The 64,339-nt window shown below is 43.9% G+C and overlaps 2 protein-coding genes across 3 annotated transcripts; one reads left to right on the top strand and one right to left on the bottom strand.

Moving 5' to 3' along the window:
- Positions 1-21,580: 21,580 nt before the first annotated feature.
- Positions 21,581-51,188, bottom strand: PTPN11 (protein tyrosine phosphatase non-receptor type 11). The gene is made up of 16 exons (XM_075110551.1): positions 50,971-51,188; positions 46,344-46,466; positions 44,971-45,165; positions 43,619-43,811; positions 42,267-42,383; positions 41,650-41,763; positions 36,636-36,732; positions 35,974-36,053; positions 35,682-35,840; positions 32,325-32,456; positions 31,286-31,440; positions 30,578-30,645; positions 29,801-29,952; positions 26,382-26,494; positions 26,057-26,155; positions 21,581-25,077 (listed from the first exon to the last, which is right to left on the bottom strand). Exons 1-15 carry the CDS (start codon positions 50,982-50,984, stop codon positions 26,086-26,088), a joined length of 1,782 nt encoding a protein of 593 aa, XP_074966652.1. The 5' UTR covers positions 50,985-51,188; the 3' UTR covers positions 21,581-25,077; positions 26,057-26,085.
- Positions 51,189-51,206: 18 nt separating this feature from the next.
- On the top strand, positions 51,207-55,803 carry RPL6 (ribosomal protein L6). Of its 2 annotated transcripts, none has more exons than XM_075110552.1 (7): positions 51,207-51,600; positions 52,359-52,625; positions 52,719-52,817; positions 53,287-53,430; positions 54,431-54,479; positions 54,909-55,093; positions 55,609-55,803. In XM_075110552.1, exons 2-7 carry the CDS (start codon positions 52,359-52,361, stop codon positions 55,759-55,761), a joined length of 897 nt encoding a protein of 298 aa, XP_074966653.1. In that variant the 5' UTR covers positions 51,207-51,600; the 3' UTR covers positions 55,762-55,803. The 2 variants fall into 2 exon arrangements, with proteins under 2 accessions (XP_074966653.1, XP_074966654.1); XM_075110553.1 differs by lacking the exon at positions 51,207-51,600 and adding an exon at positions 51,913-52,234.
- Positions 55,804-64,339: the final 8,536 nt, after the last annotated feature.

Consider the following 64,339-nt stretch of genomic DNA (forward strand, 5'->3'; position numbering starts at 1 on the left):
ACCTTTAATGCTTTATCAAGTGGCTCAACAGTTCACATCATGCTGGAGGATGTGGACAAGGCAGCAGAGCAGTCACACGAGCCTGCATTTTTGGGGGAAGCAGGCTCAGGAGAGAGGTTCTGCAGATGCCCGGGGCTGACAGTCAGGAGGGTTAGGCATCCCAGGGCCCATTCCCATAGCGATGCCACACCATGGCTGCAGACACTGATGGTTCAGTTAACCAACCCCAGCCCTGCCAGACCACAGTGAAGCCCGGATGGACTCCCTTTGTCCATTTTCAGATATCAGCTTATTCCTGCTTGGTGTGGCTTAAAGGAGCAAAGATGGAGACTGCATCCAGCGAGGCCATGGAAAGTGGTGCTGGCTCACCCCACATCCCAGCATCCTGGGAGGATCTGGGGACCCCCCCAGCAATGCTTTTCAGTGCCACCATGACCCAGCTCTCTCCCTGGAGTCCAGCTCATTGCCAGCACATTTTGACCACCCTTCCTTAAGAGCATTCCTAACCCACAGCCAAGCAGCAGACAACTGTGATGCAAAGTTACCATCCACCCAATGCCAATAGCAGTGGATTTCAACCAAAAAAGGGTTTTTCTGGGCTCCTCACAGTCCCAGCACTAAGTCAAAACGCAGCCCTGCGATCACCAAATAGGGCATCCCAGGAGAAGTCATGTATGCTTTGAGAGTGAAGGAAAAAGAATTACACAGAGAAGATAAAAGCTCCTGTCTCTTCCCTGTGTATAGTGTGTTGCTTTATAACAGGGATACACATCATGTGTCAGCCTCGGGATTAATGCTGGTTATTTAGACCTTCTCCCCTCCTCCCAGTTTTTTTCTCAGTGGTATTTGCAGCGCTCTCCCTGGCCAATGCACACCATGTGTCTCAGTGGCTTCCTTGCAGCATTAGGATTTTCGGAGAAACATCACCGCAGACAGGGCGAGATGCAGCCCATTTCACTGCAGACTCTGGGTGCAGCAAGACCCTGGGGGGAAAGGTTTTAAGGTGCTGGCACGTACGGTCCCCATCCCTGGGAGTCCCCTGGAGAGGGTGGCAGGACCATGCTGGGACATCCCACATAAAAGCTCTGAAGGATGCTTGTCTGATCCCTGTAGCAAGTGGAAAGCCAAAAGTGTGATGACACTCAGGGCAGGTGCTGCTATGAAGTGCCAAAGCTGTTCCCAAGGGCTCTTCCCCTGACAGAGACGCTCTGCTCTGTAAATCAAGCAGCGTAAAACAGGGGCAGTTTTGGAGACATCACCCCTTCCCTTGGACACAGAGGGTTTGCATCAGCATCACTCCCAGGTGATGACTCCAGCATCATGCCCTCCAGCCACTGAACAGGTCCCAGAGGGATCCACCACCAAAGAAGGACTGAGAAGCACAGCTGAACCAGAGATCATCTTGGCACCATCCCATGACATTTGGCAGCCCCGGGGTGCCACTGGACCTGCTGAGCACAGCCCTCCCTGCTGCTGGCTGAGCCAAGCCAAGCGGCTAAACACAAACTCATCAGCCCCCCTTTCAATCTCTTCCAGTGATTCAGTTCTGCGCTATCAAAGCTGGCTTATAAAAGAAAGAGGTTTCCTTTCAAGAACTTCAAAAATTCATTAAAACGGTGATGGGAAGCCCCAAACCAGAGGTCCGCCTGCCACCGTGCTTGGGGCAGAGCCTGCAAACACTGGAGCCAACAGTGCTGGGCATAGCTTTTGGCCAACCTGCACTTACATTTGCATTTGGGGGTTTAATTGCTACATGAAAGTTAGCAGCAAGCACTAGTAAACCTAACTGAGAGAAAATCGAGCTCAAATGAAAACAATGTGGAGGGGATAGACCAGGGGAAATATAACATTAATAACTTCCATTGAGACAGCAAGACGCGGGATTCTTACAAGGAAAATTGGTGGCTTCTTTTTTCTATTCAGAGTTGATGGGGATAAGCCAGAGCAGATTAGAACTTTGCAGGGAAGATCAGGATTTTGGTGTGCTATCCTGCAGGACGGAGACCCAGCCAGATCCACTCCTCTTAGCTAGAGGGATTGGTGCAGACTGCGGTGTCCAAAGACAAAGCAGCGAGACAAGTTAGAGAGCATGAGGGTGCTAGCAAGGACCGAGCAGCGAAGGTCTGAGCAGACATCAGTTCTGCCTGTGCCCCAGAGCAGGACGATGCTCAGCATGCGACATCCACAGCTTCCTCAGCCCAGGAGACCAGAAACCTCCTGCATCTCCTGACAGGTCCTCTCTCTCTTCACCTTCAGGGTTTAACTGTTAAGGCTCCCTCTGCACAGCCATGACCCTGATGACTGGAAGAAGAAGAAAGCCGGTTTAATTCTGCCACTATCATTCAGCTGGGTCCTGATCTCTTGACACCAACGTCAACCTAAAGCCACCACTTACTTCCCTGGAGCTACTTCTCATTTACCTCAGCATAATTGATATTCTGGCTCATTAGGTTTAATGCACAGCTTCGAGAGCTTATTTAAAATTCATTGAAGCTTCCCTTCTCAAAAGGATTTAAGACCCAAAAAAAAAGCATGTTTGTGGAATTCTGCAAAGCCCCGAAGACAGAAGAACTGAGTGTCTCCATCTGCTCTGCAGTGCAGCGGGAGCAGGGCTGTAGTAAATCAAGACATGGTGATGCAGTGATCCCTCCCACACAAGGCTTCGGCAGGCACTGGTGCTCCTCTCCTGCCAGGGCAGATGGTGCTCCGGGGTGAGAGAAACCCCTCCATGAGCTAGAGTAAACCCCTGTGCTTCTTCCTGGTGTCCCCCAAAGAGGGAGAGCCACAGCAACATGCTGGCAGAGGTGGACACTGCCCCGATTAAAGGCAGGGAGATGGAGAGGACAAATGGCCACTTGTCTGCTAGAGCATCCTTTGGGCAGGGCTGCTCTTCGAAATGAAGCTGTCAGAGTGGGTACAGCTCTGCTGAGTGGGATGGACCTTCCCCATCACCAGCCAAGCCTCTGCGCATGGAGCTGAGCTCAACAGGCTGTTCCCAGGGTCCTACATTGCTGGGACGGAAAGAGGGACACAGCAGCATGGACGTGCTCCTCGTGCCACAACGGCAACTGGCTGCCCAATGCCCTCGCCCGGCCGGGGCTGCTTGGAGGTGGGCGAGAGAGAAATAAAACCCAGTGCAGCGAAGCATCTCACTGTGTTTGTTTTTGGCACTATTGCTTTGAACATTTATCCTTTAGCATACCTCATTACAACGATACCCTTCCCAGCCTGCTCTCCGTGGGATTCATTGCAGGCAGAGGGTGAGACCAGCAGAGTGCTCACCCTTGACTTGCTGATCAATAGAGAATAGGCATCCACTGGAGCTGCACACAGTCCAGTTAAAAAATGTGGTGGAAGGAGAGGTCCTGGGGATTTTCCTCTTTTTTTTCCTAATTCCCATTGAGTCCAAAAATATATTCCAGGAGAAGCTTCTAAACATTCCAGAATCAAGAAAGGCGAGAAAACAAGCAGAGGGAAAAGTAAATTGTGTGTTCTGCTGTTTGATTTTTCTTTTTTTCCTTTCTTTTTTTCCAGCCTGTGCTATCACCCATCTTGTCTCCCAGTACCCATCGACGAGCGGCTCCCGCAAGGAAGCTGAACAGAGCAAATGCGGTTATTGCCTCATCAGCTGGAGGACAAGGAAAATATTCCTCAACTCTTAATGCTGGATAGAGTTGGCTCTCTTTGAATGGGACAGCATGGGGGATGGCTCTCCTTTGCTACCGGCCGTGTTGGTGTTATTTTGGGGACATGCGTCGGGCACCGGCGCTTTGCAGACTAATGGGGCAGCCTGTGCCCAGCCCGTAGGGAGCAGAAGTTGCATCTCCCAGTGAGCCAGGACACCTCTCAGGCCACACAGCCATCAAATGGGGGCTTAAAGGTTGTAGCAGAGGCGGGTGAGAGGATGGAAAAAGAAATTTAAAGGATGTTAAAACCCTGAAGGACTGTCATGGACTATGCACCTTTCTCCCAATGAAACCACCACGAGGCTGAAGCATGTCTTTCTTCTCTTCTTTCTTCTTCCACATCAAAAGAAAAGAAAAATAAGAGAGGAACAAACCAAGTGCATATTTCAGAGCAAATCACTTTAAAAGCACACTTAAAACTCTCCCGGCGCAGTTTAAGAAATGTAACACGTCCTCTCAAAGGAAATGGTTTTTTTCCCCCCCATAAAATGATCCACTAACGGCTTTCCAAATGCACCGCATGAGAATAATCTAAAGGCATAAAAACACTTGCCAGAGGCGGATTCTGTAGGATGCGTTTGTCAGCAGCTCCCCTGCTGAGCCCGCACACCCGGGTGCTCCCACCCCCCTGCCTGCTCACACCGGGGGAGTCACCCAACAGCGGGGTCAGGGATGGGGTTGTGGCTGCGGGTGCCCCCAAAACCTCTGGATGCACAGTCAGATTCTTTTGCTATTCTCCCCCCCCAAAAAAAAAATTTGCACAGCTATCAACTTTCCAAAAGTCCAAAGGGACCATGAGGTCCAGCCCACAGTCCAGCACCTTGCGGCCAAAGTGACTCCCCCCAGGGCCACTCCTGGCAAACACAGCCCCTGAAATCCAAAATAGATCCAAAAAGCAGATTCAAGCCAAGGAAAGCAGAGAGAGGAACAAGGAGCAGCAAAGAGGCACCATTTACATTTTAAGACCAAGTTAAGATAATGATTGCTTGGCTTTCTTGTCTCTCTCAAGGCAAATAAAGTCGCAGACAGGTACTCAAAGCCTTTCCATAGCTGTCTGAAGGAATGCTGGTTTGTGCATCAGATTTTCAAGTTGTACTTGGGCACAGTAAAACCTGAACTGGCAAAGTCTCACACACCCTCCCTTTGCTTTAAAAGGACTAATAACACAAAAGCTGGAGACGCTGGTGAGCCCAGTCAGCTAGGAGAAATAATTTAATGAAGAGAGAATTGGACACTGCTTATGGACATTTACTTAATTATTTAAAATGCTGCAGAGAAAGAAATTCATAAAAGCCTTGCTCAGAAGCGAGCATAATCAGGCTTTAAAAGATTTTTTTAAAAAACTACAATTTATAGAACTAGATAGTTGCTAGCAGCTAAATTAGAAAGTGAGCAAAAGCAACGAGAGCAAACAGTGCTCGGAAGAAACCCGTGGTCCCCCCTGTCAAGCCAGATCAGGTTCGGTACAGAGAAACCCAAGCAGGGGTGTCAGCCCCGTAATCAACAGATGAGGTGGAAGTGCTGAAAATAATGCAGAGGAACTGGGTTTATTTAATACAGAAGAGGAAGAATTAGGTGATGTATTCATACCACGGTACAATCAGACATTTTATATTGCAACACAAACTAAAATAAACCAATAAATAGAGACTATTAATGCCAAAATTTTTAAAAATCAGCAAGATCTGGAGCAATAGAATCAAAGAGGTTTTAAAGAGCTGGCCAAGGAGTTATTTCTAGATACTTTTTTTCCTTGCTTTTTAAGTCCTTTTTAAAAGGCTGCTTTAAATTACAGCACTGTTATTTGTTTCATTGTGTGTTAAAACAATCCATGTTGTCTTCCAAATCACTGGTCTGACATTGAAGCTGGGCAAAACAAAGGAAGAGCTGAAACAGGACTCACTTAATGAAGAACTGAAATTTAATTAGTGCCAATCAGCACACGTTTATGAAAAGCAGATTTCATTAAAACAACCTGAGCTTTTTATGAGATTCCAAAATGAGTTTACCAACCCAACAGGGTGTTTGATTCAGCTGTGGGTGACATTTTGATGAAGAAGCTGGAACAATATAAAAATCAACACTGAACCTGTTAGATCTCTAACAGCTGGTTAAGACACAGCTGCCCAAATGTCAGGCAAAAGAAGGAATCACCACTGACAGGGATGCTCTGCCGGCTGACAAGTCACTAAATAACAAGGGCTAATAATGAATGCAGAATGCAGTTTTACAGCCAGGGTAATACCAAAGCTCAGACTAAGAGATTCCTCCTGGCCTTAAAAGTCATTAATACAGAGGGCTGGGGAAAAGGGAAACATCTGGTGAAAACAGCCTAGGGGTTTCTCTCTCCTCACACCCTATCTGGATGCACACACACATCACCCTGTTGCTGCAGCTTCAAACAGGGCTCCATCCTCAGCACAGTGAATGTGCCCACTGACACTTATTTTCCATGCCATATTTGTGCTCCAGCTTTTATTCCTCTCCTGGGAAATCAGTAGCAAGCTCTGCAACAGGCAAGAAAAAAAAAAAAAATTTATTGGGACAATTAGAAAAGGAAAGTACTGGAAATTGGGCTGCCCGCCTCATCTGAAAGCCAAATGCACACAAGGCTATGAGCAAGGGCAGCACAGGCACGGGGTGGCAGAGATGCTGCCAAAGCCACCTGGCATGGGAAATGGAGGTTAAGCCACAGCAAAGCAAGAGAATATCAAGAGACCCGGGCTTTTTGGTAGTTGCCACGTGCTGGTTGAACAACACACAGGTTACATATAAACGCTGCACTGGGAACAGGCCATTTCTCACCCCAAGGCAGCAGGAGCGAGGCGGGATGTGGCAGAGCTGCGCTGCCTGCATCTGAGCACTGCTGGGTTTGGCTCCAGACATTTTGCTCCTGACACATTTCCCCTCCTGGAGAGGGCAAGGGGCTTGCGAAGCCCCACCGCCACACTGGGGCCAGCTTGCTCTTCCTTTTTACCTAAATTGTGGGTGATAGGAAGCCTCTTCCCTGTGCACAGAAGTTCCCCAAGGCCACCAGGCTCCAGGCACGAGGACATTGCTCCCTGGAGATGCAGTGATCACAGTCCCAGCCCAAGCTACGGACCCACCACAGCCCAAAGTGGTTGCTGCCCTATGTAGGAGATGCCCTGGCTTAGGTCACTCTCCATCTTTGCTAATTACTGCAGGGAGCCTTCTGCACACACGCATGCATGCAGGCTCCCCTCCCACAGCATCGCCAAGGGAAGGACGTGCTGAAGCCCAGAGCCACCGCACTGGCTGGCTGCCACCCCCATCTCCTTGCAAAGTCCCTTTTGATGCTTTATAACCTTCACTGGGGGGGGAAAGTCACCACTCTGCTTAGTGCAGTCGATGCATGAAAAGCTCTGGCTGCTGCCCTCAGCGACGGAGTGGGAGGAGAGCAGTGGCCGTAGGGCTGGCCTGGGGACATCTTTGGGGTGAAAAACAGCAGGATGGGGACAAAAGCATGGCCAGAACCCCAGAGCTGGGGGGAGAAGCAGGAGGATTTTGCATCAGCCCAGGACAAAAGCCACATGAGCAATGTGCAAGGGCTGCCAGGAGGACCCAGGTGGCCGGGTTCACAGAAAGGCCGCTGCCCTGCCCAGCCTTGTGTTGGCTGAAGGTGACAGGGAGGTTTGGGGGTGGCAGGAGGAAGAACAGGAGTGGGGAGCTGCAGGGAGCAGCCAGGTGTTAGTGCAGAGGGGTGAGCACCCAGATGGGCCCCAGTGTCCATTCGAAATCTGGTGCCTTTTCACCACCCAGGGAAAAGGTTTTCTTCCAAGGGCACCAGCATACTTGGGCAACCAGCTCCTGCTCCGCATCTACCCCTGCAAGTCTGTGAGCAGCATCGCAGGAACAAAAAAGCAGGTCTGTGCTTCTGGGCACGCAGAGACACCTTCCCCCCCAGCCTCCGCTCCTCTGCAAAACCTTCACGTCTCTGAACAGGGACAGGCAGAGAAGCAAACACTCCTCCCGACGCTGATGAGCCCTTTTGTACCCAGCCTGCGTGCTCCTTTACCTTTGGGCAGGGATAATAGGACAGCCTGAGCCAGGCGGCTGCTGCAAATGTCACCTCTTTGGAGAGGAGGACACGGGGTGGCCGCCGTGCTGTGGCTCATCAGTGCTCTTGTCTGGAAGGAGCTGTGACAGGAGGAATTAATCCAGCTGGTACGTTTGATTTTGAGGCCCTGGAACAGCCCCTGCCCCCTGCACTGTGCAAGGTCCTGGGAGCAGCAGGGACCCATCAGCACCCCCATGGCAATGCACCCGTGTCCTTGCATCGTCCCTCCCCAGGTCTGCCCAGGCACTGATTCCTGTCCCACAGACCTGTTGCAAACTGGGATTAATTTCTGCATATCAACAAGCCCATTAGTGACAACCTGAGGCTGGTACCTCCTGATGGCCTAGGGACACATCTCCTTCCCACTGTGCTCCCAAACTGCTACAGCCACAGCCAGCCTGCTCGTGAAGGCCAAACGCTCTCATCGCTCCTCCCCAGAGTGTTTTACACTCAGATATCATCCTCCAGTTCACCTCTGGAGGAGATGCTGTAGCTGTTAGTGGTCCTGCCCTGCTTCCCTCTCCTGCTCCTCCAGGCAAAAACAGGAGAGAGGAACACGAAGGATGTGTCACATGAGGCACCCAGTCTGATGCTCAGAGACACCAAGGCTCCAGAGCAAGGGTGTGAGAAGAACCTGATTAGATGAGGCCTCCAGAGATGACTCAGACCAGAGGGAGGACACTGAAGGATGCACATGACAGGTCTCCATCCAAGTGCTCTTGCTGCAATGACCCATAAATATGTTGTTTGCTCCACCACTGCTGCATTTACGTGTTCCACTTTCACTAGAGAGTTGCTCCCGAGGAGAAGTTGTCCTGAACACTGCAATACAGCAAGTCCAAGCAGAGGATGTGGCACTGGAGCAGAAAGCCATGTGAGACTGGTCAGAAACCAGCTCTTTGAGAGGAGGGAGAGGCAGCACATGGGATGTGCCAGTGCTGGACCACCCCATGAAGTGGAGGGTCTCAATTCCCAAAAGCATGAGCATCCTTCCCATTAGCCTTCATCCTTCTGGATTTTGACCCGGTGGGACGCAAGGTAGAGAGCGGGTGAGCCACACCTCCATCCACTGATCCCTTCTGGAAACTTCCAGTGCTTCCCAGCAGCCTCTCCCACCCCCCTTCTCTCCTGCTGGAGATTCAACACAGACCCTGAACAACAAACTCACACCAACAGTCTCCTTCAATGTAAATTATTCCAAGTTGTCTTCTATACATAAAGCTTCCTCTAGCTCACTGTATTAACCTGTGCAATTCATTAGGCATTTGCCAATTAAATTTTAAACATCATTTTAGTTTAGTTGAAGGTATGCAGGAGATTTCCTGTGTTAAAAAAAAAAAAAAAAGGAAAAAAAAAGGAAAAGGAAGTAAAGCCCTAATGACAGGAATGATTAAAGACAAGCTGGCAAACGGGCCCTTAGAAGCCACGGATCTGCAGTCAGCTCAGATCACACCTCTCTCATCCCTAACTAAAAAATAATCATCATCACAGCATCATTGCAAAGTCAATAACTTTAAGACAGTCTAGAATTACTTTCACTTGCTTCATCATCACTTATCCCCACTGAAAGCAAGCTGAGAGTATTCTCTGCTAGACAAAAAGCATTTTGTCCTCGTCTTTCCTTCGGGGGAGGAACCTGACGTGGCAGCAGGAGACCATAGCTATTCAGATGGAGAGCAATTGTTTTCACAAGATGAGTTCATGGGTAACCGTGACCAGCGAGAGCTTTCATCGCTGAGTGAAATGTGTTTTTCTCAGCAAGTTACAAACCTTCTGGCTCTTCACAGGCAAGCCCTGGCCTCAAGAGCCCTGTGGGAGCACAGAAATCATCCCATTTCCCCATCACCAGTGGGAGCCTAGGGTGCAGGGTGCCAGGATGGTGCTCTTTTCCCTTTTCTATTCCTCATGAGCCGCTAAAGCCATGCAAAGAAGCAATTGTCATATACACCACACAGATATGATGTGGGAATAGGCTACTGCCATGGTGGAAAACTGAACCAGCTACATAGGATAAAGCTGATTTGAAATCCAGACAAGTATCTGAAGACGACCCAGTGGCAGCCACAAATCAAACCCATGTCCCTCATATTCACACTTCATCTCTCATCAAAAGCTCTCCAGGCCCTGCTAAGGGCAATTAATTAGATTCACCTTCTCAGAGAAGATTGGCACCTTTTATTATTTTCCAAGAGCAGGGAAGGTAAAAAAAATTAAAAAAAAAAAAAATCACAAAGAAGTATTGCTTTCACCCAAATTATTTTAAAAGGCGATTATAAAGGATAATCCTCTGAAAAATTAGGCGGTGGATTTCCATTAAACCTGTCCGCCGTCCACCTGTTCCAGGGTTGCCATCAGTCCGATGCTATGCAGGAGGTGTGTGTCCCTGCAGTCGCCTGGGTCGGTGGGGTGCTGGCCTCCCCTTCCCACCTACCCAACCCACACCATCACAGCTGCTCCTTAGATTTGTCACTTTTCCTCCAATTTAAAAGAGAAAATGGATAAAGCACCAATTAAAAAATAAAGCAAGCTGTGGTTTGTCTTGGATTAAGCTGGAGTTTTCAAAGGACATCACCCCAGTCTGTTGGAAATCAAGAGCAATGAAGCTCTGCCAGTGGTATCTATTCAATGTTTTGAAAATCCTAGCCTTTCATCCAGGTTTGAGCTGAAAGCACGAGGAACGCCAAGGGATGGTTTCATCCCTCTGCTGTCAGGCTGCCTGCTCAAACAGGGCCACACATGCTGCCAGGGCAGCATCCCAGCTTGTCCATCCCCCTGCTGTAGTTACAGCTCCTGCTTTGTGCCCAGCAGGAGAAAATCTCTTAAAATTCAAACACCCATTGACAGGATTTAAAAAAAAAAAAAAAATCACCCAGGTAGACCTGCTGGCCAAAGAGTCTGCTCTCCAGCTGCTCAGCCTGGATGCTCAGAGATGTACCCCACACTTCGGAGAGGGATGGGTTTAGAGATAAGGTCTAGAGCCGCCATGGATGTCTCACTGCCAGCAGTGGTTCTCCATGAAAGCCCTCCAGATGTGCTGCCGTACATGCGCCGCCTGCAGACACCAGCCACAGTGCAGTGCTGACAGCATCTTTCCATCTTTCTCAGTAAAGACCATTCTCAACATGGGAGCTCATACAGACAATACTCCAGAAGCCATCAGGTTTCTGAGGACTTTGCAAGAATGACCCTCATTCTTCCCTCCAGGGCCGTTATACTGATGACTGTGTGTGTGATGGAGGAGCATTGGCTTGGCAGGCTGCTCAGGGCACGCACATACCCTGCACCTCACTCAAGAGAGCTGTTGCCTTAAAGTAAAACCTGATCCTAGTCAGGGACATTTCCAGGAGCAGATGATGTTCTTAGCTCTGCGACGCAACTCCAGCAGCTTCACAGAGACGGACGTGAGCAGCACACAGCTCTTGACAAATGCAGCTGAGGGACCTGCCCTGCTCCCAGCTAGTCCTAATCTGGCATCTGCCCTGCCTACAAACTGCAGTTTGAGACAGATTTCAGAAACACCAAGAATTTTTTCTGTACAACCCATGGGCAAACCTCAAGGCTTCTCTCAGAAGCATCTCCACACTGTGAGCTAGAGGACAGCAAGATGAGATGCAACTCAACACAGTTCTGCCAATCCTGAGCTCCACAGCCGGCAGGGACACGTTTGCAAACTAAACCTAAAATCCAGCCCCAGCCCTACAGAGCTCAACCAGCATCACCAGAGAACCATCGCCCAACCAGAAATGCCCAGGCAGTGTGTTCGTAAAAGCAAACCTGCCTTTACAGATCCCGTCACAGTGTGACAGGGCAGACAGCAAGCCATGCTGGAAATCCATGCTGATCTTTACAAACATTATTTCCTCCCCCCATCTCCTGCTCTTTGGTCCTGGCCACAGCCGAAATGGGACATTCATCAGGACTGCAGGAGAGGACCTGGGGGGGAGCAGGAAGGGAAATGGAAGGGCACTGTGATCAGGCAGCCGCATTTGGCACTTGTGGTCCCATCTCCACTTTCCATTTGTCATCACAGAAATAACAAGAAAGCGATGCTGGCTGTAATGATCCAGCCTCTTCCTAAAAATACGCATCACTGGCAGCAGCTTTATTGCTGCCGGTTCAAAGGCAAGTCAGCATGGCCTCTGTGTTCCTAAGCTTCCCGAGGATATGTCAGAAAAATGTATGGAGAGGATGCATTGCAGTGAGTGTCTACCCTAAAGCATAGAGCCCACCACAGCACCCGTGGAGAGGGATCCCACCAGGACCCTCAGTACAGGCTGCTGAAGAGCAAAGCGATGAATGTCTGCGCCTCCAAGTGGGGGAGGTTAATTACGGTGATCAAAAATATCCAGAGGGAAAAATGTTACACCAGATATTAGCAATTAACCCAGAAATCTAAACATCACAATTGCTGCAATTAATAGGATCCTACGCTTGCGCTAATTACCAGTCTGCGCAAGAGGCGGCTGTGCCAGGAGGGAGGGAGGAAGGGTGTCTGCAGAGCCGCCGGAGCAGCAGATCCCAGCCCCAACTGGGGATGCTACAGGGGGGTCCCCTCTAGAGACGTGCGAAAATGGAAGTGGCAGGGGCAACTGCAGGGCTCAAGCGGGTCTCTTGCCTTCAAAGGTACGCCAGGGTGCTCACTGCACAAAGCCCATTAAACCTCCAGCAAACCAAACCCACTCACGGTGGCATTGCTGCACGTCCCCAGATCGGTGCAACCGCACAGGCTTTAAACCAGGAGAGGAGCTGATCCTGTACCCCAGCTCACCCCCTGCATGATCCTCCCCGGTTATGGTGTGGGCTGCAAACCACACCACAACCATGCCGAGGGTGTCACAGTGTGCCAGGAGGGTTCTGGGGAAAGTGTGGTGCATGGAGGACACCACCTCTGCTCCACTTCTCTGGTGGCCAGCATAGGAGAAGTTACCCCATCTCCTTGTTTTAGGAGTGTTGAAAGCACAGAAATACCAAGCAAGGCTGGGTAAAATGAAAACCCAATGCTTTTTCCTTCCTGCCCTACAAGCCCAGCTCAGACATAGCCCCATCACACCCCCATCACAAAGCAGAGCTGCTTCTCCTTCTGCTGGCAGATTTAAGCAGGGGGGAGGATCCTGCTTCCTCACTGGCACTTTTATAATGTTTTGGCTCATTTAGAAAGGGGTTCCTCAGCAGAAAGCAAATACTCCCACTAACAGCCACTTTGCTCTTTAAGTAACCTGTTGGTCCTTACTCTCAGCGTGCAAATTCAGCTATCGAGGGCAAGGCGATGCAATATAATGGATGTGATGTCAAGAAAAATTAAATCAAATGTCAGGATAAAATTCCAGGGGGGAACATACTTTTATGATTCATAATGCCAACCAATTATCCCCATGACAGGCTGAACGGCAGTATTTTATCATGCCTAGCAGCCTGGAAAGGGAGTTGTGCAAATCAGCTCATAAAAAGATCCTTTAACAAACTCGGCGGACGTTGTAATGATCACTACCGCACACTCCATTTTTCAGCACCAAATGACAAAAAAAGAAACTCTGGCACTCAGCATGTGCCAGAACTGATGTATTCCCAAGAAAAAGCAGCTCTGCCGAGGAAATGCTCCGGGTGCTTTGCTCTCCCCTCTGACCCATCTGCTCCAGTGCTCAAGATCTCTCCCTTCTCCCACCAGCACGGGCAGGGCTCAGCCATCCAGCCTAGAAACACTACGAATCTTTTAATTTTCAATAGCTGACATGCTTCAGTGCCACTTGCTTTGGGCACCGAGACATAAAACCGAGGTTACATTTCCATCAGAAATACAAAGTAATTTAATATCTCAACCAGGTATGAAACATTGCCTTTGGTGATGACTGCCCCCGAAATTACATCAGCTGATATGATGCAGCGGGGATCAGCCAGGCACTACGGCGAGACGCGGCAGCAGATGAAGCAGCGCTAATGCAGTCTATTGAGGCTGGTTGTATCGTGTTTATACACAAGATTTACCCCTGGTGTCCCATCAGCCGGTGGAGCCGAGCGCGCTGGGAGGGCAGTGGCAGCAGACGTCAGCCTGATGGGAAGCCACCACGCTGAGACCAACCCAGGAGATCACAGCAGAAAGCCCATGCAGCCTCCAAGTCAGGCTGCAACACAGGACGCCCTCAAAAAACCTCCAGACACCAAGGTTTGATGTACAAAATACAGCATTTAGTGCAAAAGAGCGTGCGGGGCTAATGGGAGTCAAGCCATCAAAACCCAACAGAAGTGTTATTTTTAATCTCTGGCAGAACCACACTGAAAAGCAAAGGAAAATCTCAGGAAGGAAAAAGCTTCCCACCCTGGAAGTATTTGTCTTGCATGGAAATGTTTCAAGGTCACGGCTCAAAGTGTAATCATATGAACTTCTTATTTTGTAGGACCTACAAAATAGGTCCTTCATACTTCAACGTCCTAAAGTGCAGAAAGGAAGGGGGCAGTGGCACTTCTGCCAGCAAAGGGGGAGGCACTGGCATGAGCAATCGCTACACAAATTAAGGCGGATTAACAAACACCCAGCCCTGCCTCCCAGTGCTGCCTCTATCCAACAGAAGGAAAAGCCTGGGGTGAAAAACAGCAGAATTTTTCTGGCTCAGAAGAAGGATATTTGGACCAAGAGAAGGAAAGAGAAATTCCACCTATAAACCAAACCTGCGACTAAGACACTCTCATCAGCTGCTCTTCCCAAAATGGCTTTTTTTTCCCAAAAAAACCCTACAGTTGTACTCAGGACCTCCCTCTGTGCCGGGGCAGGGAGCCAGCGACCGCCTGGGGTGCTCAGGGCTCTGCCCATGCCCACGAGCCCTGCCTGGCTGGGGGGAAACCTGCTGGCAGAGGGAGCCAGGTGGACCTTCACCTGGCCCTTGTTTGCGTTACACGGACCTTTTCCAAGTGAGCAGGTTAAATATTTGCATCCTGGAGATACAAAAGGAAAATCAAGCCACCACCAGCCATGCCCCTAAGGAAGAGGTTTCTGATGCTTTCCATCCCTGCTAATAAAATATAATTCCTGGCTGGTCCAGGATCACGCTGGAGAGGTGTTTAATTGGCAGTTATTGCGGTAGAGCTCCAGCCCCCTGCCAGGATGGGACAGTTAATGAAGCGGGCAGCAGCTGCTCCTGCTCCACTTGCAATAACAACAGGGCTGTAGGAGGGAGCCCCAAGCCACCAGCTCATCAGCCATCGCCGCCTGCACACACGGACACCTGCCCAGCTCCCCCACTGCTCCTACGCAGCCGCGGGGCTTACAGCGAAGGGAGTTTTTTGCATGTTTGATCCCAGCCCATGCCAAAACACGACGGTGCTTCTCTTGCCAGGCCCATGGAGGATTTCAAAGCTGCATCCCTGGGAGCCCACACTGTCTTCTCCCAGCCCAGGGCCCGCTGGAGCAGAAGCAGAGCCCAGACGGAGACAGGCTGCCCTTCCCACCGCTGCTCCGTGTGACAGCGCTAGGAGCATCCCTCCCGCCTCGAGCTTCGCAGGGTTACTTCCACCCGGACCGTTCCTCTATGAGAGGCAAAAGCAAAGCCACCGCAGCAATGTACAGAGGACGAAAAGAGTTAATACCTCTCCGACAAAAACAGGAGTAAGGTAGTTGTGCTTACAAAGCCCTGCTCCGCACCAGGACAGGCACTCCCTTGGCATAAGCCAGTTTTCTCAGCAGGTTTTAGCACTGTACTCCAGCCTTTTTGGCCATCCACAGACCTCCAGAGGTGCTTCCATCATCACGACCCCAGAGAAATGGACATGGGCATCCTTCGCACCCTCCCAAACATGCATCCCACCCTCCCAGGGGCTGGCTGGCCTCGAGGGTCACCTGCAGCCATCACACAGGAGCCCCAGCATCCCCTGTCTGCAGCACTACCAGGCAGCAAAGGAGGCCCTGAGGACCCTGCGCAGGCAGGTTTGAATAGGACTGTTGATGCTGTCCCGCTGCCACATGACACAGCATCTGAACGGCCTGAAAATAAACTTCCCCTCCTTTCTTATGCATGATTACGCTTCCTCCCAAAAGCGCGTGTGCCTGTGCATGCACGTGTGCAAACACACACGCACACTCCCCACCGCGCCGGCACCGTAGGCATCAGCGCACTCATTATGTTTTAAATAAAGCATTTTTAAAACCTCTCAGAATTTAGCAACAATTGCCATGGATACCAATCACTGAAATCCCTCTGTTACTATGGCAACACCTTTCCCATCCTGCCTATTTATCCTGGAACTGACACACCATTTATCGTGAGTGATAGGAAGAGAATTTGAAAGCAACCTTCCCTAAGTGCACGGAAGCATAAAAATCCTGAGTGAGGAAATAACTATTAATAGAGATAAAACAGGTACAGCGCGTGTTAGACCCAGACCAATGGCACATGGGGCACATTTTGTGCTTGTGCATCACTGCTGAACGCCGAGGATAACATGAGCAAAACGCAGCCTCCAGCAACAGGGAAGGCAGGCAGGGTCAGTAAGGATCAGTAATGAAAAACACAAATGCACACCATTTTATTTTTTTGCATGTTTAACATCAAATAATTAACATGAGAGCCTGTAAGAGCGAGACTTTGTGCTGCAAAGGGACGGGGGTAACTGCGCTGCTGCAGTGGCATGGGGATGCTTTAGCAAATGCTGCTTGCAGCCTCCTCAAAAGCCTGCGGGCAGTGCTCAGGGCTCGCAGCAAGCCCTCGCTGGGTCTGGTGGCACCAGCATATGAAACTACCTCCGTGTCCCAGCAAAGGAGCCTCCAGGGGAGCAGAGTCAGCAATCCAGCCAGGTGAACCATACATAAATGTCTCACACTAGGTACTTATGGTGCCCACTGGAGTAATATTCAAGAGGCCCAAAATCTCCACGGTGTTTATTCTCACAATATACCTGACAAGTCAGCACAGTCTATTATTCCCCGCATCTCTGAGGGTCAAACTTAGCAGAAGCAGAGCCGGCCAGTGAATTCTTTAACTCAACCCATTGCCCCCAAAGCAGAGGAGCTGAACACGTTAAGCACAAAAAGACTCCTGCAGTCGAGCTACAAGCGTTCACATGCAAGAGCCTCCAGGCTCTTACGCACCAGCAATCAGCCCATTTGCAGCACAGACTGGAACAAAGCCTCTCCCCAGCACTTCTGATCCTGTGCCAGAGCACCAAGCGTGCTGCATGTCAGAAACACTCAGCGACCAGCTGAAAAAAGGGGAACAAGCCTTGCAGAAGGAAGCCCACCACCACCACGGCCCTTCTTCCCACACCCATCATGAAAAGGGGGAGAAAAAGGCTTCAAGCCCCTCGGAGGGGGATCCTTATATGCTCCAAACATCAGTTGTGCTGTCACCCTCCTATCCTACAGCTTAAGGCACAATGATGCTGACCAGGAGGAAGGACAGCAAACATGAGGCAAGCCCAGGTAGCAGGCAAGGCAAGGGCTCCACCCCCAATTTAATTTCCCAAGCTGCATTACCATTAAGACTGTGTAATTCATTCTGAAGAGGTTCATACTTGAAGGGCAAGACACAGCTACAGGGAGTGGGACCCCACTGTTCCTTCAGGAAGGATGGAGCACAGACTGTGACAGCTAACCACCCTGAGGACACACTTACTTGTTCTGTGGGATGTCAGGAATATGCTGGCTTCAGCCCTTTGTTTTCATTAATGGCAGGCACCGAGTATGCGGGGGAGCAGCTTCACATTTTTCTCATGCCTCTGATAAAAGCATCATGATCCAGACCGAGTCCATCCACCGACCCATGCCTGAGAAAAGAAATTTGAGTAAAAGAGTCTACTGCTTTTCCATGTTCTGCAGAAATGCATCTCTGCAACGCAAGTGACCACTCAAAGCCTTTTGATTGATTCTACTGATTTTTAGGAGCAGATTGTCCAGATGCCGATATTACTATGCAGATCTATGCCTGGGAAATGGACCAAAGCTAATAGAAATTCAGTACAGACACTGATGATTTGTACAATTATGAGCAGCTATGTATCAAAAGGTTAACTTTCAGACAGATCCTTGTGGGGGAAGCCTTACAGTTTGATTTCAAATTTTGTACAGTATTTAGTCAAATCTCTTTATTAGGGGAAAACAGTGGTCTCTGTATGTCAGAAACAAGAAGGCTGAAGGTTAGTGCAGGACACCTGCAGCAACAGCAGTGCAAAGCGATCCAGAGTAGATGCTCTGGAAGTACTGCGTTTCCCTGAGCTCATGGGCCGTGAGGAATGTGAATTGACTGCAATGTGCAGAAAGGCCGTTAATTACAATAACGTAAGTCACCACAAACATCTGTGATTAACAAGAGGACTCCAGCAGACTGGAGGAAGGAGACCGTCCAGATAGCACACGGCCACAACATACGGAGTACTGCAGTCGACATGGGTGAACACTGAAACTCAGATCTTGAAACTGCTGGGGGAAGAGACTTGCAAAGCACGGGGCTTGCAGGGCTGAGAAGTCCCGTGGAGGTTTGCCGTTTGCACAAAAGCCTACACAGAGAATACCCCAATTAAAGCAACTTTGTGCAATGCTCAATTAGGACAGTGCTACAAGTACAATCAGCTGGTATCAAAGGATGCCAGGGGCATCGGGAAAGCAGTGGGACGACGTGTCCATGTGCAGGTCTGTATCCAAAGCACAGGCTCCCAAGAGACACCATTTCCCACGGGAAGGCCAGAATGGCCAAGTACATACAGCCCAAGCCAGAATCGCTGCAGTAGGGCAGGAGCTGAGGTCAGACTTATCTGAAACAGTGAGCACAATCAATCTTGACTAGCCAGCCTTCGACCTGCTCTGCATACCCGGAGCCCAGCCACCAGGAAGGACAAAGCCATTCCCTTCCTTCAGAAGGACACTCAACCGCTCTACAAACATGAAACCTTAAATGCACAAGATAAAATGAGATCAAGAAGTTTGAAAAAGCCACCACTTATATATTATTGGTCTCTCCTGTTTCTTACACAGCACTTTATATCCCTTTAGCTATCATTCACAGTTGTAAATATACATGGGACTTTCACAGATCTATAAAATTAAATATTATGGCCAGAAAAAACAATCATAAACCAAGCTCAGATACAGGAATATTAAATAAAAAGACCAGAAGGAATCACAGCATCTTCCAGCCTGATTTCCAGCACAAGAGAGTCTAGGGAGTCCCTCCCCCTCCCCTTACACATCCAATGACACAAGTAAGGAAGCTGCGAAAAGCACCAGCGTAAGAATCCAGAGACCTTTCCTCCGTTAGGAGCAAACACGCGCATGGTCAAGGAAACCAGTGAGTTGTCAAGATGATGCACACTGAAAATGAAGCAGCCCCTCCAACACTTGGGGGAATTCATTAGGAGATCTGGGGTTTTTTTTCAAATAAAACATTTTGAACTATGAATTGTTATGCTGAGTCTTACTCTGGGGAAAACAGGAAGCCATCAGCACATCAAGAATCCTTTGAAGGTATCTTTCCCAACCATTACAAAAGAAAAAGGGGAAAAAGCAGATACACATTTGAGCCTCAAGCCCCAGCTCAAGGCAAAGGAAGATTTCAGACTTCAAGAACAAGCACCGCACGATGGGCTCAGGGGTGATCCCAAGTGAAGGGACTAGCATGTGAAGGCTTAAAAAGCACAACCAGGTGCATTAGGCAGGGACATGAAACAGGAACTGCTAATCTGAAACTGGAACGTGATTTGTACCAGCTCTGCCACGAGACACGCGCTGGAAAAACATTTTATTTGGAAACAGCAAACAGGCTGTTTGAAGGACACCTTTGTTTTTCCTGACCCATTCAGCCCTTGCTGTTACAGGATCAGAAGACAAGTACGATGCATACGTCTTGCCGTGTAACAGGAAGCATGTTGTAGAATTCACCTAACCTAAACACTAACTGGAGAAGTCAGCCAAAGTTTCAAGGTTTTATGGAGATAACAGATTTGTCCTTGAGCAATATCCAATCATCTAGGTTTGTATAAACACCGAGCGTGCTGTGAGAATAAATTCTATTCATACTTACCTACAGAAGTAAGGAGCAAGCTAAAAACTCAACACAGCAGCCTGGGAGAAAGCAGGAGGGGCTGTAAGTGTCACCACATCACTATCACTTCCAATCTTTGTCAAAGTTCTCAGTTTGGACCAGCTCCCCTCCCTCCCCAACCTTGAAACAGATTATAAAACCATTGCTATACACAGAGAGGGATGCGAACTGTTAGATGCATTCATAAAAAAAAACCAAAAAACAAAAAACAAGCCCAACCTTACTCTGCAGGATAATCGCCTTAAAACCAAGCTGCTCCACATAGCTACTGTCCTCATTTGAATTCAGCTTTTACGAGAATCTGCAGAGCCTCAACCACAGGGCTTTGCCTCCTTCTTGGCATTTCAGTAGATTATCTCTACGCTTTGCCATCGCCTTGAGATTAAGCTTGTTTTACTACAAATTCAGCTGATATTTGCTCTGTGTACAACCGGCACCGCTCATGTTGTCTGTGATACAACATACAGCATGTATTTCCTAAAAAGTTACAGGATGGCTCAGCTGCATTTTTACCAGTCAGCCCCGAAAGCAGGATCCGGGGCAGAGCTAACACTCAGAGGAGCCTTTCCTCGAATTGAAAACCCTTCGTATGTTGGTGAAGCCGCTCAAGGCTGTCTAGTTCCTGGGAATCAATAGCAGCAATGGGAACATTCCCAATGGCTACAAGAAAGGAAAAGCAGTATTAGCAGACCTAAAATTAGACTGATATGCAATACTTAGGGGCACATGTATGCTCTTCTGCTCCAGCCTAGAGAACAGGTAGGACATTACATTTTTGGAAGTGTCTAGCTCCAAGTGCAAGTCAGAAAAGAGTGTTAGCTTTTGAAGCATGGTAGCAGCAGCTGGCAGAAAGGAGCCTGGGGTGCAACACAGCTCGTTTTCAAAGCACCAGTCCCTCTTCTGAGTCACTGCATGGATCTCAGGGAGCAGCAGAGCCCCAAAGACAAACGGTGCAAGAGATGAAAGATCTGGAAGGAGCAGCAGGAGTGAGAGCAACAGCTTCTTTCTCCCTCGCCCCAGAAGAGGTGGTTGCAACTAAGTGCACCGTGGACAGAGAGAGAACAGGGTTGTCCTTCCTTTCCCCAGTTAAAAGTGATTGATTACACACTAATAATCAGAAAAAAAGAGGCTAATCCTCATTCCTGTTCTGAGGAAGTTCCACACCAAGTTCAAAAATCAGAAAAGAAAGAATGAGGGTTGATTATCTGAAGGTGGAACAGGAAAGAAAGCAGGAGGCAGCAGGGACACCTGACCGTTGCAGGAGCACACGCACAGGACTCCCAGAACAAGAGCCATCGAGGGCTAACTAACTGGAGAGGCAGTACCTGGACAGCAAGGAGAACCTCCCGCAGGGCAGCCAGCTGGCAGCGGATGGTAGGACACAAAGATAAAAGCTCGTATACATCATATTTAATAAGAGTTTTGCTCCACTGGCTCTCAGGAAGGACAGCTGCTCTCTTCAACAGCATCTTGTCCCGTGGGGGGCTCAGCAGTACAGCTCGGAAACACTATGATCTAGGCTCGAAGATTAGTGCCCATACACCACCATCTTTTCTGATTGCAAGCCGGGGAACAGAGCAACTGACAAACCGTCTTAAGAAAATTATTTTTATTTCTTTTTTTTTCCCCAATTTCCTTTTTTTTTTTTTCCTTTTTCTGGAGTTCTGATGTTTACAGATATGCTTTTATTTCTGATAATATAGCTTCGCAGCAATAAAAATCACAATGCAGCTAGGAGAGCAGCTGAACTAAGACCCATAAATACCAGCGCAGAAAACAATGGACAACCACCAATATTTCTATACATTAACTATTATTTTAATGTCACATTTTGACAATTGTAAATGGTCTACAGAATGTATGTGGGCAAAAGGCAATAAGTGAGTCTTTTGAAACACTAGATGTATAATAAACAGCGCATTATCAACATTTACATGATTCACATCAAATTGATGACATCCTAAATGTATTCCTTTTAAAGGACAGAGATTTTTCAATAAAATATTACATTTCATTTAATACTCTGGTACAATACTTCATACACTGCAGGAAAAAAATAAATGCAAGGTCTACTCCACCTAACAAGAGGATCCTTTTTTCATTAGTCTTTAGTACTGTAATAAAAAAAAAAAATCACAATAATGTCATAAATAAACAGGCTTGAAATTATTAATTACGTTTCACTATTTCAAAGGGAGAAATTACAAATTAATTTGAAATAATGAAGTTATGGGTAGAAAATCAAAACCTGACAACACATCCTAGTACCAGCTGTGATTTTTCCCATCCCTACAACAAAAAATGAAACAGGTTTTATAACTTCGTTAGCCATATCCTAGTTAATCGTGTTTCAAACACATATCTTAAGATGAAAAGTAAAGTTTGGTCAGGATTAATAGGAGAACCAATCAGTCCTAACAACAGTTAGCTTAAATTTAAGTGTACACTAAAAAAACATTCAGTAAATGAAGTCTGCAGCAAATTCATGCTGGCATAAATTATTGTGCCTTAGGAGTCGGGTTAAGATTTCCCTTGTGGTATAAAGTCTTTTACAACAGAACACTTTGGAACTGCGTCCCTTTTCCATTCCATTGATACAGCAAATGCTTGTAAATCAATGCTTAAAATTTATTCTCTAAAAACTCACTAGAAATACATGAAACCCACATTCACTTATCTCCCCTGAACCAAAGGACATTTCTCTTTCTTGCTTCATCTGTCATAAACCCCAGCCATTGTTTAAAATAATTTTAAAAAATGCTTTAAGAATCATCCCTCTCTTGCTGGTACATGAAAGGCAGACAGATTTTATTTTGCAAGGTCTCCCCTTTGGTATTCAGCAGGGCCTACGCTCGTTAAGAGAGGAGTATATATTCACAATCTTTCAGATTCTGTTCCCTCTTCATTGACATTCTTCCACCATATGCTCCCCAGGATTAATACACATTCTGCAGTAAGAATTCCCTGGTTCCAAGAAGAAAAAAAAATCCTGCAGCGGCAGGTTCTAAACAGCTAAAACGAGGTCATAAGAGGCAACTTTATGTTGGCCATGTAACTGATTGCTGCTTATACAGGTCAATCTTTTAAGACGCACCACATTCTGAGTTCATAACAGAGTTCAGATTCATTCAGGACCCTTCACTCGTTTCTCTTGACCTTTCCCCTGACTTTTTAGTCTGGGGCAGAACAGCTCCAAACCTGAACACGTGTTCCACCTTGCTAAAACATATGAAGCGTAGAATTTGTCTAACTCTGCACAAAGTTTTAGACAAATATTTAATTGCTGTCAATTGCTCTATACAAATACCAACACTTACAACTGATCCCTGTTCAGCAGGATGAAGCTGTAGATAGGGAGAGGAGAGGAAGCAGGCGATGTAGAATAGGTATCTCACTACCAAATGAACAGATTTCTCTCTCATCGTGACTAGAAATTTTAGTTCTAGATAGGGCACAAAGATTTATGGCTAGAGAATAAGGCTATGACATTAAAACATGTATTATGGTATGCTGGTGACAGGAGTTCCAAAAAAAGCCCAAAGCCTCAGAAGACAAAAAGGACAATAGGCAAAGTAACAAAATTCTGCTTAACATTAAAGAAGCACCTTCATTCAGTTCAAACAAAGTGTTCAAATATTTGATTTTGCAAAGCACTCTCAGGAAAAGGTAATGTAATCTCCCACTTAACCTTTCACAAAGCTGCATTAATTACATTCCAGGCTTCAGCATAATTTCACTGGTAAGGCCAATAACACAATTCCATCGGCCCTGCACCCTTGCATACAGCAATTTATACCATCTGCTGTATGAAAATGGCAATAATTCCTTAACACCACTTACGTCACAGAACTTCCCCAGAAACACGGGGAAAGATGTTGGTAAGACACCACCGGTACCCACTGCTAGGGACCGATTCTGCCATTAATGCACGCATGCAGCTGCTAACGGCTTCAAGGGGAGCTTCTGGTCCAGATAATTGGGCAGAGCAACCAAAGTGAAGAAACCCAATTAACTGGCAGCTTAACAGCAGTTCTTCGTTCTAGAGTCTCTAGAAGAGGACTTTGTCCCATTGACAACAATTGGAAGTGGTTTCAGATGAACATGATTTTTTTAGTCTAATAGGGACAGCAAATTCAATGCAGCTCTGAAAGGCACTTCAGGTAGAACAGTAATAAACTCCTGCCTGATGAAACGAACCAGAACAAGCCTGATGGCCTTGCTGCCCGTGCTGCCCTTTCCAGCTAAGGCAATTTTAGTGGATAGCTAGCTCCCATGCACTGCTTTCCCCACACAACTTTAATTTAGCCACTTGCACTAGCATAAGGCCTTACTAAAAGACCAGAAGGCTCAACAGCTTCCACCTCCCCAGCAGAAGGGGAAGAGGGTTACCTTATACTAAGGTAACAGCCTGCACAGTGGGTTACTTGATTCACCGTTTTTAATATGCTGTCAAGGTGACATCATGCAACTTATTTTAAAATACCTTAACTCTAAAAGTTCAATCTCTTGCTTAATAGACGAACACGAATTAACATAGACAGTGCCCTCACAAACTGCTAGGCCACCGCGTCGTTTGAGAGATACAGTAAATTTCTGTTTTGGGTAGAGATCATGTAAAAGAAAATTCATTTCATGTAAAGGCTACCTTGCATAATTACTCAAAAATAGCCCATCCAGCCACTCAGCTAAGTTGCAATCAAAGCCATCATTTATCACAAAAAGCACCTTCATATCAGTACTGCTCACCCCTATGAAACTCAGTCTGAGTTTGAAATGTATTAGGACTAATTTTATCATGTAGATGATTCTATTCACGCTGGTGATCCACTGTTTTCAAACAATCAAGTATTGTTCCCATCAGTATTTTACATTAGTGTAACGGATTTATCCGTATCATCGCTCTCCCACCACCACCCCCACCCCCCAAAAAAAAAATAAAAATCCTACAACTGCTCAAGAAAGGAAAAAAACCCCAACTAATAGCCATACTGTGAAACAAAAGTACTATTTAAAAAACAAATGGATGACAGTCCAACAGTTTGCGGGATTCAAAACTGACTCTACAAAGTAGTTGTCTACGTTGTAGAAAGGATTTCCTTTTATTTGGAAAATGAGCAATTGTAAATCAGGTATTGGAGAGAAGAGATATAAACAATCTTAAGATGGTCTTAAGTTTTGCCTACTGTTGAAGGATTAAAACCGTAAATAAAAAGGTACCAAGCCCTCAGAGTTCACCATGTATGTGAAGCTTCTTCCATCTCTTTCTTGACCTTTTTAAAAACCATATTCATTTCTGGGAAAGGAAGGGAGAAAAAAAACTATTTAGGAAATAAAACAGCAGTTATTTCTTATTCTGACAGTATACAGAAGGGCTCAATTTTGACCCAAGAAAGCCTTAAAATCAACCAAACCTTGCTTATAAACTGTTTCGTACTTTGGCAGTAGAAGATGAGATTGTGTATAGACTTGGAGAAGATCCCTGGACTAAATAGATGAAACACACTTACAGTTACCAAATAGAAAAGGGAAAATAGGATTTCTGAGGTCTTTAAAAACACAGGGGAAAAGATGACAAAAGGCTTTAGATTAGAATCCAAAAGAAGTTAATGACTAAAGACACCTTAAATTCAAAGGTACTCCTTTGCTGTATTCACAGCTCATTAACTGAAGTATCAGACAAACTTATTAGCTAATAACAAATAGATATATATTCAGTTGTCTGACTGCAAGAACCAAACTGTAACAGATACTTAAAACATAACAAAAAGAATCTACAGATTTGTATCTCAGCAAAAACAGGGATTTAGTTTTTACTAGTATGACAACAATACTACACCAACTGCTCGCACCACACAGGCACAGCAGTAAACTTGCTGATTGCATCTTTTATGAGGCTGAGCATGAGATTAAGTGTTCTTTGAATCTCTTAAAATGAGCACAAATCCTTAGCATCGACCAGGAGCAAAGATCACTTATAAAAGACATGGAAAGTTCAGACTGTAGTTGCTACAGCTGCAGAACTTAAGTCACTGGTGAGTCAGGACACAAGCACAAAGGCCGAACTACCAAGCTAATATTCCATGTTGTTTTGAAGGGTAGCATAGATGCAACTCAATCAAAATTAGCTTCTGGAATTTAAACTCCCTAAGAGAGACAGATTACTTGCATTTCTTGCATTAAAAAGTCCTTCCTATAGTTCAGTTTTGTGTACATTTTCTCCAAAACCCCCAATTCCAGGCTAATTATGCACACTCACTCCTGAACATACATACCTGCCCTTGCATGGAAGTCTCTGTACATCTCATCTAAAACTTTTCTGCTGTTGCATCAGCCCCACGTTTTCATATACTCTAGCACTATCCTCTCTCATTCTGAAATGAAACAAATATTTACAGTCTGAAGAATTTAGTTTGAGAAAACCACTTCTGTACACATAATATAACTCAGTAACAATTTATTTTGCTCAATTTATTTCAAGAGCAAAGCACACAGCAACAGCCCAGGGCAGATTCGGTGATAACGCACTCTCATTCAAGGTCCCTGAGGTTTAGTTAGTACAGTTCAAAACTCACACACTAACAACAGAAGCGAACTTACTCTGGACACGTTGGGGTTGGGGTACAGGGTGGAAGAGGGCTCTGATCCCCACTTGTCTGGTCCGATAAAGAATATTTAATGTTTGTGTATTCGTGACCTTTTCTCTTACTCTTCTGTGAAACAAAACACAACAAAAAGCCAGGTTTTGAATTACTAATAGAAAACAATCATCGAAGTAGTGCAGAAATTACATGTATAACTAACCATTTACATTTTTAGAAGAAAGGTTTTCCCATGGACAGAAGAGCACTCAATTCTATAAATAACACACACAACGTGGATAGGACCTAAAGGTTGGCTTTAGCTGTTTGTTATGAGACCCAAAAAGCTTCACTTTTCAATATTCCTCTTTCCACAACCATCTCCAGCAGAACGTACCAACCTTATGAACCAACACTCATACACAATCTTCATCTTACTTGGCAGAAGAAACCACACTTCATTCTTTAATAGACAGTACCAGTCAGTGGGCTTCCCACTGACCTTATTTCCAGCTTGGAGATGTGGCCAAATGAGTAACAACATTGTTTGCAAGATCTCTAATAAAATAACATCTTAGCCCATTAGATTTGATATAAAAAGAACTCAAGCTGTTATTTGTATTCTGTAGCATATGTTACAAGCTGCAGCCAATTGTGCTGGCATTCATCTAAAGATACCGAAGGCCCCAGAAAGCAAAGCTACACTAGGAAAGAAAGGGGATATGGCTTTCTTAATTTCCAAGACAAACATTCAGAACACATGCATACACTGAAACCTACATATAAATTGAAGCCTCATTTCAAAATTTTACAGGGCACTGGGTTTTTGGGGTTTGGTGTTTTTTCTTTTTTTGGTTGTTTGGGTTTTTTTTGGGGGGGGCAGGGGGGTTAATGCCTGAAGAAGCACTAAATAACTGGCCTGAATCAATCTCACAGTAGAGGCTGCCAGAGCCTCTGGGGAGACCTGGCTGCTGAGTTTCCATTAAGAATGCTCTGTATAGCAACATAGGTTGAAGTTTTTCCAAGATGGCCTTCTGAGACTTGCTCAAAACTTGCTCAACTTTTTCTGTTACTTTACTGAACTTCTGCCCTCTCAGCCTCCTACTAAATCCCGACAGATCACTTTCAAACAGACCACCAGTCCAGATCAATTACCTGGAAGGTTAAAGCTAAAAAATAAATTTAAATAAAATGCAAAGGTTCAAACTCTGCTGCATTCTACAGCGTTATGGGTACAAACCCCTCATCTGCCAATAATATTCTGAAGCCCAAAACTAGGGCTTGATTTCCACCCCCACCCCCAAACCCGCATGACTAATGGAAGTTCAAGTTACAGATATACTGTATATAAAAGCAATTTTAAAAGAATCAGTCACTTCTATTACTTAAGCTGACCAAAACAGATATAACAAGCCAAAAAAAGTAGATATCTGGCTTCTCTTCCTTTCACTCAATTCACTGTAATTATCCTTTCTAATAATAAGAGAATAACAGAAATTCAGTAAGAACTACTTGTTTCCTAGATGTAAAGATATATGCATTTTCAGAGGAGGAAAAAAAGAAACCAAACCCTAAAAAGAAATTCACTTTGCTTTTCTTCTACACTTGTAAAGAGAAAAAGGTTCCAGAAGCTAAAGTTTCTCAAGACACAGCATTTTATTCCCAAACTAGCTTTTTGGGGTGAAATTCAAGCATTCCATACAGTATTCTACTACTCTACTCAGCCAAATTTTTTCTGCTCTGTCGAAATGCTTTGGAGCATTCCAAATTCACCACGTTGTTTTCAGGACGTTAGTTCCTACAGTCACCACATAGCTTTGCTTGTGTCCAAAAGGTTCTATACTGTTTTATTCCTATAGCTGCCACTAGCCCTAGTTACAGGTCAAGACCTCCTGAGGTAAAGCAATGTTGTATTTCCAGTTTTTAAAGTTTTTATACCCGTGCTTTCTGAGCTAGTAATGGAATAGAGGATGAAACACAACTAACTGAGCCTCATCACTACAGGAGAAATACACTGCTCCGCTCAATACTATTCAAAACCTGTTACAACTATCAGGAGAGAGTTACAGATCATCTTTGTAAATACCAGCCACAGGAAGAGACCATATTCTAAAAGCTGAAGATACAAAGCTTGCATAATTACACACACAGAGATATGGGGGAGCTCTAAGGCAATGTGAGATGACAAAACCAGGGAAAAAAAAAACCCGTTCACCTGAGGGATTTCTTGTTCTTCACTTTGTGCCTAATCACCCTCAGAGCACACAACAGCTGTCCTGGGGAGAAGAATAAAGCCTCTATACTCATCCTCTCTGCTGAACAGTGCATCTACATCATGTAGGCAAATATCAAATAAGCTCTGCCACACTGCAAAGCAGCCAGAGCCAGAGAAGAGTGCCAAGCCCGAGCTGGCACACTCCATCTCTAAAGAGGGATTACATCTCACACCTGGCACTGTGCTAACCATGCAGGTCCCCTCACCTGCCTGATCAGTTGTGTGGGTTTATCTTTTTCCAAGCAGCAAGCCAGCTGCAGAAGGCAAGATACTGACATTCTGAAACAAAAAGATACAAGTCCCCAGAGACCAAAGGTTAGGGCAGAGAATGAAAGCAACAGTGAGTAGAATGTCAGTTCTTTATTACAAAATGAGGTAACTTCTGTAAAAGACTGTAAAATTTGAGTGCAATGAAGTACTTAAACAGGAAGAGAGGGGTGAAAGTCTTGCAGTTGTCATCATACATGCCAAAATTTTTCTCATCACACCAAATCACTCCTCTAACTGCTTTTTATTGGACACTGTATTGCAAGATCACCACACTCATTCTTTTATCCTTCAGTCCGATATGCTTGCCTCTTACTAATAAACACGTAATTTAAGACTCCAAAATACATATTAAAGCTACCAGCATTTGAATTTTATTATCATACTTAAGAAATACAGTTAACAGATTGGAGGTCTCTTTAAAGCCCAATAGAGCACAAGGTTCTATATTAATTGGCCTTATCTTTTATTCTTCTTGTACAAAAAACTAGATAACATTAAAGGAATTTGAGATCTGGGGTGCAGGGACTGGGGGACAGGATCCCATACATGTTAGCATTGTTACAGAAGGTAGAGCAGCACTAGCTGAAGTCATAGAGAAGCCTCTCAGACTGATGATGTCCTTCCTCTGCAACGAGCCAAACACATTGTTTTTATTTTATGGTTTTCTAATTCCACCTAATAGTTTAAGTAATTCTTAAGCATAATGAATTGAAATATAGCCTAACTTCTCTGAACGGGGTAACAGGTTACAGACCCAGCCTTTTCATGATGCATTGGTTATACAGTCAGCTGTCAGGCCTCCAAAAGTAACAGACAGCAACCGAGCAACTCTGTTCCCTGTTCTAATGGTAACACGTTCCTACATAACATTTTATACTCCAGGACAAATATACCTGCTCCTCTTCAATTCTGCGCTGTAGCGTTTCAATGTAGTGCTGTACTGCCATGTAAATAAACCTGTACTGTGCTTCTGTCTGAACCATTCCTGACCGTTGTGATCTCACCATCTGAATGGTCTTTGGAACATCAATATCACAGTCCACACCTAGGAAGAATCATCACAAGGTTAAGAACAATGAAATAAACTTTGTCATTGGAGGAGAGATTGGCCTCATCTTCCAGCAGAACACAGCTCAGTTGAATGATCTGGCAATAAGCAAGGTTGCTAACGTTTAACACAGAGGATTACACGGATCTGTAGAACTGTAGTATAACATGGAAAATTGTCCTGGAGGAGAAAACTGCATCACTTCACACTGTTTCAAGATAACTTTAAATGCAACCTAGCTCAACATACATGCCAAGTTAGCGTTTATGGCATTTATACATAAATACAACACTGTTCTCCAAGACCAAGCTACTCAAATTCAATGTGGATGAGTACATTGTCGGCCACACACTCAATTATTTTAAAAGAAAAAAATAATAAAAATATAAAGACTCCTGGCTAATCATCAGCTGAAAGTTTTCATTATGCTGAACCAGAGTAGAGTTTCAGCTCTTTGATTCCAGCTAAGTCAAGAGAAGTGAGCAAGTCCCTTCTATGCCAAACACACATGCCTACTTTGTAGCATCACTAAAATCCTCTAGTCAGCGAATACTCCTGTTGTTTTACTGTGATGTATCTGTTAATTTCCCACAGGAAAATAAAAGGGGGGGACAACACCTACCTTTTTCTCTGATTATGTCAATAAGAATATCAATCACAATGAAAGTTCCTGTTCGCCCAATCCCAGCACTGGAAAAAGAGAAGGGGAAAAAAGTTATTTGCTTTGTTCTTTCTGAACAGACCCCAAAACACTAATACAAGTAAGGGTCCAATATTAAGAGACATTAGACCTTCAAATTATAGCCAGAGTCAAACCAAGCCACACAGCCGAAAGTAACTAGAGACCTAATCAACATGGAAGCTACAGACGTCATATCAGCACTTTCTGTACCTCATCATTTATTAACAGTCTTGAATCAGAAAAAAAAACCCACAAGGTCAGATTTAACATTTCCTTGCCTTACAAGAAGTATCTATTTTATAAGCCAAGACTGAGTAGAGAGCACTTGCAGGAAGTGGGATGGGAGACTGGAATTCCCGTGATCCTGCAACCTGAAAACACATCTAGCTAAGACTGGCACCACCTTCTCACACATCAGAAATTCTTATTCATACAGACATGCACACTCTGAAAGACAGCCTACTTAGAGGGTAACCATTTGACACCTCTCTAGAATATATCACTTTGCAAAACGTAAAGCACAAACACCTTGTTGACAGGTGAAAGTCTGAGTAGCTCCTAGGGGAATGTTGAAGAAAAACAAAAAATCTAACAGAACTCCAAAGGTATAGAGAGTAGTAGCAGGAGAGACGCAGTGCATCACCATACCTGCAGTGGACCACAACCGGTCCCGCATCAGAAATGCTCTCCTGCTTGTGGTGCACCTCCTCTAGAAAGTCTAGTACACCACCAGGGTCACTTGGGACTCCATGATCAGGCCAAGTTCTGAAGTGATATTGCCAGACTGTTCTCTCTGTGTTCCCCTAGAAGGAAGATGCCAAAACATGAAAACAAAATCTTTCAGATCAAAACCCGGCTAAAAGCATTTATGTGGCCAAGTTGAGTCAGATCAGAAAGTGGTGTATCCAACCTGTTGCTCCATATCCATGGCACCACAACTTTCTTAAAGGAGGGAACAAGCCAGAGTTCCTCCTGGCCTGACAAGTCATCACACCACCTGCTTCCTCAGCCCCCTTTCTCATGCAGTTTTTCCAAGAACATTTCTATCTTCACCTTTAGAAGCCATGGCAAAGTTTTGTCTGAGGGTGACCAAGACCTTCATCTGTCATACTCATCATTCATACCTAGCAGCACTTACCTTACAGACTTCTTCCCACTCAGTTCCATCCCACGGACGTACCAATCTAATACATCCTGCTTATTTGCTTCTTACACAATTCATTTTGCACCCTGATCCAAATTGCTCCTTAACAAGGAAGTGCTATTTTCACACTAGTTAACTGTTTCCTTCCTCAACTTTTGTATTCCTTCTCTTAAGTGTTCTTTCTACATGCTGGACTCACACACAGCCATTTCTTCTAGTGCAACCATCTCCACGAAAGGGAGCAAATGCCTAGCTAGAGTTAAGCATGATTACTTAAAAGCATCGTCCCTCTTTCCAGATTTCCTCAAAGCTCTGCAGCCATGCATCTTCTGCCAAAAAGTGCTTAGGTATAAGAATCTTCAATTATCCCAAGGACAAACAGAAAGATGTATGGAACTAAACCTGGAGCTTCAAAGAAAGAGACAGGGTTCGATTTATTAGTCTTTTAGTGCTTTTATTGATTCCAAAGAACAGTCTATTTCTGTATATTTTTTTTGTGATCTGCAACCTAAATTAAAAGGACAGAGTTACTAACATACTTACTTGCCCAACTTTAGAAAGTTTAAGTTCTCTTAGTGTGTAATCGTGTGCCGCACTTTCCTTAACATTCCTAACACGCATAACACCATACTCTTTTAGGGAATATTCATCAGGCCAGTACTTGACGCACTTACTCTGTGAAATTAAGAAAAAAAAAGCAATAAGTAAGAACAAAGGTTGGTTCGTAAACTGATTAACGAACACATTTCTGAAGCTTTCATTTCTGAATATATAGAGGACAATTACTAGCACCAACTGGACAGCTAGCTGACAAGGTAAAGTACATTTTAGGGGGAAGTTTCTTCCCCATAAAAAACACCAGATGATTTCAGACAAACAGGTGCAGGCAATCTCTCCTTTTATAGCAGCTTCTGGGATCATCTCAGCACCTGCTTTGCCTCAATAGTTTCAAAACCCAGAGATTAAAATACTGTTACTTGTATCTCCACCTAACTACGGGTTTGAAAATATTGAGAATTTCCAATGGAATGCTGTAGCCTTACAGGCTATTCCACAACCAAAACCCAACAGCCTGCAAAATAAATACAAGTCAAAGGTATAAGCCGTTCTTAGCAGAAATGAAACTTGGATGCTTGCTTGCTTGGATGCTGCATCACTTAGAGCAGAAAGGGCTAACATAGCTCTCTAATTCAAATCACTAAAGCAACAAAGAATTGCATCCTGTGGCAGGGGACTGAATCCTCCTGTGTCTGTAGGTTTTGAAATTTAGAGCTTTTGGTGTGCTGCTTCTCTCTCAAGATTATCTTTGGCCAGGGATATATTCCATGCACTGAAGAACAGGTTCACCTGTTGCTGCTTTCATTTGGTTCCTGTAAAAGCTCAGGAAAGAGCAACTCCTGTTAGCCTGTGAACATAATACAAGCCCACACAGTATCAAAAGAGAAATTACAGCAGGTACATAGATGCAGCTTCCAGCAATAGCAAATGCAGACCAAACACTGAGTACTACAGAGAAACAGTTACTACTGCCTATTTATGAGAAAACATGGCAACAAGAAAGTTCCTTCTGCCAACGCGAGATACAGTAAGAGAGGACTGAACACATGCTTTCCAGCCTACTTAGGCAGAAAGATGCTTTTCTGTCACTTTTGCCCTTCTTCCCCTGCCTTATCCAAAAAGGTACAAGCTAAAGAAAAGATGCTGATCTTGGCATATGCCAATGTAACTTGCAGTTTCAATACAGAACTCTCAACACATGAGCAGTTGGTACAGCAAGTCTGAACAGTAACACACAATGTTAAAACAAGCCTTAGTCTGATAGAGGGGATGCATGTATTATCAGCTCAATGGACAGCCTCCAAAACACCACTATTTTAATTTGTATTTGCTGCTTCTACAGTGCATTCTAAAGCATATTCAGAACTCTGTGCAGATCTGAGATGTTTCATAGTTCCTCACTTCCCTAGGCAACATGTTCTTGAAGTCCTCTCTGATGTAGAGCTTTCTCTCCTTCCTGCAGATCTGAAAGCATCTTGGCCTGAGATAAAAAAGCTTTTCTTTTATATCAGGCTCTTATTTGCAATTCTTAAAGAAGTGAAATAGGCATCAAGGAAAAAAAAAGAAGAAAAAAAAAAAAAATCAATGCATGCAGCACTGATGACTTAATCAGACATGAAAATGTTTTATACAGCCAGAGCACAGAAAACAGGCTTAGCAAAACTTGCAAAGAAACCGCAGAAGAGCACAGGCCATTGCACAGGTTATCAAAAAAAAAAAAAAAAAAAAGGTGTATTAAGTATATTCAAGTCAACTGTTCCAAAACAACCCCATGATTTATTTCTCTTCTTCCAAGAGAAAGATCTAAGAGGAAGGTCACTGGAAAGCAGTAGCTTCTCCCTCCTTCAGTTCATTCTCAGGAAGGAAACACAGATCATGCCCCTTCATAAGAGTGATGAACGGGCAGAAGTTTACAAAGCCTAAAAAAATCCACAAGACAGAGTCTAATATTTTCTACAAACACCACTAATGGCAGCTTTGATACCTACACTCAGAAGAGAAGCCCATAAAGTCTTTGTCTTCAGTACATATACACAAAGCCCCTTTTTGTGGCAGTGATAGGGAACCCCCGCAGTTATCAGTAACAAATAGAAAAACATTAGCTATACTTTCAATTCAATTTTTTTTCAAAAGTGACACCTACCTAAGAAGATAACAGCTTTCCATTCAGAAACAGACCATCAGATTATTGAAAAAGGTGGACAATGGTACATGGAAAAAGCAGAGAAACTTAAAAAAAAAACCCCAAACAAACAAACAAAAAAACCAAACCACACACCCCCACCCCCCAAAAAGCCCAGAAACAAGATCGGAAGCAACACGTTCCAAAGATAAAACTATACTATACACAGGAAGCAGTATGTGACTGTTGCTGGAATATCAGTATTCAACTATTCCCTATTCTTTCCTGCCATATGTCATTAGAACCCAGAAACAAATGAATAGCCTTAGATTTGCCAGAAGACAGTGAATAAGACAAGATCTCTGCACTTAAAAGGTAAAATGGATGTTTTGGGATACATCTTTGCAAGAAAATTTCCTCTTTCAGAGCATCAAATACTGCCAGAGCAGTTCACAAGGGGCTTGCACAGTCCTGAGGCTGAACAGGTAGCTGTATTCATACAGAACAGGGCAGCCAAAGGCAAAGAACCTGACTTTAGGAATGAAAGTGCTTAAACCACACCCAGTTGAGGGATTCCTAACCATGTACAGTTTCAGTTGTAATCACTAGCTCAGCACATTATAAGAATGTTATCAGAGTCAAGCGTAGAAAGTAAAGCCAGAAGAGAGAACAGCATTGTAGTAGACTCTAGTACATGCGACTTGAATGAGGTGAATCTGGGGCAATAACTTCCACATTATATTGTAGTTTTTAGGTGAGAAGAAATATCACCTCAATTCATTCTTACAGTAATAAAATCCCACAATCCTGCTTTTCTAGTAAAGTCTACACAAGCTTGGTAAGCTAAAATAAACAGCAATACGTTTATTACTGGAACAGGGAGTTTACCCCTTCAAGTACACAGAATGCCTGTTTGGCTACATGTCACATTCCAGTGCCTCATTCCCTGAACAGTTTTAAAACACAGATTCACATTCAGTAGCTAAAATTTAATCAGTCAACCCTCAAAGAAAGGGAGGCCTGATGATATGACACGAGTGTACCCTTAATTCCCATAGGCACCAATAAAGAAAGGACACTCAGCACCTTCCAGGTCTCCAAAGACAGTGGTAGCACAGCAGATTTCAGCATATAAATCAACATAACCAAGTCAGTTTAGTCCTTACTTGCATTCAAATGTCATGACCTTTCCTAAGGCCAGTTTGAGAATCTGTTTTTACCTTTCCTCTTTCAACTTCTTTTGTTGTCATAACAATAACTCGAGAATTCTCCTGGAACACCATCCTCCAAAAATCATTCACTGTATTCTGTAGGCAACCTTGAGTAGCAATGTAGCTTTTTTTTGGCTTTGAGTTGTTGCACTTGGTTTCAAACTCAGGCTAGGGAAGAAAAAAAACAATTAAAAAAAAATGGTAACAAATGGTTACAATACTAACCCAGATTTAGGTGAGCATGTTAAAGAGTATACAAGGGCTGTGCCAACAAGATGCCTGTAGGTAGGAGTATACTTACCATAATAATATTAGCATTTATATAGTCTGAAACAGGTTCGTTCGGATCACCATCATGTAGAACAACTCTGGTATGATCAACTGGAAGAATATATATGTATATTAAGCACTTGCATCCTAATTGTGAACACACAGCTATTTTTAAATATCCCACAGACACATACATTTCTTACTGCTACCAGAAGCTATTAAGCTATCAAACTCAGTAAATTAGCAGCTAGAATATTCAACCTTTCCTCTTTTGCTGTTTTTTAAATGAAGTGGCTAATTCATAACAAGCTAGATCAAAATCGATGCTCGTGAGTACACGGACAGTCAAGCACTAAGTCAAAGCAAATGGCCGCTGGATTTGCACCATGCAATTTGTACCACAAATTAATCCTCTTAGATTTAAGCATTCCAGTTTGCTGAATAACAGTTTAGGGATGTGACGCTTTTAAATGAAAGCTGAAGATAAAAACAATATTTGGGAATCGAACTATCGGTATCGACAAAGTGCAAATGTTTGAAAACAAATTGGAAACTGCATGGGCTAATACATAACCGTCACTGAAGAGAAGAAAAAGGACAGTGGTGATTAATTAACCCTGTATTTACGAGCTAAGAAAATAAAGCACATAAAAGTAGCAGGCATACATTATAAGGAAAGAAATCGATACTTACAGGGTAAAATGTTTTTGTATCTATTTTTGTTTTTGTTTTCTTGACGCTGACCTTCTTTACGGCTATAGAGAAGTTTGCATTCTTGCTGCTGTAAAGTCTAAATGAAAAAAGCCAAATAACTCGTATTAATAAAAGCAGTATGGACTGTTTCACCATCATTACAGTGATCCTTTCTCATGAAAATGTTAATACTTTATTATAATGTCAGATAGTGAGAGAAAAGAGAGAGAAGTACTGGATTTCTCCATTCAGAATTAGCCCAGCATTGCTTCCAAGGTACATAAGAAACACAGGAGCACGAGTGACAAGGCAAGCTATTTTCCACCTGATAATTATAAACACCTATGAATTCAAAGCTTCTTTAAACCACAAACTATAACCAGCAAGTCCTCATGATACTGTTCTGACCAAGCAGATGCAAGTTGGTCCCTTAAAGCTTTTAGCTGTAAAATACTGTAAAAGGAAAACGTAACTGGTTACAAAGGACCACAACAAAATATTGTCTGTGGAAACCTGGCCATCTTAAAAGGGACATGAAACAAACCAAATAACACAAGCAGCATTCCACAGAGCCAGTACAAATAACCATATTTGTCACTAGGTCTTCCTTAACTAGCATAAAAGTTAAGAGCACTATCTCATTTCTCCTTTTTGCTAAATCAGGCAGGCAAAGAGTTAAAAAAATTTCCACTAAACTGGTATTAGCTTTAGTACTGATAAAGATTAGTAATTAATGCATTCAAAACATTGCCAACCTGCAAAGGATTAAGGCACTTTGTGATCCAGTGCTTCTCTACCTGAGCTGTACTGAATTCCTCTAGGCCTTATCAGCCTTCTGCTCCTTCAGTCACAGTAAGCCTGCAGTAACAGCGCTGGAAAGCCCACAATACAAGTCCCTGAGATTAGAAGGCTGTGTTACAGCAATGCCACAGAACGGATCCTTGCAAGCTGCAGCCAGACCAACTCTAGACAGCCAAAGAGGAGGAAGTAGCATACAGAAAACCCAATAAAGCACATCCACACAAGCAACCGTATCTAAATATCAAGCACGCTGAAAAGCCCTTCGGCAGTTAGGAGCAGAGTATTAGGAAGATATTCTTGTCTATTCCTCCAAAACAAAAGTCCACATGGGAATGCTACAGCATTTTCAAAGGTATGGATGAAGCAGGTAAAATGCCAACGCACAACCCACCACCATAGCCATGTGCCACTTTAAGTGCTCTAATTATTCTCTTCTACCAACACAAGCCCATTTCACTAAACCAGCGCAAAATTTTGCCCCGACTTTCTCATATTACCTTGTTGGGGGAGGAGGTGGGGATATTAGATAACTACAAACAGGGTTATCCATAAACCATCCTAGTACAGAAACAATAAATCTACATGGGAATTTCTCCTGTTCTCAAGAAGCTAATTTCCCAGTGCCTGGTTCACAGCTAATATGACAGGGACAACAGCAATTCCATACTTCACAGACATGTTGCTTAGTAGCAAATCCCCCTACTTGCAGTGAAGCTGGAGGGACCAGAATCTCGATGTCTTTGTTCCACGTTTTAATCCTGAACAGTACTGGCCTGACTAAAAGGAACACTCAGGCTTTTGAAGCTGCTTCCCTTGTTATTACCACTCTTAATACTCTTGCAGTGATTGTTTTTACTTTAAAGCTTGAACATATCAGGCACATTTCCTCACTTCTATTTCAAGCTCTGTTACTGTTACTACCTCACTTAGTGACCTTGGACAATTAGGCTCATCCTAAATACAGGGAAACCAAAGAACAAAAGCAATATAGGAGAGCTGAGAGGTTTCATGCTTGTGAAGCAAAAGACAGAAGACATAGCCCCATAAAGCACTGCTTGCTACTACTAGCGATGGGTGAAACAGCGCTTTGCAGTAAGCTCACCTCTTGCCACTCTGCAAGAGCCTTTCAAGTGCCATTATCACAGAGCACCTTTATATAATATTAACACTTTTGAGTCTCAGCCAAGTGAAACACTAAGCAAAAGAACCAAAAGCTGAACTTTGCTAGCAGCTTAAAAATGGAAAAAACTAAGAGTGTGGAAACCATAGCTTCAAACACATCTTCACTTTATACAGTTAATTATTATTGCTTTGAGCATCCCTGAGGAGAGATCCGTGAGCGGCAACAACTTCTAAGAAGCTCATTAAGGGATGTACACAAAGCAACAATAAATCTGAAGCATAGTCCTCAATTTCACTGCAACATCCACACATTAAGCTCACCAAACATCCATTTTTCAGAAGCAAAAACATTACAAGGACTGTCAACATTTCTGCCTAGTGGTTCACGGGACAAGAGGTACATTTTTAAATATGCCTGAAGACAAGTAATTTATAACTACCATCTGGACTGCCAAATCATAAACAGCACAGGCAGAGATCCATGGACAACCAGGATTTTGCCCTCCTGCCACCCAGGCTGACAGCTATAGCTTGCCTGAGGTGAATGAAAAAGCACGACACTAAAACTGCTATGAGATTGTCTCATCTCCAAAAACACAGTGGACAAAAATAAGGCTTAGTGCTGACCTCACTAACAGCAGTGAAGGGGAAAGAGAAGTGGAATGTCTCACAAGTAAAATCTTTCATTTCTTAGATTTTCTTTTTCTGTAACACTTCTGGCTTGCTAGCAAATACTCTTCTTCAGGAAAGCCAAGAGACAGGAAAATACTTTCCTTCCAAGGACCAACTGATAAATCCATTACAAGACAAATCTATCCAACACAGACCAGGGGTGAGAAAAGGAGTCACAAGTGTCAAGTAATAATTCAGTCATATTTTGACAAATCAACAATTCATTCCTAAACGCACCACACGAGTGCTTCCCTCCACAAAAAGAAAAGAAAAAAACCAAACATTAACTCACGTAGCTTCTAGTAAGCCACCAGCCACCCAGAAGGGCAAGCCAAGAAGGCACACTTTTTCCTTTTTACACCCTCTGAATAACAGTAAGGTACGCTTAGGATCTCCAGGGAAGCCAGACAGACACCCTTTGCTTGGCTAACTTGCAAATGTAATGTATGTTCAGGCTAAATCACGCAGCCATCACAGGCACAATCTACCTGACTGTGTCATGATACAATAAAGCACACCACCAATGAGCCTTTGCAAAAAGCACTTAACTCCTATCTGCAAGTTTTAGCCCTTAGAGCAGATGTAGTTAATCTTCCTAATCCTTCAGGCCCCGTATCAAAGTTCATGTGTTCAACTCTGCAAGAGAAGCAAAATTCAAAGGTTGAGGCCAGTTTACCTCCAGGCAAGCTTTACAGGCAATAGATGAAAACTGTCCCCCAAGGGATCCATTACCCTACTGTTAAGGTAAAGCAGAGTCCCAAATTCTCAGCAACAGCCAGAGTAGCCTCTGCTTGCTTGCTTCCCCCTTCAGGTGGGATTCTGACCATGCAGCAGTCCTGGGTCAATGGCTGCCCGCCCACACTGGGCACAGGGGAAGAGAGAGGAGAAAGCTTAATCCTCATTTTACGATTTCCTCACTGCCATGACCTGACCTTCTTATATTCCATCCACATTTGTAGTGAAATGTGTTACCTCTTTGGTAAGAGCCTATCTTTTGCTTTTCATGGATTTATTTTTCTCCTCCTGACAATAATCTCAGCTAATTAACATGTCTGATCAAAAAAGAGTTTCTTCAAGAATGGTTGCTTTGCAAATCCGGCACTATTCAAGAAGTTTATCAAAATAGCATTACACAGCCAAAACCAGTCTCTCTGCCAAAGATCAGGACTTTGCAGTTTCCTGTTGCCATCTGCTGGTGGAGTTCCAGACTCCACTGTGGTTTTCTTATGTGTGTGTGGTATGAACCTGTCCATGATAAATATTTAAGACACTTCTAAAGCTTTTGGCTATGACCATCACGTACAAGCAGCTGTTAAGCGACTCCAGTGGTCACGGATGGGTTAGGATCCAGGCTAGACTCAAGTGGTTTGGAATGTGTTGGTTAACACTCATACTTCATTTACTGTGCTTGAAAAATTACCAGTTTCAGCTGTATTTTCTTTCTAACCTAAGTAGCTCTCTGCAGTCATTAGGGCTTCAAAGGAAGAGAGGGCTGGGCCAGCACAGCTATGTCACACACACAAGAGGTACACAGATAAGACAGAAGGAAAGGCAATGCTATTTTCTGGGAAGGAAATAGAATTTTGGCTGCAGGCAGAAATGAAACACCCAAACAAAACAAAAATAAATCTCCAGATGTCCAGGAGTCCAAAGAATACATATAATCAATGTTGCTTCATCTCAGAGCTTGCTACTGCTACTGCTTCACAATAGTATTAAAGATCCCCCAAAACAGCTATCAAAAAAACCCCACAAACTCAAGGGCAAGAGCATATATTGACTGAGAAATCACACTGAAGTTTCCTTAAAGCAACAGTACTCAACCTCCCAAACACAGCAGCGTGCAAACTGAAACATCCTCCACACCAAGACATGCAAGAGAAAGCACAGTGCAGTCCCCTTCATATGCACAACATATCTGATATATCCCAACTGCATCAGATACCACCACTGTATTAGTACTCGTGTCACCAAGAGTAACGTAGGCTGAGAATTAGTCCTTTGCCTCCAGAAATGTCAATCCAGCCTACAGACCTCTTCCTGTCCACAAGCAAAGGAACACAGGAATGAACGTGATTAATTGTCCTGGTGGGCCACATACAGTTGTACATAAGGCTCCCTCATGATGGGGAGGATATTCAGGAGAGATTGTGCTAGGTACTGAGCAAATAGCACTGAAGAATGTAATTGGCTCTCAGAATCTGGAAAAAAGGCAAATATTTCAATCATTTTACTATCAGACACAAGAGTGGAACTGGTAAAATTTTAACCCATGCTGTACCTGACACAGGAGATCAGAGCAAGAACAGGGATCCGCAGTGACGGAGGGGGAGATGAGAAAATGTCAAGGCAGTAACAAACCTAACTTTTTAGTAGTGTAGAGATTTAATACCATAACACTTGGAATGTAATGAGGTACCTCAAATTCTTCCCAGAAGCCCTGCTTGACTTTATCTGTAGTCTCTGCTAGCTTGCTTAGCTCCCGCACTCTGCTTTCAATCTCTGCAGCATTAATACGGGTAGTATTCAGGGGCTAAGAAAGACACAAACGTTAAACAAAGGTATAACAACAACCGTGAGAAGACAGTTAAAACAAATCCCCTACACTAAGTGTATTTTATATAGGCAATTCTAGGATCCAGGCATCTAATTGGACTTCAAAACTTACAATTCATACAATGAAGGGCAGTGAGGGTAGAGAGGAATGGGGCAGGGAACAATTGCTTTTATCTAAATGTTCTTCAATACATTAAGTTTTCTCATTTCTGGACTAGTCCTGCAATCTCTACGGACCGTAATGAAACCAAGAGAAGTTCTGCATGCATGAGACACAGCAGGGTATCCTTCACAAGCGTATAAAAAATGGTTCCAGTTTAAATGACTGACTCAATAATCCAGTTTCAATAAGTTTAATTCTTCATTTTTCCATTAGAAAAGAAAAAAAATGATGTCTCACAGAACAGAAGGAAAAGCCTGCCCTTCAACAATACATGCTGAAGGTAACAAAGCTTAGTGATGCCTTCTCCATTCACTCACCTGCTTGAGTTGCAATACTGTGCCCAAAGTTTCTACCATAGGGTTCTTCTTGTAATGTTCCACTAGATCTGTCAGAGAGTCAAATTTCTCCCCTCCACCAACATCGTATTTTAGCTCCTTGAAAGACAGATGCTCATCAAAATAAATGCTCTTCATACGATGAAATCTACTCTAATATCATCTTTAGGCTATGCAATATATGAGAAATTATCTTGCAAAACATACGTAGAAGAATCTAGTAAAATCCTTCTGCTAACGGATCACAAAACCTTAATAAAAAGAAACACACACAGACAGACTATGGAGGGCATTATCCTTTTTGTCATCTAATTGAAAATAATTTTATCTGCCTTTTCAGGAGAGCTGATTCCTTCTGAACTGAGGTTCAGTCAGCTCAAGCAGGCTATCTGAGCTACAGGATTAGAATCCAGGAGACAGCCTTGGAAATCAATTCGTAAAAGAGTATCTTTGGGTCCTAAAAGGCTGGTATTGGATTGCACCATCCCTGTTTTAAGGACGCAATGCTAAGTTATTTTCCTCAGTGTCATAAATGCTACTAGTAGTTAACTGCAAATAAAAGAGATTTTTCTTGGGGCAGGGAATCTGGTAACTTAGCTTTTCAGTCTTGGCAGGCATTTTGTATCCCCAAACTATTTCTGTTATTGCATTTTAGCTGTTTTTAAACAATTAAGTTGTTGCACTGTCTTTTAGGACAACAGAAGAAAATTACAAAATCTGGGATTTTTTTAAAAATAGCAACTCATGGGCTATATGAAGGTATCAAAAGCCTACAATTTAATAATACTTCAGTAAATAACTACCCTATATTAAATTCAAGCTTTAGATGTAAAACAGTTCCTTGGATTCAATACTTAAAATTTTCACAGAATGTTGATCATCTATCAGGTGCAACGTTATAAACTGACAGGAGAAAAAGATATACTAAGATGGATCTCTATTTGTCCAATTATTCATATTTTTATATAATTTATGCAGGAGACTACAACTGGCTTAAGAAGATTCATGAACGTGAAAGGCTCCATCAGCAGAAGATAGAGACAGACTTCTGATGCAATCGAAAGCAAATCTAGTAGAAGGTGCTTGACAGCATAGTATGGCATGACATGATTCAGTCAGGCAAGCAGTCAAAAAAAATAAAAATACTAATAGAATTTTGATGCTATCAAATTAAGTCAGTTTGATCAAACAGATGATATATAGCACATAGAGTACCACAGGGAAAGGGGAAACGGATTCAGCTCTGTAGTGAAGTGTTAAGATGGCCCTCCTGTTAGAATGAACACGCTGCCCATGGAAGTAGCCCTATTAAAGAAGCTCATGCTTCATCATACCTGGCAGTGAATCATGACGTGTGTCACTTTAGATTTCCCATCATTACTCTCTCCTTTATCATCTCCTGTCCGGACAGAAAGAACAAAGTCCCCAGGGTGGCTTTGACTTTCACGCACAAGAAAGCTTCCATGTTTTCCTTTTTCTGTTAATAGTTTTTCAGCTTCTCTTCCAGAGAGATGCCCATGAAACCACCTTTAAATAAAGTAAGATATAGACAGGTACCCTACTTGTCATTCCAGCCACGGCTGAATCCGCTTGTTCTGAATATTTATTATAAAGTTAAACGTTTATGTACCTGAACAAAAATGTCCAGGTCTATGGAAAGCCTCAGTTTATAAAAATAGAAAGCAAAATAAGCCTTGGAAGTGTACATGTACATATACATGGGTGATTACAGAAACACTTCAAAACAAGCACTTCCATAATCACTGAAATTTGCATTTCACGCAAGCTTCAAATGAAGCTTTGATTTGGATCTTTTACAACAGTCCAAATGGATTCCCTGGTGCCCAATAAACATGAGCTTAGACTGCAACCTCTTCCTCAGCCAAGGCATTTATTCTTCTTTTATTTCCTTCATGAGGACACACTTTCCTGATAAACCTGTGAGAACTTAGCATCTTTGAGCCCTTACCCTTCCACCACATTAGGAACTGGACAGGATAATCACATCAGCCGCATTTCTTCAAGAAACATGGCCAAAAAGGCACTAATCCTCCCCATACTGTTAAATACAAGCCATTCTGAGCAGTGAGAGGACTTGTTTTAACATTTCTCCTTGTTTTTTCACTTCTGAGAATAAACTGATTATCTACTGGCCACAGAGGTGTATTTCTGACATACTCATACTTCCTCAGTATATGTCAAGTCTAAAGTCTCAGATTCTCCTTATTAGCCATGCTCCTAAAAACATGAGTTTGAGCAATCTGAGGATTTGTGTGTCATTCACTTTCTTACACATTGGCCCACTGCTGGAAAAATTGTATAATGTTATGCCCAGAAATATACCTGGGAATTCCTTCAGTAGTAGCAGCTACAGGAAGCTTTAGGAGAATTTCTGTAATAAAACATTCTCCCAGTAAAAATAAAGGGAACTATGCCCTCTTTTTTAGTATTGTGTCACACCAGGAAGAAAGCTGAGTAGTTTCTGGGGTTTAGATTGTTTTACCTTTAATCATGTTTATTGGTCTACTTTGCAAGCAACCTCACTGAAACCAGTAGGACCACTTTTAATACAAGATAGTGGCCACCTTTTCATCAAATGGAAGCTGACTGTAGTGTTAACACGGATGGAACATGCATTTATCAAGAAGTGCATGAACACTGAAGTTTTCACCCCTATTTCTCTGACCTTTCAGATGTAGGATCAGCACAGTTCAGTGGATATTTCAACTCTATAACGTCTCCATTCTTTTCCTTGAGCTGTCCATGATGTTCCATATAATACTGGACTAACTCAGCCAACGTAGCAAACTTCTCTCCTCCATAGAGGTCATAGTAGTCTCCTGTGTTCTGGATCTTGATGTGGGTGACAGCTCCAGTTCGTCTAATATTTGAAACAAAGGAAAAAACCCACACAAGTCAGCTGATTTCCAATCAATCGCTTTTATATTTAGTGTTCTGTTGTCCGAGTTAGAGAAATCCATACTTACATTTGCGTCACTTTCCAACTGCAATATTGCAGAATGTCTAAGCTAGTGCACCTCTGAAGTGTGCTTCAGCCACATTTTAGTGGCTTGCAAGAAGGGGAAGTGGCTGTCCAACAGTCAGGAAGAATAGGAGAAAAAAAAACCTTCATTCCATAACAAAGGAATCCTTGAAGCCAGCATAAGCTCTGTGGCCTCACAATCTCCAACAGGAATCCCTCAGACCTCCAAGAATTGCACACACAAGCACAAAGGGTGGAGGGGTGACAAGAATTCAGAATTCTCAAGACACCCATTACAGCTTGTTTGCTCCTTTCCCTAGAATTTCACGCTAACTGCTAAGACCTCTCCTTCAGTAAACAGTTGCCTTTGCCTGATGTAAGTCATTTGCTCCCACAGTCTTAGTATTAATTAAGAACAGCTCTCTGAGAGAGTCCCCTTCTGTTCAACAAGGCCCATTATCTCAAAGGTATCCAAGCAGCATTATTCTTATCACCAATCCCACTTTTCCCTTTTCCTTTATCTACTTCCTCTTGCCAATCTTTCCCCATCCCTACCACTATACACAAAGTCAGGGGACAAGTTTACAAAAGGCCTGTTCTGGAAGCTGAAATAGCATCACAGTTGCCCTTAAAAGCCCACCAACTTTTTCTGTAAGAAGATAATCTGGATGGCATTTTCTTGCATGTACTTGATCAGTAATTCATATGATCTCTGCTACTTTCAGATGGTTATCAAATAGATTTTTAAAGGGCTAAAGGTAATGCTATTATCAATCTACTCGTGCTTCCCCTTAACTTTTTCTGTCTCTCTGCAGAATCAGCATTCACCACCCTCCAAACTACAGTCTCCCCAAGTTGGGTAGAAGTATGTGAGGACTGCTTCACGGAAAACAGGAGTGTAATAATAATTAAAAAAAAAAAAGGAGGGAAAAAGTGAACAACAGACTAAAAAGTGACCCACGCATTCTTTCATCTCTTACAAGTAGCTCACTTACGACTCTTTTCCCATAGAACATCACCAAATGCAGACTCTTACCAACGTGGGGAGAAAGACAAAAAAAAACATTTACACTTACCGAACAGAGAGCGTAAAGTCTCCTGGGTTACTCTTGCTGGGCCGTGCCAAAAAACTGCCATCAACTCCTCTTGTTAACAGTAGGTTTTCTGCCTCCACCCCACTAATATTTGGATGAAACCATCTAAAAAAAGGTTAAAAGTAAAGAGTGTTAATAAATAAATAGAAGATCTTACATGACAAGACTAAACAGAACAATCCAACAGCTTCAAAACCAGGAAGTACTGAAGTTTGTTCCTAAAAAAATAAGAATAACTTAGCAGAAAGTATAAATTGTTCATTGCATATTACATTGCAATTTTACACATTGGCAAGAGATGCTTTGTAAGTGGAAGAGATATATTTATACATACTCAGACTGCTTAGATTAAAACGGTATCAAAAAAGGTCTACAACATAAACAAAGACCACAAGTCATGTATTCTCCTTACTCCAGGAAGACAGGACACACAAACAAACTGAAATACAATCAGGAAAAAATACCTAAAAATAAAACAAAACATCCAAAGTGACACCTGATAACACTTTAAAGGTTGAAAATTTAACAAAACCTCATGCTTTAGGGCACAGGCTGACCACCAGCTGATTGGGGTCAGGAAGGAACTTCACTTGTGGACACTCTATTCAGTTGCCCAGTCTTCTTCCACCTTCCTCAGGAGAAGGCAGTGCTGACCGCCACCAGGCAGAAGAGACCCACTCTGTCTTCTAACTACCATGGCAATTTCTCTGGTCTGAATATATCCCACTTAAATACAAACACCAAGGAATCTCATATTGATATTCACCACCCACAAACAGCCTTCCGAATGACTAATATAGTGCCCTGCCAAAGGAGAGCTGTATATGGTCTATATCGAAGCAGCTCAGTGTCCCCACCTATGGCATTAACTTTTGAGAGACTTATTCTTAGCCATTCAGTTAGCACATCTGTGTTTTCTCTTACCTATAATTGAGGATTTTTATTGCACTCTTGCAGTGCTAAACTGCATCTGTGTGTTCTGGATGAAGGGAGTTTTTAATGAGGCACAGTTTTAGAAGACAAACTTAAAAAAACCCAAACAACCACACAGCCCAGGGACAGAGATGCGAACACAGCAACTAAGAGCTGTTTTAGTGGCTTTGTCAGACTTGTATTTGGCAACTAAAAGATCGCCTTTATTTTTCAGAGCTGCCGTAAATCAGACGCTATGCAGAGCACAAGTGAAAATGCACGTCCGTATCTGCAGAAAGAACACAGGCTATTCCTCTTTGTACACAAGGTTCTTAGTTTCTCCAAAGTAAAGCAAAACATTAAGCAAAAGACTCTGCAACCAATCTCATTACAGATATAAGAGTGCTAGATCTAAAAAAAAATTGCATAGCATTTCTGATCATCCCTCATGCAGTCAGCATTTCATGCTAAATTGCTAAAACAGCAAAATATGTGAGTGCATGTCTAAATTTAGAGTTATTACTTCAGTTGTTCAGCAATTCCTTCTGTACTGAAGAATTGACAATATTCCCACCAAGGCCTTATCCAGCCTATTCTCTTTAGGCATGGATTCTCATGGAAGCATTCTGGAGGGTTTTAGAGATTCTAGAATATCCAAACCTTTAGAAAATCATTCAAGTGGGAATTAGGATTACTTATGTACCACTTCCATCTCAGAGGTAAATGATTCCTCCTCTTAATCTTGCTTTTTTCCTAGTTAAGGATATGCTGCTGGCGCCAAGAAAATCTAGTGAAGAGTACCGTATCTCTAACTGAAGAACAAAAAAACAAACAACCCCCAAAACAAACAAAAAAATCAAATCTACACACCATGGGCCATGAAAAAGATATATTAAAATATACTTTCAAGTTATTACAGCAAATGGGAATTAATTAATAAGTAATGCCACATTTATCTAATGATTACTCAAAAGTTGAGAAAAGTTCTGTTTTGATGCAGTCTCACAAAAGGAAACTGCACGAGCATTGGCACCTGGGATGAACTGAACATTAAATAATATATTTCAGAATATGACAGCTTGGTCTGCAGACGCTGATAATATATTTACTACACTTCCACCTCCAAAATTTTACTTCCATTAGGAGAAAGAAAAAAAAAAAAATCAAACAAAAGAAAGCACAGCAGCATTTTGAACAGTTTATAGGCTTTTTAAATATGCACCAGATTCAAGAGACATCTTTGCAAGTTTTTGAGTTTATATCCAAAAATGTATAAACATACAAAGGAGAAATTATTGGAATCAGCTTTACAGATTTGTTATATGGTGACATTCCATAAACTTTAATTAATATAATATCTTCTGTACCTTACCCTAAACCCAAATGCATCTGAAGTAACTACACGAGCTGTTAAAAACATGTAAAATAACAGAAGAATAATAATTTAATGAACAGAAGGGAGAACAAATAACTTGTGCTTAAAGCAGAGGTTAAAAAGATGATAGATGGTTTAAAAACAAAAACCTCACCCCCACACATAATACACTCCTACTGGAGATGGCAAAAAGTGTGTGTAGCAAAAGAAAAGCTGCATCTGGGAGACCGATGGAGTTTATTGCACTTTATGTAACTTTTGTTCTAATGGTAACTCGTACTCCTGCTCTCTCATCTTTGTATTTTTGGCTTTGAGTAGGAAGATGCATTTGTCAGCCACCCCAAATAGAAAAATGGGGGTGTTAGTGATCTCTGTTAAATGGTTCCGGACCGGTGATCAAGATTGCTTCATTTGAAGTACTGCTACCACATGTGTGCTTTTGAACCTCGGCGGCTACATCCCTTCCAAAACTGGAGGACAGAGCAAAGGGGGCTGCAGACACAGACACCAGTAACATAAGCCCTATAGAGGACTTTCTCTTACACTTCCTTTTATAGGGATGGAATGCATTTTAGACTTTTTTTTCTACTTTCCTTCTTCAACCTCTATGACGAGCAGGTGCGGAGGCTATCCTGAGCAAAGGACATCACAGCCAATAAATACAATCAAGAAAGTAACACACACACACACAAACCCACGCTCTAATTAAACTGGCTGTCCTCACTATGCACAGAATATTCCATACAGCAATTCTGATTTGGGGGTTTGGCAGCACACCGTTCCAAGCCCCTTAGTAGTTTACAGTAAGATGAAAGTGTTGGCAGAAAAGTAATCACAGTGAAATAGCGGGGCACTCATTTACAAAACTAAGAGGATATCAGCTAAGCAAGAAGCCTTTCAATGAAAAATAATACATGGTAGGAAATACAAGCTTGCTACAATTGTCTCTTTTTTTACTTTTTTGTTAGCATAGTCCAGAAAAGATCAGCAGGATCCGTGTTTTATAAAGTCATGCATTGCCACCATATTTCTCTCTTAGCAAACTGGAGAGAAAAGAAAAAAATCGATACATTTTTCCATGCTGTGATTGGGTTTTTCTAATCACCTTTTCAAGAGCAGGAGAGATTAAATCAGTTCTGAGTCTCAGCTGTCACAATCGTAGCATTCAGAGAGGCAGTGACTAGTAGTTTAATTACATCTATTTATAGGCTCATCAGTTTACATTTCTCATCTTCTTTCAGGCTCCCTCACAAGTTACAAGTTAAACTTCTGAGCAGAATAAGAGGATTACTCCTGACAATGAGGAAATTCACAAGTGTTTCTAAAACATAACTTGCACACTTGTTCTGATGCATGAGTAGGGACATTCAAAAAAGCCAACACACACTAGAGATCCCTCACACACCTCAGAAGACCCTAAATCCAAATTCAACTATAAATGTCTGCAGGCTGAAAAACAACCCATCGAGTTTCAACCATCTTAAGCAGAGCAAGAAAGAGGATGATCCAAAGCTGAAGAAGTTACACTTGAATAGATATTACTTAGAGATTTATCAAATTTCAGAATAGGTTGTTAGGTAAGAATATAAAGGTCTTTTTCCTTTTTATGACAGTAATCCCTCTTAAGTCTAAAATTTACCTTAACGTTTCAGCCCAAAAAGGCCTGCTAAAATAAGCCAAATATCAAAATACATTAAGGACAGCGATAAGCTGTCTTTCCAAAGAAAACAGATTCAGCTGTTCATCATCCCACTTTGCAACACCACAAGGTTTTGAAATTAGACCGAATGCTACTAATAAACTACGAGCCCAGATCAGGTCAGACTGCGAACGCTCATTTAGGGCTGGCTCACGTTTTAGTTTCAGCACCGTCCCTAGGGCTGGGCCACTGATGGCAACGTGACCCTCCCCGGCCTCGGGACCGGGAACTGCGTGGGTTGCCACGCGAGTAAAATTCACCTCTCGGCGCCGGTTCAAAGGCACAGGCGGGCGCGGGGAGACTCGCCTGAAACCCCGCACGAAGCCGACGTTACCGTGGCAGCCCCGGGCCCTGCAGGGGGGTCGGCGGCGCCCCGGACCAGCCGCCCCCTCGCCCCGCCGGCCCGGGGGAGGGCGTCCCCCCGCCGCGCCGCGCCACCCCGCCCCAGCTAGACGAGGGTCCACTCGCCAGGGAGGGCGAGCCGAGGGGGCGGCCGCAGCCCCGGACGGCGGGAGCGGGGACATGCCGCCCCCCAGGGCGGGCGCTGAGGGGCGCGGGCCCTGCACGCCCCGGGGCCGGGCGGCCCCCCCCGCCGGGCTCCGCGCCGCTCGCTCCCGCCTCACCTCCGCGATGTCATTTTGTCCCGCGGAGCCGGCGGGTGCCGGTGCGGCCGGCCGCCCCCCCCCCCGCCTCGACGGCCGCTCCTCACATCGGGGCCCCGCCGGGGCGGGCCGCGGCCTACGGGCGCCCTGAGGGGAGCGCGAACAACGGCCGCCTCAGGCCCCGGAGGCGCAGGGAGCGCGGCGCGGCCCGCCCTGCGTCACCCGCCCGCTGCGTCATCGGGCTGCGACGCCGCCCCGCCGCCGGTTCAAACGGAAGGGCGCGGGCGGCCCGGGGTGGTGGCGGCCTGTCTGTCTGTCAGTCAGTCAACGGGTAGGCTTGGTCCGCTCCGCTCCAGGGGGCTGGTGCGGAGCCTTATGTCGGCCGTGCACTGGGAGGGAGGGTCGAAGGGTCAGGCAGCTCCTGGAGCCGCCGGTCACCACACGGCTCCCTCCGAGGCGGAACGTGGGGGTCCGGTGTTCGCCCCTGCCGCCTGGCGGGACCCTCCCGTCTCGCGTCTCCCCGGGCTCCCCGCACCGGTTCCCCGGGACTACAACTCCCAGCGTGCTCCGCGGCCGGCGCGGTGACGTCAGACGTCGCTCTCTCTTTAGGCCACTCATACCCGGATATAGGTCCTTTTCTCTCCCCGGAAGGTAAGAATGGCGGAGCGGCGGCGGTCAGGGCTGGGACGCGGCGGGCATCATCCGCCGCCATCTGCGCTCGGGTGGCTGCGCTGGGCTCGCGGGCCCGGCCCGGTGCCCGCGCGGAGGCGGCGATGAAGCCTGGGAGCCCATGTTGGGGCGCGGGTGGAGCGGGAGGTTAAGCCGCCTCCGGCCGGGCCAGGCCGCGGCTGGCTGCGGGGCCCGGAGTGGGCCGCGAATGGCCGGGCCGGCGCCTCCCGGAGCGTGCCGGGGCCCGGCCGAGAAGCGGGAACCGACCTCGGCTGGGGCCGGAGCTGGGGGCAGGGCCGAGCGGTGGCCTGTGGAGGACCGGCGTAGCCCCGCGGTGCGGCAGGGCCCGGCACCTCCAGCGGGAGCGGGGGGAGCCCCGCGCCCAGGGCGGCTGCGGCCTCGACCTGTGTTTGTCTTTCTTTGGGCTCCCTGCTGGGGATGCATTGCTGCTGGGATGCATTCGGTGAACTTGCAGCTGCCCTCACTAGCGCGGGGGAGCGTTCTGTGCGGCGGGTGGCACAGCAAGCAGCGGAATGGCTTTTGACTCCGCAGTATGTTGATGTGCCAGCGTTGTAAGAGGTGGCTGACAACTACTGGAATGGTGTAAAGGATCAAGGTCCGATTCTTTTATTTTGTTTCTGCAGCTTAGGTGCTGTAGAAAATATATAGAGTGTATGTATAGTACATAGCTTTATGTGCCTTGCAATAAGTCATAATTTCTGTTTTATTTGGTTCCACAGATGGCGGGCGAGAAGGCGGCTGGTGAGAAAAAGCCAGGCGAGAAGGCGGCCGGTGAGAAAAAGCCAGGGAAGAAAAAGCCAGCTGAGAAGAAGCCAGCTGAGCAGCAGGCAGGCCAGAAGGAAGTAGGTGAGAAGAAGAAGAAGGTTAAGAAGCATCATGCCAGCCGTAACCCTGTCCTGGCCCGGGGTATTGGGAGATATTCCCGGTCAGCCATGTATGCCAGGAAAGCACTGTACAAGCGCAAGTACACTGCTCCAGAAACAAAGGTAGGAGAATAAATACCGTGTTTAAATAATCATGTTTTTCATGGTGACTTTAGTTTGAAATTTCATACGTTTTTCTGTTTTCTTTGCCTACAGATAGAAAAGAAGAAGAAAGAAAAGCCACGTGCAACCATCACCAAGCCGGTTGGCGGAGATAAGAACGGAGGCAGCCGTGTGGTTAAAATCCGCAAAATGGTAAGAAAAAGAGCTGGGAGCCAGGCAGTTTGAGGCTGTTACACATAACTTTTGACTAGATGACGCACCCCTTGGCTGGGAGCAGCCTCAGCCTGTGCCATGCTGCAATGAACTGGGGGCAGTTTTCTCCTCCAGATACGGGCCCAGCGATTGTCGTCCTCGGCAAATGTCAGTAGCTCAGAGAATGGTTAGGCAAAAGCGGGTTACCCTATGCCATTCGCACTGCTGTGCTGAACTGGAAGCATGCACAGAAATATGGAGCTGAGCTCAACTTTAGCTGTTGCATAATTGTACAGAAGATACTCGGCATGTTCCCAAAGTGCCAGTTGCAGCAGAAAAAACATCTTTCAGGAGGGTCACCTTTAGTGAAATATAGCACCTCTTACAAAAGTAATAATCTAAACTGTAGTGAAAGTTTTCTATCTCATGGAATACAGAGTGGTACAATATTTTGCTCCTCTTTTTCTAGCCCAGATACTATCCCACTGAAGATGTTCCTCGCAAGCTCCTGAGTCACGGCAAAAAGCCTTTCTGCCAGCACAAGAGGAGGCTGCGGGCCTCTATCACTCCAGGAACTGTTCTGATCCTTCTGACCGGCCGTCACAGAGGCAAGGTAATCAGGAACTTCGTCCTGGTGACTCTCACAGTGGCTCTGCAGCATTTCTGTGCTGAAACCGCTCTGACTGAGCAGAGGTATCCTGAATTTACCAGCTGATGTCACTGGGACACTGCTCAGCCACAAGATGCGAATCTACAAAACTGCTTTTTTTGTGAATTCTGTGTAGATGCTTTCTCTCGTCCTGCCTTTAGGGGAAAGCAACCTTTAAACCAATGCTCTTCTATGCAGAGCTGGAAGTAAAACAGGCTAGTCCAGTTGCTTAGACAAAATTAAGAGAGTCTGGCCACAGAAAAGTGTAGATTCGTGTCACACAAACTTTGTACCACAGAGTAGCGGACCTGATGCCTGTTTCCCTTCCTGTTGCGATGAGGCTAAAACTTTGTCTGAGAATACCTATTGCAAAGGTAGAATTACATTTTGGTTCTTAATCTAATTAGCAAGGTAACGATTGTTACGTTGAGCTGTGTTCTTTGTCTTAATGTTGTTTACTAACAGGTCTAAACTGACATCCTTGATTTTCTTGAATTCTTTGGCTTCATTGTCACATGCTGTTCAGGGGAGGAAAACCTGACCAGAAAGAATAAAATGTAATTGGGGGGTGGCTCTGACCACGTGATATGTTGTATCCTGGGTTTTATCTAGTTCTTGCATTTAACTACTACAGAGAATTTGGGTGACAGGATGGCTGTCTCACTGTCCTCTAGAATAGGCAAAGATTTAAAAAAAAAAAAAAAGTACAAATTGGCTTTGCTCAGCCTCGAATGATGAAGCACGTGGAGACTCATGATCTGTTGTAGATGTGGTAACTCCAGCAAGGCTGAGAAGTGTTGGTAGCTCGGCTCATATGATGGCTGCACAGTTGTGCCCGTGCCTGGCTGCTTTGTTGCTGTTTGTGCCAGTAATGCAGCCCCAGCGCGGGCACGGGCACAGTTTGGTTGCAGTATTTTGGAGTGCTGGGACCAGAGGACTAACATCACATCTCATCTCTTTGCAGCGCGTTGTCTTCTTGAAGCAGCTTGCTACTGGCCTTTTGCTTGTTACAGGTAAACAGCTTTTGCTTAAGTGTGATGATTTTTTAGGGTTGGGGGGGGTGTGGTGGGCGTGTGCGTGGTGTATTTTGGGTTGGGGTTTTTTTAAGTTCATGTTTGTTCTGGGGTCTGTAGTGTTATAGATCTGCACGCAGATGGTGTGGTGCATCACGTGTTCATGTAACTAAGTGGAATCATGTTTTGTGGCATTCCAGGAAGGTGGAGGGGAGGTCATTAACCTTCAATATCTAGAAGATATCAGGAAGCATTTTTTTACTTTTCTAGAGGCTAAGGGGAATGGCTTTGTTGATTGTTCAGATTTCAGCCTTAGGCATCTCTGAAGAAACTAGTCATCTCTTACACTACAAAAATTAAACTTAAAAGCAGTGGTTGTATCCAGGAAAGCTAACCGTGTTCTCTCTTCTGCCTTTCCTCTGCCTTTAGGACCCTTGGTTATCAATCGTGTCCCTCTGCGTAGGGCCCATCAGAAATTTGTTATTGCTACATCTACAAAGGTTGATATCTCTGGAGTGAAAATTCCCAAGCATCTCACTGATGCGTACTTTAAGAAGAAGAGGCTGCGTAAGCCCAAGCACCAGGAAGGCGAGATCTTTGACACTGAAAAAGAAGTAAGGAACATGATTGTTCATTCTTTATGAATGTCTGTGTTACACAAAGCCAGGCTGGAAAGGGGGAAATACCATGAAGCAAATGGACAATTGAATTTTTAAGTGGTCCTCATTAAACTGAGGTACTTCCATTACAATGAATAAACGCAGCAGCATTGAGCTAAACGCCTTTTAAATTTGGGGTTTCTTTCCTGCTTGACCTTAGCAGAACAGCAGCAGTGATTATTCCAGTTAAAGGTCTTTTTTATTTTTTTTTGACCAAGAAACACCTTTACTGTTTTGCTACTGCCAACAGCATGCTGCTGGCTCTGATACCTGCAATGTAAGCCAAATGAGTGGCTTCAGTTCTCTCTGCCACCTCCGGTCTCCTACCACCTTTCCCATATTTAGAACAAATGGAGAAAAAATTTCCTGAAAATGCCAGAACTCGGGGTTTGCCCTCAATTTTCTCATCTCCATAGAAGAGTCTGAAGTCAGTCTGCAGGGTTTTAACAATTATTCTTTGTACTTTCTAGAAATACGAGATAACGGAGCAACGCAAGTCAGACCAGAAGGCAGTGGATTCACAGATTCTTGCACAAATCAAGAAGGTGCCTCAGCTCCGGGGGTACCTGCGTTCTACATTCTGTCTCTCAAATGGAGTCTATCCTCACAAACTGGTGTTCTAACTGCTCTGAAAGCACCACATTAAATTTGGAGGGAAAAAGCAAGGATTTCTGTTCTCTTCATTGCAATGCTTTCTGTTGTGGATTGCACAAATCTTGCTGTGCATGTTAAAGGATAGGGAAGCTCCTTGTGGCATAAAATTCTGAGGGACTGTATGTAGATGACTAGAATTTTGAGTGTATAAGGGTTTGGATGGGGAGGTTTTGTTTGGCTGGGGTTAGTTGGGGTTCTTTGGGTTTGTTGGGGTTTTTTTTTTCTCCTATTTAGTATAACCAGAAAGAAATTAGCAGTTTAATTCCAGCTTTCTTAACTACGAATGAGTTGGGAGGGGGAAATAAGACTTTTGTTTGGGAAAGAGGCTATGCATGCTGGATTGACTACCCATCAGGACACATTCCGGAATAAACATCCAGCCCAATGTTTGGATGGCTTATTCCTCTGAAACCAGTGCTTCAGGTATCTTGTGAAGAACCAGGTCTTAGCGACAAACCACTGCTTGGTAACTCATTACCATTTTAAAGCTTGTGTACAGATTTGTTGAGATGGTATTTGAACAGCTTTGATCCATCGATCACTGCATAAAACTCGGCAAATATAGCAACTTTTTAGAGGTATTACAGGAGCTTCACCTTGCATTTTGAAGTAGAAGCACTGGGATTACTCTAGTTTTGCCAGGCAGCTTCTCATCCCTGGAACCATAACAAAATTTGGAATGTACGCCCCTTCCCAAATTGGGTATTTTTTTCCAGTTCTTATCCATGTGGAATGTAATACTTTTACTCGGGAAGAATTCCTTCTTAGATCAAAAAGCAAAAGCATGATGCTTAATTCTGTAGGCTCAGAAATGAGTTAAAAAGCAGAAGCTGTTTCTGTGAAAGACAGCAAGTATTTTTCCATCCTGGGAGGCTTCTGGAGTCTCAACAATTTTTCCTATCTCCAACTGGCAGCGAGTTGAGAAAGCCAGTCCTGTCTGTTTTCTTTCTCTGTTGAGGTCAGTTACCAGATATGTGGAAGAGGATGCTTGGGTAGTAATAGCTCTGCTTTTACAAAAACTGAGGATGTACATACTAACAAATCTGGCACACTTGAGCTCTTTCTTAGCCAGACTGAGGCAGGAAATGAGGCTTATATAACTGCACCATCTGTCTTCCTATTCATTCGTAGCTGAAAGTAGCCAATGAGGTCAAACTTGACAGGGAGTAGAGATTTCATCAAATTCATACAAGATCCATGAAAAGGGGATAGAAAAAAAGAGTAATACGACCCTCTGTGGTGGAAGCCTATGTGTCAGATACAAGCCATGTTCACTGGGAAGGAGGAATCAGGCTTCAAGTGCTCCAGAGCTGATGGAAAAACTCAAAATCCCTGCAGGATACCTGGCTCAGCGGATACCTGTGCCGATGGGCTGTGGTCATCTTCTTTAGAGCTGATGCTGGATGGTGTTAAAGTCTCTAGCACTGGTTCCTCTTCTACCATCTTCCTCTTGAATTAACGTATTAAATGTTAGAGCAGTTCAGCAGAGGGAGCCAGTGAGCAAGCTTTGTCCAAACGCAGAGCTCCTGGCCTGCTGACTGGTGCAGGTCTCGCTTGCTCTCTGCTGGGTTCTGCCCTGCGGTGCTCGGGCAAGGTGCATTTTATTTTTCCCTGTCATCGATGTCTGTGATGAATTACATCTTCTGTTGTGGGTACTGTGGTGGATAACGGGTATAGTCAGAAGTTTCTTAAGCTGATGTGAGATTTTACTGCAGTGATGGACTGGCCTGTTTACATAAATCAACTCCAAAAAGATACAGAAGCCTGGCACGCATCTCGCTGCTAGTACTAAGGTTACTGATACTACCAAAGAAAGATCTTAACCCAATATGCTTAGAAAGCTCAGTTAAAGTAAAAATTGTATGTGGGAACACCTAAATGGGAAAAGTCCAAGAACAGTAAGTAAACCTCTTGATCAAAATAGTTGATAGCAGCACGTGGTATTGCAAAGTCTGCAAACAGATTCAGTCACACAGTTGAAGACTAAGAGAACACGTAAGAGGAGTTAGTGCTTCAGTCATTCCCTTCCCCTCTGGGAACGGGGAAGTCAGAGTAACAAAATAGGGCTAGCCTAAGAATAACTGGGCGTTTAGATACAATGGTATTTTCTATAATTATTGGTTAGTCTGACACATTCCTCGTTTGTGTATCAGAAGACATGAAATGATACTTGGAACCATTAACCTTGTTTACTGGATGAGTAGGCTTTGCCTGCCAGTGTGCTGTCAGGAAGCGATTTGGTAATAAAGCTCAGTTGTCTGGACAGGTCCTTGTGCAGAGAAATGGTCTCACGTGCTGCTGTTGCCTCCCTCGCCCTGGTCCTGCCACTGTCTGACTAGGTGGTGACCCATAGCACAGCCCTGTGACGTGGGGAGGGAGAGGGAGGAAGGAATATTTCCATGCTGGTTTAGATCCCTGAACTGAGTCACTGTGGGACCAGATGAATGTTGGTGTCTGCACAAAGGGGTGTGAGAGCAGGCCTGCTTCTGGGGGCGCTAGCTGTTAAGTCAAATTTTAACACCAAATCATGCCTTCGCAGTGCCAAGCAGCTCCTCAGGATCTGCTGCAGAAAATGGAGACAGCAAAACACTCATCTTTCATAGGGAAAGGCAGCCAGTGGACAGCTCTGATTTTTCTCTCTTTTAACCTCTAAAATATTTCCCTTGAGTTCTGTGAAATCTGGCTTTTTTTCTTAAACGCTCTGGGGTGAGGGATGGAAAAGAGGAAAAACAAGGACTGCACAGATGACCAACATAGAAACAAAGTGAATGATCAGAAGGATTTTTCAATCTAGATAATACTGTCTGCTACCTGAAAAATACTTCCACCACATAAAGAGCTTTTGTGAGTGTTCTGGCTGTCCCGCAGCTTTTCTCATTCTGAGCATGTAAACAGTTCCGCAGTCCTGGCTAGCTGAGTCATTGCTTTTCACTGAGCATCCCCCACAGAAGAAGCTAGAGACATCCGAAGCCTCAGTCACCCAATCAAAAGTGCTGGAGATGTGCAGGTCCAAAAATAGTGACAGACTCAACCACAACAGCACTTCATTAGCATCAAATGTGCTCTTTGCTTCAGCTGCCTAATAAAGTGATATGTAATTATAATAACACATCCTTTTGAGAGGAAAGATAGAGGGATGTTGGCTTTCTCAGGGAATTGGTAATAAGACGCAATGCCTTATTATCTACACGAATTGATTTTTACCTATTAGCTGCCTCTGTGAAATGACCTGGTGGATTCAGTCCAGCCCAGAGAGGCTGCGTCCCAGCTGCCCTGTAGCCGGCAGTCTCAGGGAGGCAGACACTAGCTTTGCTTCTGGGACCAGGAGCCTTAGGAGAAGCTGAGGCTTATTTGCAACTCAAAGAACTTTCCAGTGCCAGGTTTGTAGAGGATGCTACCTTTGGCATTTCAGGTGTGGTACACTTGGTTTTAACCTTAAATGAGAGAAGATGCTATGGCTGGAGCGTGAAGGTGCTTTTACAGGTCTACCACACATACCATGTTGGCCAGGTCTTGAGGACAATATGCCAAATGCCCAGATGTCCAGTAATCAGCTACTCAGTTCACCTATGCTACAGGATATATAGATATAGATAGGATGTGCCTTATCATGCAGGGGCAGTTGAACCTTTTTCCCTCAGCATATTTCCACCAGCCCCCTGTCCTCAATCTCCTCATAGTTCACAGAACTGTTGCCACTGGTATACCCTGCCTCACTTTTGCAAAAAGTCATTCTGGATCTCCCCACAAACTCAGGAAAGAGTAAACAGAATTTGGGGACAGTTTCATTGTGTTCACCACTGGAAGAAGCTCTGCTTTAGCCTCATAGAAAATGTAGGCAAGATCAGCCGAGAAACCGTTCATGGAGAAGAGCTGGCCTGGGCAGCCTCCCCCTAGCAAATGTAAGCTAACTCCTTCTACTCTTCTCCAAACGCTGCTTCCCATCTCACTTTAAATGATTCAAGCATTAGAAACCCCATCCAAATGGATTTTACTAACAGAATGTGTTCCAAATTCTCTGTATATTCTTCTTTCAGTACATTTTGTTTCTTGTCTTTCAGTGCAGAGGGTTTCCTGGTCTCTCCTAATCAAATCAACTGTGTTTCAAGATCAAAACTGCTTTTTACAGTTTTCCATCTCCAGGCAAGCAATTACCCTGCTCAGTTTGAAACTGGACAGCAGAGTTCTGTGCTGCCCCTGGCTCTTGGTGAAGGCTGTGTTACTGAGGTGTCTTGAAGTTCCATCAGAATAAAAGATCACACCATTTTCCTGTGCTGTTTAGAGGATTCAGCAGCACAGCAATCTACAAATATCAGTGGCTCCTATGATTTAATCAGCTATTACTCTGCTACAAGACAGACACGTGGACAGCTTAGTCTAAGAGATCTAGAGCTACATCAGAGAGTCATGTAAACTCCACTACACTTTCTTCCATCATTATTGTACTGAAGTAGCAGGTCACATAAATGACATAATCATATGCGTACAGCATTAAGAGCTCCTGTTCCTATTCTGCTTTGGAGGCAGCATCTGAAGCTCCCAGTGACTTGTGTGGGATATGAGGATGCAGGGAAAAGGGAACTATTTACCTGTTAATTTGATTTCTCCAGTTCTCCTTCATTACAGTCTGCACTAAGCACTTGACACCTCATTGGTTAAGTAATTAGAGCAATTAAATCCATATTTTTATAAGGATCTTATAATAGTTCTCACTATTTTTTTTACTCATTGTTCAGGAAGCCACTAATTGAACAAAGTGAGCCAGTCCCACTGGCTGAAATTAACATTTGCACTGAGTCATGCAAGAGGGTTGGTCTGTGATGGTTATAGGTGGAATTTAACATGTTTGCCAATAAGCAACCATGAAATTTCTTACTTGTCTAGTTTGTTTGGGTTTTGGGTATTTTTAGATCAGACCATTTTTGACCCTCTCACAGATGAAGAGTCAAAAAAACATCTTTGTCAGCTGACTGCCTTTTTTGGTTCATTTTATCCAGGTTTTTCCCCCATTATTTCAATATTTATCTTTTTCAGTGCAAATGACTTTACATGATAGATTGTACACACAGCCAGCAACTTTTATGACCTAACCATGGTTCACACGATATCAGACACACATATTTATTAGTAGCAATCACAATAAGGAGAGAGGAAGCATGGTAGTCAAAATATTACTTGAGATTAAAGAAGTTCAATCAGTTTTTTTCTCAGCTGTATTGATTTTCTGTGTGGTTCTGAGCAAGTAACTTAATTTCAGTAAGGTCAGTGTTCACATACCTGCAGAATAGCAACAATACTTTCTCATATCGGGTCACAAGAAGTGTTTTAAATTTCTGCAGACATCCAATTTATGACAATGGTCTAAAGTCCATAAACGAATAGAAAGTCTATTCTTGGATGACACTGAGGAGGGGACCTGATCCATGATTCTAATCTTCCCCTGCTGAGATCATATCAACATTCAATACTAAAAAATAAAACCATTGTGTGGTGTTGAAGACTGGCACAGGTGGCATGAGGAATAAATGTTTTCATATTCCTATTTATCAGCTGTAATGTCACTTTTTGCAGAAGTTAGTCCATTATCTTTGTACAGGACAGTACAGCTAAAAGATTTAGTTTTTGGTGACATTCTGTGTTTCTGCATTTTGCCCAAATTCTCATACTTTACATATACTGAATATATTGGCCTCACGATACCCAGCAGAGGTAAAAAACTGCCATTATAACACAGAGAAACTCTACACAAAGGTAAAAGATTTATTCAGTCCACTGGAGCAAGTCAGTGGGATGCAGAGAACCACACCAAGTAGCACTAAGAAAGGCTTTAAACCTCATGAAGAGGAGACTGAACCAGAAGTAATTACATCTTCATCTATTTTGTCAGTCCTATTTGATCTAGAGGTTTTTCACTCGCTTGACAGATGCACTTAGGATGTAATTGTTCTTAAAATTAAGGCTTTCAGATATCACCATGTGCTATACATGGTTTCCCATTGTTCAAAATGCCCATTTTCACATGAGGAAATAAAATACAAAGATAAATGTACAATAACAGTCCTAGGCAGCAAGCTTACGTCCTTGATATACAAGGGAGGAAGGTTATTTTTCAGAACAAGGAAATACAAAGGCCCTAAAAAGAATGTTGCACCCTCACAATGTTTTACTGGAGGTGTTCAGGTAAATCAATATTCAAATTACTGGTGTGAATGTCCTGCTAAGCTGACATGAAGGTCTGTTTCATGGAATTTCATAGAAATTGGTCAGTAACCATAACTGTTCCTTAAAATAAGCACAGAAATAAACAAATGCCCCTCTAGAATCAGAGAACTGAAACAACAGCAACTATTATTCAAATGATAGGCACATGGCAAAGCTTCTGTACATTGCACATTATCTGCATGGTTTCCCTCTGGACTGACACAGAAAGTGCAAAAGGGCATTTGAAATCTGGAGCTTTGTGTTTGTGTGAGAGAAAAAAACCAAACACATGCACATATTAGGGACACAGAGGGGGAAAAAGAAAAACCACATTTTGAGACTGCTGATGCAAGAGAAAACTTTGAAAGCACTTTTTTTTTTGTCAAAATAGTTTGGACAATGTGTACAAAAATCTGTGGTTTACTTAATCCAATGCTCTAGGAAAGAAGTCTTTTTCATGCTTTGTAAATAAACAGGACTTCATCAAAGCAATATCTAGCATCATCATGTAACCATCTTCTAATACATGCAACCCATTAATCTCCAAACTGGCTAGCAGCTCGGATCAAAAATATGAAAATAACAAAAATAACATCATAAATTATGTGGCTTCGGCTTACTTGAAATAACAGCTTATTTCACAAGTACCTGAAAAGGGGTCCCAGCGTGAGCCAGTTAGTGCTGTCTCCTGAGGATTTATAAGAGTACTCATTAGAATTCTATCATTCTACCCATCCTGTCACCCCAGGCTGCAACTTTTCATGTCATTCAATTGGCCACTGCACCAAGCCTGGGGAAACTGCATAATCAGGCCCAAGAAATTGATTTTTTATGTGTTTCTCATGCACAGTTGACAGCCACATGACAAAAGTCTGGAAGAATGGAGGAACGAGCACAAGGCACGTAATATGGTCACTGTGTTGCATGGGAAAGGCTGGGCTAACACTATATGTGAACCAATAATCTAATGAGGTAAGTGATGCTGGTATAGTCCTCCAAATAGTTGGTTGGCTTTGGATGACTGACAGATAGTGCTGCTCTCAGTTCTTCCGTTGACGGATTGCTCACAGAGTTATTTTAGTTGAAGGGCAATTAACTGTTCTTCATGGTTTATCTGTAGGCTACTTGTGATGTTGGTTTTAAAGAAACACTGCTATGTTGTTAAACATAAAGTCAACAGTTTATAAAACAATTCCAGAAAAGACCGACTTCTACCTGTCAAGACCAGGATTTTATTAGCACTTCCACAGCAGCATTCATAAACTCAATTCTGCAATATTAAAAATGAAGAAACTGTCCTACCTGTAGCAGCATGGAAAGATTTTCAGCCATCCTGGCTTCATCTAGGGGACAGTCTATCACAAGTCTGTGGAATGATGAATTATTTGGCCTTTACTGGTTTATGCCATCTGGCTGTAAGAAACAGAGGGAAAACAGGTGAGTCATAGTGAGCATAGGAAGATTGCACCTCTGACAGAAAGCAGAAACATCCCTTCACTAACAAAACCACAGCAGACATCTATATCCTTTTTTGTTTGTCTCCCTTGTATTTATATCCCATCAAGTTGTTCACTCACTGTGACTTTATTGTATAATAGTTCTTACTCTTCCTTTAAAAGTAGATTATTGGCTGGAAATTATAGGAAAGAGGTACTGGAAAGAGCTGGATAAATGCTTTGAGAAAGAAAGGAAGGGGAGGTAGGTATATGGGAAGAGCACCTTTGGAGATGTGGGCACTTATAGCTGCAAAACAACACCACACAGAGAGCAAAATTGTTCTCCCCAGAGGAAAAGGCATTCCAATTTGCACCGCATGGTTTCAGTTCTCAATTAATGGTTTTCAGTTTTAAGTTTGTTTTGAATGCCTGTCACTATTGAAGAGAAAATCAGTACAGACTAAACCATTTTCTCAGGCCAGGGATTCACTGACCTGGCTTCCTTTTCTTAAGAAAAAGGGTAGTTGGTGCTGCAATGCCTGTGAAAACCTGCTAATTAAGACTTCACAGGATTTTGGAACTGATTTGCAAATTTCAGGTAAAAGACAAAGATAAAGTTTCAAAGCCATCTCATTTAAAATTCTCATTTAAAATCCTGCTTTGACTCTTTTCTTTGGTGTCCTTTTGTTTCAGACTCTCTAGTCACTGTTATCTCTTTTATAACCCCCTTGCAAGTTGTCCCTACTTAGAGATGTGATTATGAAAGGCAAGTCATTTTTGGACGAATAACATGTAATGAGTTGTGGGTTTTATTCCCAATATTGCTAGCTTGGCATGGGTGACTGAACAGTTTTTTTGTCAGGCTTGGCACACCTTTTTCTAAAACTTAAATAAAGAACCAGCTCTAGCC

The sequence above is a fragment of the Phalacrocorax aristotelis genome, chromosome 15 (assembly GCF_949628215.1).
Source record: "Phalacrocorax aristotelis chromosome 15, bGulAri2.1, whole genome shotgun sequence".
NCBI lineage: Eukaryota > Metazoa > Chordata > Aves > Suliformes > Phalacrocoracidae > Phalacrocorax > Phalacrocorax aristotelis.

Excerpts from the sequence above, each read along its gene's own strand:
- PTPN11 (XM_075110551.1), bottom strand. Across the intron at positions 42,384-43,618 it reads ACGTCATGATTCACTGCCAG|GAGCTAAAATACGATGTTGG; the intron begins GTATGATGAAGC and ends CTGTCTTTCAAG. Across the intron at positions 32,457-35,681 it reads AAGAAGTTGAAAGAGGAAAG|AGTAAGTGCGTCAAGTACTG; the intron begins GTAAAAACAGAT and ends TTAATTTCACAG.
- RPL6 (XM_075110552.1), top strand. The coding sequence starts at position 52,359 with ATGGCGGGCGAGAAGGCGGCTGGTGAGAAAAAGCCAGGCGAGAAGGCG. Across the intron at positions 54,480-54,908 it reads TGGCCTTTTGCTTGTTACAG|GACCCTTGGTTATCAATCGT; the intron begins GTAAACAGCTTT and ends CTCTGCCTTTAG. Across the intron at positions 55,094-55,608 it reads TCTTTGACACTGAAAAAGAA|AAATACGAGATAACGGAGCA; the intron begins GTAAGGAACATG and ends TGTACTTTCTAG.